Genomic DNA, 72,089 nt, shown 5'->3' with positions numbered 1-72,089 from the left:
TCAGCCCTGCAAATCACAGTCTGGATGGTGTTTTGTAAAGGCAGCCCTTGCCTGGTGGGATGGGCAGCTCCCTGTAGCCAGTGTCCTGCAGCATCTGCATCCCCTTCTGCTCCGAAATGATTTCAGGGCAGCTGCACTCCTAGCTGCCCTCCACAGATTTCCCTTTGGACCAGAGGATACCAAACTCACAGCAGAGACAAAATCTTGTCTGAATGCCACATCCAAATGAGTAAAAAGACTTTGACTAAGCCAACAAGCTTCTTGAAAACCCCCACCAGTTGCTCCTTGCTTGTGCAAACCAGCAGGATGCTCTGAAGCTGAGTCTGGAACCTGCTGCATCCTCTGTGCACCAGAGAGAGCACACAGCCATTGCTCTGACACACCTGTGTTAAAAATAAATGCTGTCACTTTTGGGAGCAGTGCCTCGCTTTCCCAGCCAGTGACAGGGGCAGCAAATCTGCCCCACAGACTCCCCATTTCCAGCTGGGGGATGAAAATCCCTGTGAGCCCTGTGAGTGCTTTGGATGTGTCAGAAACCACATCTCCCTCAAAAGAGCCCCAGCCAGGAGCAGCCTCTGCAAGAGAACACTGTGAGGGGACACTTTGAAGTCATGTCCTTTCTTCTCTTTCAAGGAACGATTTATAGAGGCACTTGCTGCCAGATTGATGGACAAAAGAGCTGGATCAGCTGCTGTATAGCCAGGGGTGAAAGCCTGGATCCATCAAGGTCAGTGGCAAAATTCCCATTGACTTCAATGAGGGCAGGAATTCCACCCTGCTCTGCTTTGCTGGATGCACTTTCACATGGAAACCCTGTGTCACAGCCAGACAGATGTTAAATTCAGCTTTTCCTGCAGCACACACACCACAGGGACCCCCACTGGACAAGGTGCTTCAGAGAATCCAGGCTGGGAGTCAGCACACACGTGTGCACACACAAACACAAGGCACACACCCTTGAGCTGAAGGAGTACAGAGTTTGGAAAGCAGCAAACATTACCCCAGGCTTGGGCAGCAGTGGCCTGCCTGTCTGTCAGCAAGCTCCTTAACTTTTATATGTTGGTTTACTCTGGTGATTAATAAAACATTTGGTATTTGATCAAGCTCTCTGTCCAGGAGAGACACATCTCCCAGAAGAGAACAGCAGCATCCTCAGTCACACAGCTGCTGCTCAGGACTTTGTGCAAGCCCTGAGCACACACTGCTGGAGGGGAGTCACCCTTGTCTGACATCATTGCCAAGAGATGCTGAGGTACCTGAGAGATGCTGAAGCCAAACCAGCTGAAGGATCTGCCCTGGGTACCAGAGGCAGCCTGGTTCCAGGGCAGCCAGCTCAGCCCAGGCTGGCACAGCTGGACAGTGCCTGTCACCCAGCCCTGGGAGCCATCCCCACCCCAAAGACCAAGCAGCAAAATGCCAAATTTAGAGACTTTGCTGGAGAAATACCTGCTGGCCCTGCTCTCTGCCTGCACTTCTTTTGGCCATGTGGTGTCCAGCTATGCTCCCCCATGCAAGCATCCATCAGCCCATGCTTATCTGCATCCTGGCCTGTGCTTAGCAGGCATTTTTAAGATGTCACTGGAAGAGACATCTCCCACATGTGCTTCACATCAGCGTGTCAGGAGCTCAAGGTCCAGCAATGTGCTCCTCCTTCCCCGTGCTCTTCCTGCATTTTGCCAAGTAAGCGGTTTTGGGCTTCAGCTCTCCTTCACAAACACTTCTTTATGAGCTAATGCTGATACTCTGGGGAGATGCAGGCAGGCAGCATGGGAAAGGGGAGTTTTCTGCTTCCAGAGGAGACAGCATGTTCCCCAGAGCAGGGCTGCTCACGGGGTCACTGCCACAAAAACCCTCCTGGACACTTGGGCAGAGCAGGGAGCGCTTGCTTCTCTCACTACACCTGTAAGGAGGAAGGAGGCAACTCTCCTTCACCATTCCCACTCTCTGAGCCATCCTGCATGGACAGAAACCTCGTGTTCATGTCTTGCAGGACACCCAGGGCAGCTTCAGTCCATGGAATTTTCTTGAGGGAGGCAAGAAGCCAATGGAGAAGAAATCTGTTCGGTTTGAAAGACACACAGGACTTCCAGCAGCCCTCAAGCTGGACCCTGCAGCAGTCCATTGTTTTTCTGGTCGTGTTGCAGTCCATCCCTGGCACTCCAGGAACACACCAAGCTCTTCCTGCTGGCAGCAAAGCCCATCCCAGAGGCTGGAGAGATTTTGAAAATTAATTTACTGGTGCTGAAGTCTCTGAGCCTCTATTGCAGGGCTAAATCTGATGAGGGGGCTGGGTAGGACTCACAGGCTGTGGCTTTCCAGCCAGGCCTTCATCAAATGCACAGCCTGTAAAAGGGGAAGGTCTGGGCAGACAGTCCTGCTAGGCCTGGAATAAAACACACTCCAGCCAGATTTGGGTTCAAATTACATTTTCTAATGTATCACCAGAGATTTTGGCTCTGTTGTTACTGTGCAAAAGGATTTGTAATGGAATGGAGATTTAATCTATTATTGATTATTGCATTATTAAAAAAAAATAAAAATAAAGTCAGTCTCTTTGAAGGACAAAGAAATATATTCTTAAAAACTCTGAAGTTTCATAGTAACTCTTAAAAGTCTTTACTGCTCTTCCCTTTCCCCAGTACAAATCTTATTACCAGACACAAAGTTTTACTCTTGTTCTGTTTTATATCTCATAGTTTTATCCTGTAGCTGTCCACTCCAGCCCAGCATCACCTACTTTATCTCCCCTTGTCACCTGCCAGCATTCCCCTCCCCTTGCCTCTGCCTGGGGCCACATCTTTCTGCTCCTCCAGGATACTCCAGCTTCAGTCACCACCTGGGCTTCCTTTCACTCTATTTTCCATCCAAAAAATTCCCCCAACCTGAAACATACATAAGTAGAAAAATAACTTTGTGCTTTGGCTATGAACTATCAGATTGAATGCTCTAGTTTGGAGACATTTAAAATTCTTTGGGGAAATGATTTAATGTCCCATAACCTGGTGTTGCATGACATGGTTTAGTACTCTAGAACTGTGAAAAGGTGAAGACAAGGGGTTGGAACACCAAACCAAGCCAGCTCTGATGCAGTTTTGGAGGCAGGGAGAGGGATGAAAAGGCAGGGTGGAAGCCAGAGAGAATCTACCCACAGAGGGAGGTGGAAGGAGGCAGCATCCCAGCTCAGAGGGGGCCCCAGAGGCTGCCAGAGCCCTGTTCTGCACCAGGTGTGGACAAGGGTCAGGTCTACCTGGCCATGCAGGATCAGGGATGCTCAGCCCTGTGCTCCCCCACCAGCCAGGGGTGCTCATATCATTTAATGAATTTTCACAAGCAACCCACTATTAAACCCAGGGGCTTTGGGTGAGCTGTGTGTACTGGGGTTCATGTCAAAAAACCACTCAGGGTACACAACACAATCCAGCCCACACTGTTGGAACCTTATCTTTTGGTATCCTTTGTAGTTTTTGTTATTGTAACTGCAGATCTAAGTCTACCTAAAACATCTCAGTGCTGCTTTAACAGAGGTTTTATTTTGCATCTTGTACAATTAAGCCTCTCAACAGTGGTTTGGGATAAGAGCACGTTGGAGATCAAAGTCGTGCAGCCACATTTTCCCTCACCACCTGAGGACCATGAACAGAACTATGCAGATCACAGAAACCTCATTTAAGGTGAAAAATCCCATCAGCCATAACGTGTAGATTCTTAACAGATGTTGTGCTGGAGCCAGCAGCTCCATGCTATGGCATCTATTGTGGAAGAGCAGTATTTGGTCATGAGGTATTTCTTTCAGAGCACATTAAGATGCTTGAACCCCGGGCAAAAATATAAATATTTTAATTTATAATACATTTAAAAAGCAACCTTAGACCTGGAGCTGTTAGGACTGGGCTTGTCACAAAGGCATCTGACTACAGGGCTGTCAAACACCTTCCTGCCTCCCTGTGGGCTGAGAAACCCAGTCCTGGCTGGGGAAGGCAGAATGGGAATGCTGTGAGTCACAGCAACTCCCTCTGGCCACACAGCCAGAGCAGAGGATGCCTGGAGGGGACAGGCAGGGGTGCAGGGGACAGGCAGGGGTGCAGGGGACAGCTCTCACAAGCTGCTGCTGTGGACCCCAGTGTGCCAGCTGTGATTGAGCTCTGGCTGCAGCTCCTGCAAGTGCTGCAGAGGAGCACCAGAGATTTCAAGAAAAGCCATTGGTTTAAAGATGCTGATTTAAAAACCCCACAATAACTTAATTGAGTAGGTCTCTGGCCAGCTGTGAGAAGGGACACATTTCAGCCATTCTGTCAGCTGGAAAAAAGCTAAAACACATCAGAATTAGTATTTTTGTGATGGAGCTGTGCTTTCCCAGTCACTCCAGACAATGCAGAGCCTTTAGCAATGAAGAAACTCCCAAATGCTGCAAAAGGAAGAGCACTGCTGAGAAGCACATCCTTAGCACTGGAGCTGGGCATCCCTGACATCCTTCCTGTGGATGCCCAGGCAGCAGCAGTGCCTGTGCCATCCACCAGTGGCTGCACCCTTGCTCATTCCCTCTGGCTCAGTGTGGTGCAGCCCTCCAGGTGGGCTGTGGACCTTCCCCCCAGCAGAATTCCCAAGGCTCCCCCACTGCAGAGCCATGCTCCATCCTGCAGGAGCAGCGCTCAGACACGGGGCCCTCACTGCACTCTGATAAGCAGCACTCACTTGTAAGATCTCATAAATCACAATGTCAGGCAGCTTTCATGGTCTAATTAAGCCTGGAGTCCTTCAATAATAAGCCTTTGAGAAGTGGGGGCAAAACAGAATTTCCCAACCCGAGCTCTGAGGGGGTTTTTACCCTTGCCAGAGATTTCTGCCTCCCAGGCACTCTTTTGCTGAGCACACCCAGCAGAACAGCAACCCCAGGCAGCAGTGATTGAGTGTCAGGTAAGTGTGTCAGGTAACTGCATGCAGAGGGAACAATGCTCACCATAGTGAGAGGAAAAGTCACCCAAAGGCCAGAGAGATAAAGCAAATCCTGCTCTGGATGTCTTCTCTGTGCTCATGTCTCGGGTTTGTGGAGATGAAACATTGCAGCCTGTTAACTCCCCAAAGCCTGGAGAGGGATGGGATCCTATCCCTCAGCCAAAAAGGGCCTTTACAAGAGGCAGATTACAGGAATGTCTGCTGTGAGGTTGAAGTTCTGCCTTGAGGAGTGGCTGAACTAATCAAACTCCAGCACATCTCTGCCACCTTCCATCCTGGTGTGATTCCATGAGGAGAAAAATAATCCTATCTTCACCTGAGCATGCTCACCTGTACCACAAAGCCATTCCCAGCCAGACTTGAAGCAATGAGCTCAGACTACCCACCCTGGGTAGTCTCAGACACAGGAGGGATTGGTACCAACCAGGGTAACATGACCTCCTCATCTTCTCTTACAGCCAGGCCCAGCTTCACCTCCTGTGCACCAGAAGTCATCACAGACATCCAGGAAATTACCTTGCTCCTAGATATGCTCATTAAGCTCTTAGATAAGGAAGACTGAACTCCTTCCCCTTTCACAGACTTTAAATCAGTTCTGGTAGTTCTGCACACTTTTAAACATAATTAACATTCATTTTAAAATCACAGACACTGAAGCTCAACAATTCATAGTTGATTGACAGCTACAACAAAATCCATCAGCAATAACCCTTCAGCACCTTCCAAAGAGATCTCAGGAGATGCTCACCTTGGCAAGGATGGATGCTAGCACAGAGACCTCAGTCCTGGATGATCCTGAATTTCTTGCTCAGATCAGGATGGGAATCACTATGAACTAAAGGATCCCTTCTAAGGCCCTGCAAGAATTTATAGTTAGAGAAAAAAGGTGGGGGAAGAAGACAAGCTGAATGAAAGAGCAATTGTTTGCAAGTGTGTAAGCAAGCAAGCAATCAGAGGTGCTAGGTTTAAAACAAACCACACCTTTAAATACTCGGTCGGTTAATCATTAACATTTGCTTGAAGCATTCTGTTAATTAGTCCATGAAAGGCTTCTTTCTTCATCTGTAATAAGAGATTTCTCAATTCCAGCATCTTAATTATTTACCTTCATATTGGATCATCTCAGTACACACAGAAAAATTTAGTTCTTAAGTCCTAAGCTTTTCCCTCTCTTCCCCCCCCCCTGCAACATGTAAGGGGTTTTTGTTTTTCATTGTTCCTTGTCCAAGGGTGAGCACTTAATGGAACACTGCTGGGAGTTTTAGCCATGAATTTAGGAAACCCAGATGTATGTGGACACTGATATATGAACATAGATACATGAAGAAGGAAAGGAATTTTTCTGTCATGTGTATGCATGTTTGGAGGTAAATTTCTTTAATATTTGACCACTTGCCTGTGAAAATCAGCAGCATTCCTGCAGGTTGCAAAGTCTGCTGCAGAAATGTACTGAAACTGAGCAGTCCAGAAGGCAAAGGCACAGGATGTGGGTGAGTTGGGAAGTGCCACTTGTACCCTGATCATTCTTTCCTTGACATCAGCTCAACACCAGAAGGCAACACAAACATTCAGGCTCTGCAATTAAATCTCTCTCTTAATTTGTCTCCTCCTGAGGAAATGCTTCACCAGCTGTTAACAGCTGTGTCAGAACACGGGGGGCTGAGCCAGGCTCCTGCCATCCTCGGGATGCTGCACACTGGCTCGTGCCGGATTCCCAAAAACCAGATTCTTCCCTGGACTTTGGTGAAGACACTGTGCAAGGCTAGACCTCTCCAAACCCACTAAGCTGAGGCTGGGAAGGAAAGCTCAGGCCAGCAGGTCAGCTCCTATCCCAAGGAAACCGTCCCTGTAACTTTGTGCACATGGAGGAGCAGTAACATCGATGTCTCTTCTGAGACACATTTAAGGTTGGCATTGGGCCTGGGGATTTTGCAATTCACTTCTGTTCTGCCTTGAAATATGTTCCCTCAATAGATACTTACATTATTCTTTTATTCCAGCTTAGGTACAATCCACAAGGAATACATCCTGCTCTCTCCTTCCCACCAGCCCTCCTCCTTCCTGCCCGCTCACTGCACATTACTCAGAGCCCTGGGTAAAGCTCTTTTCCATGCTAAATATGCATCCAACCACTTAATGAGCTTTGGCCAGCTCGCCAGCAGTTTTGACAGGCCTGTTGAACCAGTGCCAAGCAGAGATGAATGTTTGGCTTGGACCAGCACAATGCTCTGTTTGTCTCATTGTTGCATTGGAAGTGTTAGCAAACTAATGTGACAGGATGGAGACGCATGCAACTGAAAAATGACTGAAAATGTAATTCTGTGTCAGCACTGACTCCTGAAGGATTATTTGTCTCCGGTGACTTTCAGAGAACTTTTCTTTACAGGCTCAGGATAAAGACAGGTCTGTGTGCTGGGGGAAAGTGATCAATTAGTTTTAACCCAGATGTAAGGAGCTGCCCTCTGCTCTTGCTTCCTAAGATTTACTGCAACTCAACCAGGCACCTACAACAATTATTTTTTTAAACTTATTTTTTTCCTTTCCAAAAAACTCCCACGTATTTGTCTGCTTGCCCAGCCCTGTAAGAGCCTGGACTCTCTCTGCTCCTGGTGTGGGGACAGGCTCCTACAAAGCCCATAACAGGGACCCTCCAGGTCCACAGCTCAAGAGAAATTCCTGGATGAGAAGAAAGGATGTTCAACCCCAACAGAGCCATCACTTCAAGAACAAAAAGCTATGGACCATTCACCATGGACTGTTACAAAATGAATGTAAGAAGTGAAGAGTGATCCTCATCTTTCGTTTTCTGGTATTTTACTGCATAGAGAAACCCATGGAGCTGGAGGCCATCTAAACCATTGTGTCCTTTTGGGTTCTGGCTCCTTACTCCTTCTTCTGGGGCCTTTTCGCTCATTTGTTAGATTTGGAGCTGATCTTCATTCTTGTCTCTGCAGCACCATTTCCCCCTTTACATCAGGTGAAGGATTCAATCTTTAACAAAGCAGAGTTATAGTCAGGTTATTCATTCCCATTAGGAAGGCAGGGTCACCCAGCATGTGCCTCCCACACAGGGAGGTCAGGGCTTCCCAAGCAGCTGTGGTGCAGTGAGTGACATCCCTGACCATGGCAGGGGCTTGCAACCAGATGATCTTTAAGGCCCCTTCCAGCTCCAGCTGTTTTATGATCCTGATAAGCACATATCTATTTCTTTTGAGTCTTAAAATCCTTGGTAAATCTGGACCATCACGGTAGATGGCATTGTTCATGTGCAATAAAGGTGGCTACCACCCCCAGAATTATGAACTGCCCATGTACCCACCCACCTAAAGAAAAACACAGCTTCACTGGAAATTTTACAGTTTGTTTCTTTCATTTTTATAGCCAGCATTGCACTGATAAATATAGCTGTTTAACCAAAGTCAATGTACTGGAGGCAGAAAAGAGATAAACCACGAACATTTATTTGGATTCCTGCTGCAATAGTGTAAATACTAAAGTTCATTATAAAAATAATGTAAAATAGTCTTCTTAGTGCTATGCTGGCTTTGCAAATCCTTTTAATTATATCTATATTTCCAGCTGCTTGCATGTCAGAAGGAGATGAGCTGGTGCTAAACCTGTCCAGTTTGTTGGGGTTTCATTCAGCTCTTTGTATCACCGAAGGATTTTTCAACATCTTGGGTCTTCTTATCTTGTCAGGGGCTATTATTTTTTTATTCCCATGACAATTTCCTAGAAACAGAAAGTATAAATTTATGTTTTACTCATAGGAAAATTGCTAGGATCCCTGTCTGAAGCTCTTGAAGGGACTGGCAGGGTCGCCAGGCTGTTATTTGGAGAATTCCACACACAGGTGCCCGCTGTTGAACATTTTTGGGGATGATGACTTTGGCCAGCACAAGGAGGATCCACTGTAACCCCCCAGAAAGGACTACAAAAGTGGAAAAGGATTTCATGAAGACTCTTGTTTCCATTTTGTAAACCCCTGGTCCATTTCTAAGGATCTTTTCCATGCTCCTCTAATGAAAGCTGTTTCCCAGGAGCTGGAGCTTTGGAAAAGTCCTATTGCATGGGAAGGATAGTGATGGAAAATTTTAACAGCACTGATTGTTTAGCTTTTCTTCCCTTTTTCAAAATGAAACACTTTTAAAATCAAGCTATTTTTTTCCACTGGCTGCTTTGTGAGCACGTTTTTTCACCTGGTTCCAATCTAGACTTGCAACACAAAGAGTGAGAGCATCCAGCACACTTCCAGCACAGCAGGCTCACTTTTCCCAAATTCCCCACCAAATCCTCTGGCTTATCACAAAGGAGCACTGAATAAATATGACTCAATACCCAGCATAAACCCTCCAAGGCATGGAGCAGCTTGGAGGGGTGGTAGCAAGAGGCCCTCCCTCCAGACTGGTGGTTCAGTGGCTGGAAGGCACTGTATCCTCTTTCTCCCTGCTGATTTCTCAGTGGATTTGCACCAAAAATGATCACAATTTGGGTCCAGCCCTGCTGAAGAAATGATTCTTCAGCAGCAGCCCAGCAAAATGTCACCAGAGCACAGGACTGGCAGGGCTCAGGAGGGGCACAGAGCACCACCAACACCCCTGAACCAGCAGGGGAATTGTTGAAATGTGTAGGTGATCCAGCCTGAAGAGCTGCAGCACAGCTGTGAAAAAGAACAAACCAACCTTCCCTGGAGCAGTGCCACCCACGGGGACAGGGCACAGAGCCTGTCCCACAGCACCCACACAGCTCTGCAGCTCCTCAGAGGGAAGGGCACAAAAACCACCCCAAAATCAGATATCCATCAATGGCACAGACCACAAACCCCTCCTGGCACAGCTCGTGACCAGCACAAATCTGAGCTCATGCAGGGAAGGAGCAAAGTTTAGATAAACCAGGCTCCTTCTGGCTGCTCTGAATTCCAGTGCCTGGGACTGAGACACAATTCCTGCCTGGCTCTGCAGCCCTTTCCCCCAGCTTATCAAACCCCGTCTTGAAACAATTTTGTCCTTGAACAGATTTGTTAAGCAGTGTAATATGAAGATCAAGGAATAAAGATGAGGAAAGGCAAAATTAGATTAAGGCTGTAGATAGCATTTGAGTATAACTAATGCCAAATAGCCAGAGGGCAACATGTCAACAATTTAATGGGGCACAACGTAAAATAATGTTTTCAAAACAAGCGCTTCATTGGATGCTTCCCCTTTGAATCAGATAAAGTATATCACTACAGACAGATTTGCTTTGATCTGTTCTGCAGCAGAAGGTCAAGGGTGTCTAAAGCAGCTATTCAGAGCTCATGAGTAATAGAATTAAACCACTCAGATCACATCTCTGAACTCTCAGCATCCCCCAGATGTGGGGCCAACCCCTGGGGTGGGGAGCCAAGCCTGCACCCCGGCTGGCAGCAGAATTGGGTGCTGGTTCTGAGCCCACCCTGCTCATGTACAGCTGTTTGTGGGGTGTCTTGAGGCAGAGGAGAGATCAGGAACTCAGGATCTCTGCACCCATGTTTGTGCAGGAAGCATCTCTATTTCTAGAATTAGAGCACCTACCTCCACAAAGGACTTCTTTGCAAAAATAAATTCACTCTGGTTCCAGGCACAATGAGATATGTGTGAAACCTGATCATTGTGAGGATGATTTAACCCCAAAGCCATTCCCACCTATGGTAACCAGCCCAAACTCTGCTGTGCCTTTTGCAGAGGGACCAGTTTTACCTGCTCTCCTGCCCCAGAGGGTGAGAAGGGTCTTTGTGGGGCACAGCAGACAGAAAGACAAGGTGGGGAATGGAGGCAAATAATGGGAAAATATTGAGACAGAGCAGCAGGCACGTTTCTGATGGCTGCAGTGCACAGCACCACAGCATGCCATGGCATCTCACTGCCCCTGTCCCAGCTGTAAAACCTGAGCCACCACAAATCCCTCCAGAAGGGCCAGGCACAGCTGTTATCTCCCAGTCCAGGGGATCTTGGCAGCAGGCTTGCTCTTGGTAAAACACTGCAGCAGCCTCAGCTCTCTCCCAGAGCATGGCTCAGGTTTTCAGAGCCCTTGCAAGTCCCACCTGCAGAAGAGGCAGAGCTGGGAGGATTTGCTGGGAAGAGCCCTGAGCACCTCGGTCACTGCTGCCCGGGCTGTGCCCCAGGGGATGCCTGGGAATAAAGGCAATAATGGGAGTCATTTATCTCTGGGATGTCACCCTGCTAACAGGCTGCTGGGTCCCGGCTGTGCAAGGCTGCTGTTGCTGATGGGAGAGGGCAGCTGGCACAGGTCCCCCTGCACCCCGTGGGTTGGGTTGTTTTTGAGAATTATAGCCTTGCTTCATTTCAAAATGTTGGCAGCTTTTTGTTAGCTTGGGTTTGTTTATGCTTTTTTTGCTCCTGAAGGGAAATACAGGCACACACACTTAATCCACCTCAGCCAGGCAGTTCTTCCCATTCCATTTTAATTTAGCTCAGACACGAGGAGCTCAGGGTTTCTCTGGGTGGTCAGGATTGCTCTCCCATCACTCACTCATCTTTCCCTCCCAAATCACCTGATGATCTTTGTTATCTGCCTGCTTCAGGCAGTGCCCCTGCAGCCCTTCTGTGCCCTTGGAGGCTTCTCCCAGGAACCAGCCATCCCAAAATCTCCAAGGTTTTTCCAGGCATTTGCCCTAATTCCCTGTCTGCATAGAGAAGCACCCAGCCCAGTGAAGCCACGGCTGGGATGCACCTTCCCTTGTTTGTGATGCTCTTCCAGGATCTTCTCAAAGTATCAGGTTTTGCATCTGTTCATCAGCTTTGCCTCCTTGACCTCTGAGGAGAAGTTTGTTTTCACAGGCTGTCACGTCTCAATTAGCCCTGTCCCTCTGGCAGGGCAGCGTGTGACACGGGGTCACCAGGTCTCCACAGCTTTGTGGTTTCAGCAGGGAAAGGTAAACACATCTGCAGTGCCCAGCAGTGCTCAGGGCTGCCCTTCCCTGCAAGACACTGGGACAGAGAGCAGTCAACCCCTCAGGTGGAGGCAGAGGCCTCTCCTCATCCCAGCTGCCCAAAGGAAAGGAAAACCTGGCAGAGGCAATGCTCAGCAGGACCTGCCTGGACCACATCTAATGGCAGCCCTGAACCTCAGCCCTGCTGCAGACAGGCGGGTCCAAACCTCACTCCTCTCATTCTGCTGTGCTCTCTGCAGGCAGCAGAGCCTCTGCCCTGGAGACCAGCAGTTAAAAGGAAACCAAACACCAAGAGGCCCTATAAAATCTCCACCTCCCACTGCTGGAGCAGCCTCAATTAGTTGTCTGGCAGGAGCTTGTTCCAGCTCCCAGCTCATCCCTCCTACAGCCCAGCACCCCCAAGCTGCCAGTCCCTCAGGATGCTGAACCCCTCCTGCCTCCTCCTCCTCCTCCAGGAACAGGCCCTGCCATACCCCAACAGCTCAGACAGCTCCAGGGCTCTGACCCTAAATCCAGAGGAGAAAAGGGACAGGAGCAGCCAGAGCAGAGCACGCTGGGGAAGAGAACAGATTCAGCCCTGACTCATCCAGGATGAATCTGCCACCTCCAGTGGAGCTTGCCGGGGTGCACAGCTCTGTGTGGCTCTGGGGAGCCAGGGAGGGGCTGATTGCCACCCTGATCTGTGCTCAGTGACCCCAAAGGGAGCTCTGGGGCTTTGCTTCCAGCGTGGTGCCACGGGGACTCTGCAGCTGTGGCAGTGAGGGTGGGACTCTGCTGATCACTAATTACTGGAGCTTGTAATCAGCGAGAGGCTCTGCTGAGCTCTCTGTACCCAGAGAGCTCCAACTGGCTGTCCTGACATTTTGATGCCAATTACCAAAATGCCCACACTAGAAATAGCTGTAATTGATAAGGCAGGTCAGCGTGTGTTAATGAAGCTGAAATTGAGACAAAAATGGAAATGAAAGTTTGTGACAATGCAAACAATTTTCCTCTCGCTCTAATAGCTGGGTACAACTGTGTGTTATTTATGGCTGGGGTTTTTAAATAGGATGCTTCCTGTGAGGCATCCAAAGGAAATGCCAAGCTTTGCATCCAATGTGCTGGAATGGGCAGAACCAGGTGGGTTCCCACGGCCACCCCAAGCCCACGAGGACAGAGGGGTCCCATCCTCACCCATCCCACCCCAAGGAGGGTGCTGACAGTGAAAACAGCCAGGGTGGCTTTTTCCCTCCCCCAAACCAGCCAAGAAGCAGATGGAGGGGAAAATCCCTCCTCTCAATTCCTAGACTAACATTTTACCTGCAAAATTGAGGTAGGAGGCTTTTAAATGACTTGTAGGTGGATCTGGTTCTAGAAACAGCTCTGTTTTACAACAAGCCTTTGCTGTTTGAAGAAGAGGGTGTAACAGCAAACACAGAAACAGTTAACTACAGCCTGATGTTCCTGCCTGCTCTCCCCAGGCTGCTGAAATGCAGGGATTCGGGGGGTCACAGTCACAATTTTACCATTAAAGCAAATGCCTGTTTCATCCCTTTCAAGGGTGGGTTTTCTTTAAAGCTTTCATCCTGGCAGAGATGTTTGAGGAGCTAAAAATAGGCAGCAAAGTCACGTGAGAACCTCCGGATGTGAGAAATCACATAAAAGATACGAGTGTGAGTCCCTGTTTCCTTGGAAATAATAGTAGTAGTAATTCCTGAATGTGAGGTTGTAATAGCAAGATCTGAAACCAGCCCCTTGTTCTCTGAAACCCTCTGTGAGCAGCCAGGGCAGGGTAAAACCAGAGAATGAGCTGCCCCAGAGCACAGCACTGTGTGAGGAGAACCCTCCCCTGCAGGGATCCAGAGAATCAGCCCGTGCCAGAGGTTTCTGTGAGTGCAGGATTGGACCTGGAGCCACTTCATGGAGGGATGGGAGAGCTGGGGCAGAGGGGCACAAAGCTCTCCAGACATCCAGCACTGGCTGGTGAAATCCTGGTTGAAGGTTTCAGTTTGGGATGAGCCCACAGGAAACCCCTCCGTCCCTGCATCCTCAAATTTTCTGTGTGGATTTAAATTCAGATCTTCAGCTGGGGCTGGGTCGGAGGGCTGGCTCCAAGCCTGGGATTTGGGCACCTGTGGAGAGATTCCAGATCAGGAGCAAAACCAGTGGCAGCAGCCATCCCTGGTGGGAGTCACAGAGCTCAATGACTGCAGTAAAGGGCTCTCACCCCTCCACAGGAAATGGCTCACACTTAAATTTTAACATCCCCTGACTGAGCACTCCACTGCAGGCAGTTCCCAGGCACCTGGGCAATGCCGGGCATTGTTAACAGGACCTGTGGGGTGGGACAGCTGTGTCCCCACAGGGTACAGACACAGAGCCACCCTCCAGCCACAGCAGCTGCCCCGTGGGGTACAGGGCGTCCCTGAGCCCCCAGTCCTGCCCCCATCCCTGCCTTGTGCTCCACTTTCCATCCCTGCACTGCCAGCTGGAGCCACACACTGCCTCCTATAAATCCTTTCTAAATGAGCATCAGCATTTAATTTATTTCAGCAAGACTTACTGCTTTGCCTGTGTGGATCCTGCATGGGAAGCAGGGGTAAAGACCAGCACTCAGATCCCAGAGCCAAATGCTCACCAGTCAGTAAATGCTGGAAATTTGGGCTCCATAACCCATCCTGCCAAGTCAGAACTTGGCACTATTAGACAGCAGTGCTCAAACTTTCCACTAAAGCAGCTCCCAGTGCCCAGCATGTTACTGGGCATCACTGTGAGACACCTACAGACATGAGAGCAGATGTGGCTAAAATCCTTCCACGGCTGCAATTCACAAACAAATCTACTGGCAGTGGAAGGCTGCCAAATTTTTCAAATTTTTTGAGCTGGATGTGTTGTTCCCCTAGGCTAGAGAAATGCCACTCTTTTCCTCCTCTCTTCCCTCTTTTTATTTGCTGCCATCACAACCATCAGCACATTCTCTCACTCCTTTTTGCCAGGAAACAAGGATGGAAGAAAGAGAAGCAGGAGCATCCTCACCAGCTCCAGGTTAATTCCTTTGAGCACTCAGCTCAGGTAGGTGGGACCCAACACCCAGCACCAGGATGCTGCACAGCCCTCACCTGAATGTTTCACTCAGGATCACTATAAAAACCTCAAAATCAGCCCCAAGCAGGGATTTTGCTGAAAGAGTCCTCGTGCCAGATGCTCCAGCACTCCACCACAGCCTGTCTGTCACTCTGGTTGCCAGATGCCTTCATGAGGTTTTGTTCTGGATGACCAGAAACTGAATTAGGCTGCATCCAAAGAGCCAGTGCAAGGTTGCTAGGAGATTCCTCTGTCTGCAAGGAGCTGCCAGTCACAGGAGGCACTGATGGGTGCAGGCTGCTGTGGTAAGATTGTCTCCTTCTGCAAATGTGACTTGGGCATCTTCATGCAGACTCCAGACCCTCAGGGCAAGAAGACTTTGGCTCAACTTTGAAACTGAGCTCAGGAACAGGGTGGGAAGGGGATGCTGGTGAGGCCATTGAGCAGTGCCTGTAAAGAAAAACAAATTGTGGGACAGCAGAGGCTTCAAAATCACATCCCACTCCAAAGTTTAAAAAGAAGAACTTAGATTCCCTCTTTGATGTAAGGTGAATTGCTTTTATGGCAGGGAAAATGACATTTCCTCCCCCAGGGCACTGTCATTTCAGCAAAATCTTTGTTCTGCATGCCAGCAGACACTGCCCATGGCCCGGGGTGATGCCTCAAACAGCTCAGGCTGGTCCTTGCCTGGCTGCAGCAGTGCTGCATCTCAAGGCAGCAGGGCAGGATGGCCACTGTCCCTGTCCCCACGCTGCTGGCAGGCACTGGCATGTGTCACAGGTTAATTACACTTTCTCATTAGGGCTGGTGCCAGAGGCCTTTGTGGGGAACAGCAGGGAAATGAAAACAGCTGCAGGAGCAGTCAGGGCAGGAAGGGGAGAAGGCAGAGGGGACTGAGCAGGGGGAAATCCATCTGGGACTCAGGGAGCACTCCTCCCACTGCTGCCTTTCACTGATAAAATGATGCCATCCAAAAAGGTGAACTTTGAGGCTTTGGAAAACCTGTTTGCTTTAATGAGGCTGGTTACACAAACTCTGCCCTCAAATGCAGCTGGCACCAGACAGAAACCAAGGGAATGGGGAGGCTGTTAATAAAGAAGTAGGTAAAGAACATTAAAATGAGCTCCTCAACAATCTGTGATGCTCTGAACCCTTGAGCACATGGTCACCTGCAGCTGTCCCAGTTTGGGTGGCTCTGCTGGCATTTTGGGTTCCCTCAGGGCCTGTGGAGATGTTGATCAGCAGGTTCTTCCCAAGGTGGGACAGGGTGCTCTGGTGCTCAGCAAGAAGCCTCTGCTCCAAAATCCTGCACTGACAGCTGTGGCAAAGGACAAACCAAACCCTAACTCATCACATCCTACTATACCAGGCACATCCAGCTTCCTCAGAGATCCCACCTGAGAGGGCAAAAAAAATAAAATATATTCACACATATGTGTTCAGTGATGCCCCTCATTTCATGCACTTTTTGGATGGAGAAATTTCAACACCAGTCCTAGGAGGAGAGGATGCAGAGCTCTGCCTTAACACCCCTCTGGAAAGCTGAAACTGTTCCTTTGCCAAGAGGGCACAAGACCAAGTTCTTCAGGATCCCACCAGCAGAGCAAGTGAGCCCAGGGGCCCTCAGGAGCCTGGGGAGCTGTGCAGATCCCCCTTTCTGCCCCAAACCTCAGGCTAGGCAGAGGCTGCAGCTGCTGAGGAAGCAGGAATGTGCTGCTCCTGCCTTGCAGGATCCTGGCTCTAGCAGCAATTGGCACAGAGTCATCCTTATCAGCTAGCGCATTAATCTTAATTAACGCATCGACAGCAACAGTTCCTCCCTGGAGCTCCCCTGAGCATTCCCAGCCTTTGCTGTGCTGCTGCTCCAGCATCACTGTCGTTCCAGACATGGGGAAAAAGACCAAATTCTGCACCCAGATGGAGGGGCTCCCCTGGCTCCAGCCCTGCTGAACCCAGCTGAGAGACCAAAAGCTCATCCACCCACAGCTGGGAGCAGCAGCAGGAGCATCCCCTGCACCCCAGAGCACAGAGCCTGGTCTGGGCTGTGGTGTAGCACCCACAGCCCCCAAACTGTGCCTGTCCTTTGTCCAGGGACAGCCCTGAGAGAGGAAGGGTTTCCACATGTTTGCCTGTTTCTTAAAAGGAGGACTTTTTAAAAAGTAAAAAGAAAGCAAACCCGGAGAGTTTATCCATGAAAATGGGGTGAAATCAACCCAAACCAAACCCCAACAGCAGGACCTCTCTCACCTTCTGCTCCCTGCTTCTGTCAGGGTTGGGAAATCACTGCTGACTGTCCCAGCACTGATTCCCACCCCAGTGCCTGGAGCATGAACAGCACTGGGGGCTGAGGCTCCAGCCAGCAGGGACCCCAGCCCTGTAACCCACTGGGGTCAGGGGATCCCCACTTTGGGTCACGGGCAGCACAGCTTCAGGCAAGCCTGAGACCAAAGAGGCAAAGGCTGTAACTGGGGCAAAGGGGTGAAGAGAAGCAATGGGGTGGCTGAGGCTCCAGGGAGGCAGAGAGAAGTCCCAACCCCAGGCTGCTGCAGTGTGGATTTAAGGCACAGTCATTCCCACCAGGTAATTAAAGGGCACAGGGACAACATCCATCACACCTTGTCTGAGGACAGCTCGGGTCAGAGCCAGGACAGCTGGGGCCTGGCAGAGCTCAGAAAATAATGTCATTCTCTTATTAAAAAACCCCAGCAAACAAAACACAACAACAACACCACAAAAAAGCAACTCCTTTGTCCAGGTCAGCAAACCCCATCATCTCTGCCCAGACTGGACCTTGGGCTGGAGCAGGCACTCATGGCCAAGCAGCAACTTCAGAGGACTGAAATCACAGCTGTAACAAGCAGAGCACTCTGAACAAACCCTGTTAATTCACTGATGAAGCTGTCCCAGGATGGTGTGTGCCCCTCTGTGCCCCTTGCCCCCTCCCTTTGGGCATCTCCACACTCAACCCTTGGGTGCAGCAGTGGCTGGGATTGGGGATTCCTGCTTCCCAAAGGTACCTGGGAACATGAAGCTCAGCTTCTCCACTTGCACAGATGTTACCAGAAGAGCAGCCTGGTTTGCAGAAGCTCCTTTCCAGGGGTGCTCAGTAATTGTGGAAGCTGGAGCACCACGTCAGGCAGGGAGGTCAGCTCCAGGCGCTGACTGCTGAGCACACTAATCTCAGTGTTTTTCCAACAGAAGAGAGGAAAAAACCTCATCTCAGCTGAAATACCAAGGCTTTAAAAATTAGTTGCTGTTCATGTGCAGTAGCTCTTGTTATTGAAAACACCATAAAAGTTTTACTGTGCTGACTTAGGGTGCACGTAAAGAACCTCGCTTGTCTTGACAGGCCATAAAGGAACTTTTATGACCTATTGGGTCAATGATTTGCAAAGAAGGATTTACACTGCTGTCCAGGGCTGGGATGAGCTGCTGGAGGAGGAACACACCAGAAATGGCACTCCGAGCTGAGGGGTGATCCTGCTGTGGGATAAATCCAGCTCGACTGTGTGTATCAGCCTGCCTTGCTTTACACAGATTGTGCTAACTCAGAAGGGCACAGGATTATGTGCTGAGTGGGTTCAACTGATTGACCTTTATTCTTTTGGGTTTACAAGTGGGGTTTTAGGAGGAAAACCTTACCCATGCATCAGCTCAGCTCTCCCCCAGGGATAAATCTTCAGAAATCCAGGCTGAATCCCCAGCGTTGCAATCACTTTATCTTTTAACACAAAGTGTCAGCTCCACTGGTCCAAGGTTCACTTTCAACACTCTCCTGGGGCAACTCAAGGGAGAAGAGGCCCTGACTTAGTGAAATATCATCACCTTGGACTGATGAAAGGGTGTGAGGGAGCACCCTGCTGTGCCAGCAGCCTCCCACCAGCATCAGGGCTCGTTGGCCTTTATAAAGCACTGGGCACACACAAGGGCAGAGACTGCAGCTGCAAGCAAAGCTCCAGTGAAATCCAAATACACACCTCCAGCCTCAGGGGCTGGTGACAAGGGCCCAGGACCATTTGCAAATGACAAAAACTGCCCTGGAAAAAGGATTAAGCCCCCAGTGCCACCTTCCTGGGGCAGCACACCCACCTCACAGCCTCTGCTCTGCCTGGCTAGCACAGCTTGTGCTACACCAGTCCCCTCCAGCCCAGGCTTGGCTGCCCACATTCACTGGTGGTGTTGGAACCATCCCCAGAGCTGGGCAGCAACGGGGAGAGTCACCCAGAGCACCCCCTGTGCTCCTGCCCAGGCTGCCAGCATGGAGGGAGCAGGATGGTGCTGGTCATGGGAGGGAGGAGAATGGTGTCACCCAGGAGGGAATAGGATGGTGCCAGCCATGGGGAGAGCAGGATGGTACTGGTCATGGGGAGAGCAGGGTGATGCCAGCCATGGGGAGAGCATGATGGTGCCAGCCAGGAGGGACGAGGATGATGCTGGTTAACAGGAGAGCAGGATGGGGCCAGCCAGGAGGGAGAAGGATGATGCCAGCCATGGGGAAAGCAGGATGGTGCTGGTCATGGGGGGAGCAGGATGATGCCAGCCAGGAGGGAGTAGGATGATGCCAGGCAGACTCAGAACCCCATTGATCTCTGCTCCTGAGCCCGGCACCTGCAGGAGGGAGAGAGCAGCCCAGAAAGATCAAACACTTGAAATGTTTCTCTCCCTCCCGAGTGCCAGTGTGAGCTGAAAGGAAAACCAGGGAAGTCTCAGTGCCTGAGGGTGGAAGGATCTCCCAGGCAGGCACTCACAGGGGTAGTGCTGCTCCCTGGGGTGGTGTCTGGAGGATCTCTGAGGGATGAGCCCTCCAGCCCCAGCTCACCCAGCTGTCCAAGCTGCTGTGGAGATGCTCGTGCAGGTCAAACCCTTGAAGTGGGACCCAAGCAGCCTCTCCAACCAGCAGCAGCAGCAGCAGCAGCAGCAGCAGCACTGTCCCTCCTGCAGCTCCCAGCCCCATCCCCAGGGTCACGGCACATCACGGGCATTGAGGGGGCTGCACTCTGCAGACTTCCCTCCCCAGAGCCCTGCTCCTTCATCCCTTGGCATCCAGATGGATTGAACCAGATTTGCTGCACACGTGGCAAGCAAATGAAATGGTTTCTTTGGCAACAATAATGAAAGCTTAGGAAAAAAAAATCTGCTTTCTGTCTCCTGTGACTCCAGCAGCCCAGGTAACAGAGCGGGAAGCAGAGAACTGCAAGCATCTGCCTTGAATTACTGCCTGTGATAGGAATCAGACATGCACTCCAGCATGTCTGCTGCAAGTTTATTTATTTATTTGGGGCCTGATTGATTTAAAGACTCCCTATTGCCTGAGCAGCAGCATGGCACAATAATTCACTTGATCTCTGATTTATATTTCATGTTCAAGTGGAGCAGGACGCTTCTGTCCAGCACAAGGGCTGTGTGTGCCAACATTGTGCTCAGCAGCTTCAGAGAACCTGGGCATGGAGAGAAGCAAAAGCTGTGGTTGCAGAAGGGATAATCACAAGATAAAAGCCCTGTTACACATCCAAAACTGCGTGGCCAAGGTCACAAACTGAAATGGGGACTCACAAATCACTGTCCCTATTTGCCCCCTTGCACAATGCTCAGTCCCAGGCTGTGTTTTCCAGGATCCATCCTGTTTTATCCTCTTCCCAAAGCACTCCCCTCGCCCCACAGCTCCAACAGCAATCCAGGGGTCAGTGATTGTCATTCCTGAGCTCTCCAGCCTTTCCAGGATGCTGGAAGACTTTGAGCCTTTTATAGCTCAGCAGGACAGAGCACAAGGTCCAAGGCATCCTCCAAAACTCCTCCACTTTGGCCCTGGTGGGCCCAGGATTTCCTCTTTGACCTCATGCCAGCAGGCCTGGCTGCTCTGCGGTGGGTGAGGTAACTGCACCTAATTAAGTCCCTCTGGTCTTCTGCCTCCCATATGGAAAAGGATCAAAGCTCTCCAAAGGCAAGGGGGGCCCAGGAGGGGTGAGACAGGAGGGGTCTCCTGAGCTGGGAGGGGGATAGAGTCAAGCAGAGACACCCCCTTTTCCCTGCCAGCATCACCCTTCCCCATGGCCCCTCTGAGACATCCCCAGGAACATCTGGCTCCTGGCAGAGTCAGGAGAGAGGGCCAGCAGTGACCCCTTCACCCCATTCCCCCTCACCCTCAGGGTGCCAAGGACTGCAAACACCTCCAGGAGCTTTGCTGCCACATTGGTGGTACCAAAAATAGACACAAGCTATTTCAAACATCTCTCCCTCCTTTTTACAGCAATTGTTACACGGAGCAGAGTTAAGATCTGCTATTCTCTGCTCTGCTTCCCACTTGGAAATACCTTCTAGAAATTAAGGAGGATAAAAATAGTAGCATTCAATGGGAACAGGAGCGAGCTCTTCTCTTCAGAAGATGCTGCAATCACGCAGCGCCCGCGCCCGCAGCCGCCGTGAATAGCGCTGCCAGCTGATCTCCTTCAAAGCACTGTTGAATGAGGTCTTAGCCTCGTAATTTAAGGGGATGAAGTCCTTCCTGAGGCTGTGAAGATTTGGGCTTTCCAGATCTATTATTTTATATTAACTCCTCCTGGACAGCCTAATTAGACAAGGGAGAAAGGGCCGTTCCCTCCCCGCTCCGTTATCCAGGGCGCTTCCTCCTCCCGCAAGAGATTTTATTTGTGCTGCACAGAAGATTTATCAACTGCCTTTATAGCCCTCCCTGCACTAAATCACACTCCTAATGGATAGCCTGAGGTAAGAGCACCACTGTTTATTTTATTTTATTTTTTTTTTTAATCCATGGAACAGCAAGGATATATGCACTCAGAGCTGCAGGCTGAGCTCTGCCTCCCTGGGCAGCAGTTTTAAGACTCCCGAGTGGAATTACTTGCACTGGCCAAAATCCCAAGAGAGAGCTTGTGAAAGCCTCAGCAGGAGCATCTCAGGGTCCAAACACACAGGACAAGCCAGGGATGACTGGAGCAGAGAGGCAGATTTCCCTGCTCACCCTCTGCTTCTGTGTGCCACCAGGGCTGTGACCAGATCCCAGGTCTCTGCAGGAGCAGATTACCTCCAGTTTTGCCAGCAACTTGGAAATAATCCAGATGCAGAGATACAGTTAAAAAAATCTCTATTTACCCTAGTCCAGATGTCAAGAGTAGTGTTAATGGTAGATAAAGGTGAGAAAAGAGAAAAACAACCCTGGATTTCAGTGCTGTTTGAGATCCACTCCACCATCCCAGCTTTTGAGAATGCCAGCCCCCTTCTGGCAAACCCAACATGAAGGAGAACCTGTTGAGCATCAGGAGAGTCATCAACCCACTACAAACAAACTGCTGATCTGCTCTTGGGAAAAACATCTCCCAGTGTCCAGCAGGACAAGGCACAAACTCCACTGCACTGCACTGCACTGAGAGTCACTCCCAGCCATGTGTAAAATACAGCACTCAACACATCAGCAGGAATAACTCCAGTGGCTCAGTGCAGTCTCCTCCTCAAGCCAAGGAAGGAGGGTGGTCTGCCTTCTGGTTTCAGCCAGCAGACTAGGGGTCTGAGAGCTTCACATCCTGCTCCATCCAGCTCCTGCTCCTCAGACAGTGTATGGACGTGGGGAGGAAAGGGACCACTCCAGTGAAATCCTTTAGATAAAACCTTTTCTACACGGGTTAAGCTCTCTGGCTGGCAGAGAGGGTAGAGTGACACAACAGCCAGCTCAGGGGAATCACCAGCTCTATAGGAATGAGTTTCACAGTGGCTCCTCACTGCTCTCAACAGAGTCACCTCCCACTTGTTTTAACTCATTGCCTTTGACCTAATCTCTTGATTGATGAGGACTTTGGATATATAAATCTGTGGGATTTATAACTTGGCACAGAAGGAAAATGACAATTTGCATCTCTGACAGGAGAGGATACATGGGTTCATGAGGACCCAAAAGCAGAGCTGGTCCTGCATGCTAAGATAAACTGAGGCAGGAAACAAGTGGAAGGCTTGACAAAGCTTTGGGTGAGGGGTGTCCAATGGGGTCATCTCCCCAGATCTGCTCCAGGATTGCTGGAACAGCACAGCAGCGCTGGGAATCAGAGCAGGCTGCTCTCCTGCTGCTGCTGCTGCAGCCTGGCTCCTCCTGCCAAGGCCAGGGGGATGGCAGGGGGATGGCAGACCCTGCAAAGACCAGGGGGATGGCAGGGGGGTGGCAGACCCTCCTGGGATGAGTGGGAAGGTGGAGGCAGCCAGCACAGACAGCAGCCAGGGCTGAGTCAGAGACAGCAGCCTGCAGCAATTCCCAAAAGCTGGCACCCCAGTCAGCCTCTCCCACCCCCCGCCAGGCTTCCTCCCGCTGTGAGTGTCATCACAATTCGGGAGCTCTGCAGTCAGGGGAGGTTCCCATCACTCACTTTCCCCGTGCCATTGTAGCACAGGTCGAACCCTGTCAGACTGTCACGCAGCCATCACATCCCGCGCTGCCGCGGCAATCCCGCCCCCCGGGAATCACCAGATTCCTTTTCCAGGGAGCTTCCCTAACTCCAGTCCACATTTCCCTCCCTTAACTTCACACCAACAAAACTTGCCTTGAGTAAGGAGAACAATAGGAGCGGCTAAATCCGTTTCCATCCCCTGTCTCCTGGTAGCAAGCACAGGTCCTGGGCAGCAGGGATGCTGCCAGGCTTCCACAGGCTCTGCTGTCAATCCTGTCAAAGCCTGGATGCAGCCCTAACCCTCAGCCAAAGCCTCGACCTCTCACAAAGGCTGAGCAGAGAGATTTTGAGATTTCAGAGGCTTCTCCTTGCTGGGAATGAAGAGAAGGGACTGTGCGTGTGAGAAAGGTTGAAAGCATGAGTTGTTTGCTCCTGGGCAGAGGCACCCCAGGGTTTCCCCTGGCTGTGGGGCAGCTCCTCCATCCAGGCTCTTCCAAAGCCATTGGGAGGCTCAAGGCTGATGGATGTCTCTTCAAACCTTTGAAAAAAATCTGGATGTATAAATAAATTAACTCACTCAGAGAGGAGCATCAGCCTGGAGCCCTAACCAGTTCCTTCTGCTGCTCCATGATTTTCTTTCTTGGATCAGAAAGAAATTAATTTAATAAAAGCTACTTTTTTCCTGCTCTTTCTTCATCTTATTTTTATAAACCCATAGGGAAGTAAAGCATATGAACACAGACAGCCTACTTGGTGTGAAAGCCAATTTGCAGAGTAAGAGAGTAATAACCACCCAAAAGGGGTGGGAGGGATTGTTGGCCCTATTTACTCTTGGCTTATGCTGGTGATTCCTCTAGAGACTCAGAAAAAGAGTAAATCCCTATCAGACACAACTTTTGACAAGCTGTGCTTTTAAACTTCACTGCACCTTTAGCCTATCCTGTAGAATATCTCTACAACCTATGTAAAAATATACCATCTATATTTAAGATTGTAGCTTGTATGTATTAGATAGGTATCAATTCCTGGCTGAAGGCAGAATTAAAATTTCAGTGGTTCTGCTTCTCTACTGTGAGCTTTAATCCCTCCTAAAATACACACACAAACATGGAAAACTCCTCCTGCCAACCCCACACCAAACCTCCTGGGCAACATGAATCAGACAGCACAGCATAGGGAGGAACAAAAATCAGCTTTATCCATTCCCATTCTACTTACCTGGGCCACTACGTGCTGTTCCTGCATTCCAGCATTCCAGCCTCCTCCTGCTCACAGGGATATTCTGTACCCAAATTCAGCTCCTAAACTTGTTTTTTCCCAACACTTCAGATTTTCCCCCTCAAACTCTGTCCAGCTCCAGTAGCTGTGGCCAATTTAAAAGCTTCCTCAAAAGCTTTTGATATGCTGTTATCAAGTGTGTATACACTGGGAATTTCACAGCATTTAAGGGAATATCAGCTTTGGATGCCTCTGCCTCACCTGCTGGCAGGAGGAAGGGAGGATTGCCAAGGCAGGGATGTGGAGCAGCAGGGATTCTCACACTGGGACTCTCTACTTGCCACTGTGCCATTTTCAGTCCTTCTCAGAACGGTTTTGGAGAAGGGGGAAGCGGAACAGTCTCTTAAGGATGTCAGAACACTTTTGACAACTCCTAATAATGAAGGAAAAGAGGTTGGAAAAAATCAAGAATGTTAGAAAGAAATGAAATTCCAGTATCCTGGGAATAATAAATAGTCATGGTGGAGAGCAATGCTTCTCTCTTTTCTTTTTCTTTTTTTTTTTTTTTGTATGGAGACAGAGGAGAACAAGGGAGTATTTGTTTCTTGATTCCTCATCTAGGAAGCACAACTGGCTCGTGCCTTCCGTGCTTCCTGCACAGCCAGGGCTGCCAGATCAGTTCCTGCTGAGTGAGGAGTGATCCCTGTCTGAGAGCACCAGGGGACTGCAGCCTAGTGCTGAGCTGTGCAGCACTGGCTGCAGGAAGGCAGCATTTTTACCTTTGCTGTCAATTCTAACTGCAGACCAGAGCTAGGCACAGAGTGCTCCTCACTGTCACAGGCTTCCAGGCTCTGCCACGGGGAAGTTTTGGAAGAGGGATAATTGCAGTGGTGTGAAGTGCTTTGATTAGGAGATTCTGAAACAGCTTTTGATGTTATTGGTGATCTCTGCATGAAGGTTTTTCTCTGCTGAGAATAAACAATGAGAAAACACAGCTGAAGTTTCCAGTGTCTTCCTGTTAGATGTGTTCAGCTGGAATCAGCATCAGCCCCAACCCTGTCTGGAAAAAGGCTCCACACAAATATCAAGCAATCCATCAGCATAAGGGAAAACAGTGAACAAGCCTTGCTGTGTCTGCTGACAGCAGGAGCAAAGGCAAGCAAGACTTGGGCACGTAAATATTCAAGGAACAGCCAAGAGAAAGGCAGGCAGAAAGACCTGACATTTCCCTCTCCTTGTTACAACTACAAAAGGCACAAGGGCATCCAGGTGTTACAAAATGCAGCCAGTCTCCCTCTTCCTTCCAGATCCTGCTGGTTCTCCAGATCAGTTTGTTCTGGTTTTCTTTTAATCTGATCAGTTTGTGAATCACAAGTGAAGTTTCACAGCTCTGCTCTGTTTAAAGCATTTATAGACTCAGGTTTACCTTTAAATAACCAAGTGGGGCTGTAGGAATCCACCCAGCCTGCTGCCAGGCAAGCCACCAGCCTGAGTCTGAACACGTGCATCCTGGAGGGATCCACAAATCCATGAGTGTGGCACTGCATCTTCTTCATGCAGTGACAGCCAGTGGCAGGGACAACTGCAGCTCCAGCGCTGGAGTGGCCCTTGGCCCATGAGGCTCCAAGGCAAGGAATTTCCAGATCAGTCACCTGAAATCCCAGCAAAGGGGTGACTGGGCAGGCTCTGAGGGAGACAACACTGCCATGGGAGTCTTTTGCTGGCTCCATTCAAGCTTTTACCTTCATATTCAAGCATCAAGGTGATGAAGATGCAGCTGCCTCCTCCTCTCCCTGCAGCTCTTATGCTTTGCCCCTCTGGCAGTTTTGGCTGGTCTCAGGTTGAGGACAGTGACTGTACACTCTTCAAGGCAAGGACTGTTCTTCTCCTCAGTCCTTAGCATGCCAAGCAAGTGCTTTTCAGGGCTGTAGAACAACAACTACCTTTCCTGTTTCTTCTCATTCTTGGCACAAAGGCACCTGAATCGCTTCCAAGTGAGGTTAAAAGCATTCAAGCGTCTGTTTGCACATGGGGTTTTCTAAAGCGACCTCTCTCTGTAACACACACTTCCCTCAGCACACCTAAAAGTATCCAAATGCCTTTTCCTTTAGGAACTGCCTTCCTATTCCCAGGAAAAAAGATTCTCTCCCCTTGGCATTTTATCCGTTGCTTTGTTTTCAAATTTCAACTTCATATTTGAACAGTTACATCACACATCTCCCATCTCAGCGGTGGAGGGGAAACACGAGCTAGAAAGAGCACAGTAATTCACATCACCTTGTTTCCTAGGCAGAGACCAAAACACTGCTTGCAAAATACCAGTATTTTTATGCTACAAAAATACAATTAAGACTCTCAATTACATTTTATTAAATTTACTCCTGGGACTTTGTTAGTGCAAGACAGGCAAAGGAACTCCCAAGGGCTCTCACTAAATCCTCCGCACTAAGTCTTGCCACTCCTGCAGCTACAGAAAGGGGAGAAAATATTATTTCCAGGGACCAGAAACCCAAATTCTGCAGACATCTGCCACAAAATCTTCCCCAAGCCATGAGTCCCAGGGAACAAACCGGATTTACTCACTTGACTGAGGTTTTCCATGGGCACAACCTGTGTTTGCAGAAGTGGGTGTTCGAGCGGTGGCTCAGGAACGAGCAGGACACACTGAGGAGCTGCTCCAACAACAGGACTCTCCACCTTTTCTGAATACTGGCATCTCCCAAAAAAGAGAGCTTGCAGATTTAATTAAATTTTACTATTTTATTTGTGAAAAAACTACAAGCAGAATTCATAAATAGACATTTCTATTTAAAGCAGGAAAATGATAAAGTGGCTTCTAATAACAGTCGTGCACATGCCAGTAACAGGAATATATTAACATCTTTTATTTGCTAGACAAAGAGCAGTGTCCAATATAAATTTCCCAAAAACATTTAAGACCTGTGAATTTCTGACCAGTTCACAAAACCACCATTGACACTTTAGCATGAAGATTAAAACAAACCTAACAGGACTGTCAGCTCTAAAGACTTTACAGAGCGGAAAAACTTTCAGAAGCGTTATACAAGCTGTCTTTCTGGGCAAATGAAAAATAGAGCTCGTATAATACATTAACATAAAAATCCACAAGATAAGATTATGTTTTGACATACTTAAACAAGCAATCTATATTTGTCTCCAACAAACAAAGCTAAGGAAATAATGTAACCATCTTTACACAGTAAATTAAGGTTACAAGTCATACACAAGAACAGAACTGCTTGCGCATTAAAAACTGTTCAGCTCCATTGTCATACTCTAAATGTTGGCTCTTAAAACCATTCGGTTACATACAAGCAAAGGTTATTATATAGTCAGCAATTAATAAATTTTCAATAATTTAAGTTTATGGTAGAGCTTAAAAAAGTAGACTGAGAATGATCTTGGTAAGGCAGGTGAAAACATCTCAGTGGAAATAAACTCACAGAAGCTGCTGCCAAATTTTGGGTCTGTCCAATTTGAAGCAAAGTTCCAATTGAAATAAATAGCCTGGTGGTTTAAAACGCTGTCACCTTTCCTTTGCAGAACTACTTCAACTGAGCGAGTCAGGCAAGCTGTGTCGGTGTCTGTGTGTGTGTGTCTGTGTAAGAGTCCAAACTTTGCCATCGTAACACTGTGCTTCACTTACCTGCGTTCTGTGCCACTGAACACCGTGAATCTGGTCCTTCCCTACACTAGTGTTTGCTTGGTTTGGTTCTGGAACACCTTCCCCACCCAGGGCAGGCCGGCCCCACGGCCACAGCGCAGTGGGAACCACACCTGCGGTGCCGCGGGAACGCCAACTTCCGAAATGGTGAAAGCAAACGCTGTCCTTCAAACCACAACACAACAGCTACGGATGAGGCTGAGGGTTCAATGCTTAGCTAGCACTTCCTAACTGATTGCAGAATTACAGGTCACTCATTCCAAAGAAATTTTCCCATCTGTTTGTAGCAAGCTACTTCATCGAGGAGGCACGCCAAAGGGACAGATGTTACCGACTTTACCACGAGTAGCTGGGTACGGCGTTAAAGCTTTTCAACTGATCTACAGGTCTAGTTTCACTTGAAAAAGAAGCAATTTCCTGGTACACACAATGCTATTTTTTTCTTTTTTTTTTTTTTTGCACAAATTCCCAGATCCAACGAAGAAGGTGAGCACGTGGTTTGACTTGAAGCACCAGAATGGGCCCTGCTGAGGCCAGCGGGACCGGCCACTCGCTCACGCTCTTGGCTGGATCACGGCCGAGATGCACGCAAGCCTAATTGATAATGGATCATTTATAAAGCAGTGCAAAATATACAAGTTCAGGGGCATCTTCAAAAAATCTCTCTTAAAAAATTATTCCAATACATTTCAGTAAAATAAATAAATATGGCTGACCAGTTTACCCTCCCTGAGACCCTTAAAGGAATAGTAAAAACTGGAAAAGGAATGTCTTTGCAATATCCCACTAATGTTAAAATGTGGATTGAGATATTCATAGTATTTAAAACTATGTATAATAAATTGTCTTGATGCTCATAGGAAGCATCTGTTTTCCTTTGGTTCTTTAATACTTTTAAAAATGCTTACAAAAGACAGCCTATACTGTGAATATAAGCAGAATTAAGTTGGGGTGCCCATGCTAACGGTCAGAATAAAACCACTGCTGCCAAGGCACTGCCACTGCACATGCCTTCAAGCAGGGGCCCTACCAGATCCCTTAGTCACACATTTCTGTCACCAGTGTGAAAGGAACCTACATCTGCTACTCAAAACCACACAGATTTTAAACGAAATCTTAAATTGGTTGCCTTCACAAAGAGAAATTTCTCTTGCCAAGCAAATAATTCACAATATAACAAGCAGGCACAAAGTTGTCAAAATGTGGCCCTCTTTCATCATGCCCAAAAGTTATGCATTTGATGTCAGATGAAGCCACAGCCTCTGTGCCTGAAATTACTGCAAAGCATCCTGGGGCCACTAAATAAAGATGAAAAGCCAAAGAGGTTTGGGGTTTGCTTTGTTTTTTAACAAAAGTTTGTTTCACCTCTTCAGCCGAGTGTTTTAGCAGGATAATGCATGGAAGGTAAACTGTAAAGCAACACTAACAGGCCAGAAAAAGAAATCATAGTCTGGATAGCTTTAGAGTAAGAATGAAGGAGATGCTGGTCATGAGCATGAGCCACACATCACTCACTTGCCAGCACGAAAACTTTTCCCTACTTTTGCTCCCACAGCAGGAGACTCGGAAGTGTCCGAACGCTGACAAGCCCATCACTGGACAAGATGCTGTTCAGAAATCACTCCTGGGACACAGATGGATGCCAAGGATAAGAGCCACCCCAACAGCATGGACGGGATAGATGGGACAGGGCTGACAAGCACCGACCCGCATGCGGCTGGAGTGAGCACCAGCTCCGTTCCTGGGCTCGGGATTGCTCCCAGGCTCCCTGCTGCCTTCAACCCACAGCAACCACTCCAGTTCTAGTTACCTGGGACACTGAGGCTGCTGGCTGGAATTCATTAACAACACGCGTGGGACTGGCTGTGCATGACACAGCCATGCTCATGTTACCAAACACACGGATCTGAGGTGTAACACCAGCAGTCTGAATGGGAATGCTTCTGCTCCAGCTGGGCATGGACCTGCACATCACCAACCTGAGTGACCCTAGGGGAAACACCAGCTACCTGGAGCAATCCTCTCTCATCTCAGATCCCAAGCTGTAACAATTAAAACCGTGTCCAGTATGCTTTAGCCATTGCTTAGGGAAGAAACGGGGAAGGAACAATAGAGAGAACAGGTCCCATCCAGGTTCAAACCTTCAGGAACACTTTTCACCTAAGACCAGTTCCATTTCAGTTTCAGTACTTTCACAGAAGGGGACTGTCCCAGATCTTGAACGGTTCAATTATTTTGTTTTATCACTTCACAGTGTTTCAAGCACCAGCGTTTCCATGTATTGGTTTCAAATAACCCTTTATATATATTTATTTATATATATATTTATATATAATTTATATCAAAACTGATAGTACACAGTATAACTGGAAGAAGAACTGAACTTAAAAAGGATATGTTGAAAGAGGATGGAGTTTGTGAATGCAATAAATAAAGCCCCCTTCCCCCACCCACCCACTCCCTACCCCAAAACAAAAAGTTGTCATGTTCATGGAAAATTGTGCACAGCAGATATTATAAAAAAGTAGATTCAGGAGCACATCCAATTATAAATGATTGTTAGGAAAATCATATAAAACAATGGAATACATAAAAGTGTCAAGAGTAATCGCTAGGGTGAGAAATTCCTTGGTGGCCAGATGCCCACGGCAAGCAGAAATTCTCCTGGTTGCATCAGTAAGAGGTCGATGTCCGAGAAAGTGTGTTCAAGCACAGAAGAGGCTCTCCAGGATTTGAACAGCGTGGGCAGGTGGAGTGTTTGAATTTCATACCCTGATTCATAGTTTCCACAACTCCATGTGCAATTTTTCAGAAAGATTCGTCGTTGACTGCCGACATGTCCCCCTTGGGCGTGGAGGAACGGGACGAGCCCTTGTCTGTGCTCTCAGAGCCCGAGCTGCTCTGATTCTGTTGTTCTGATCCTGCACTGGAGGTCACTGTAGAAGATGATGTGGATGAAGAGCGAGTCTTTTCTTTAAAGTCTGTGATAATTACTGTGACATTTCCCACTGTGACTGCCAGCTGCTGTGCAGTACTTCTGTCCACATTTTTCAGTCTAGGTCTAAAACAAATGAGAAGACATTTATTAAAAGGATAAAAATAAAGGAGAAAGGCGAAGTTTATTAGGAAAAGCATTTGAAAACAAACTCGATGTGACTTGTGCTCCCTCGCCTGCACAGTTGGCAGTGGCTGGGAGGAGAAGCCAGGCAGGCAGAGCACAGGATGAAGGTGTGCCCTGCTCCCTGTGCCAGCAGGCTCCCTGCGCCTCTGAGGGCTGCAGGGCACACTCAGCTCCAGAGAACAACCTGTCTCACAGAGCTCTGCACAGGGAGTCTCTTGCAGGCTTCTCCTTATCCAACCCTGCCAGAAAGGAGGACACCACAGCAGAGCCAAGCGGACAGGAGCCAGACAGAGCAAAGGATCTCCTCCCCAAGGGGCAGATGAAAGACTTCTCTTATCTAAATTCACCATCTCATCATGTGCCCTGATGTTATGAGACAAGGCTGTGACTCTGCAATACAAAACCACATGAAAGCATTCGGCCACGGCTCTTTCATTCCCCACGTTGGAACTCTGCAGCTGCAAACAGCACAGGCACTGGGACAACTTGGCTTCTCTTTCAGCTGCTTTGAGCTTATACAAATCAGATGCCCAACCAGCCTATGGATAAAATAGCTCATAATGTTCCCTCTGGAATCGAGGCTATTGTAAATAAAATCCAAAATGTACAACGGTATTTTTTGCAGCCAGAGCTTTTGGTTAGGGGAAAAAGAAAAGGGGAAAGAAAAAACCACAAATCACCCGAAAAGAACCCACTGGTATTTATTGCTCAGGATTATCTCAGTAATTTGCATGCTGTGCTATCATTCAATTAGTAATGTAGCTAATAAGGGTCGAAGCTCTAGGAAGCTGACATTCAAGCACATTTCATGGGCTGGTCCAAAGCTCTGCTTCAACAAGCCTTGGACATTCCTCCAGCTACCAGCAAATTCCAAGTCAGCTGCAGAGACTGCTGTAATTTACAGCTTTTGCTCCTAATTAAGGGTCAGACTTAAGCAGCAGAATATTCTCAATAGGGAAATTAAAAAGGAGAGTCTTTATACATCAGTGAAAAGTAGCTTGCTGAGAGCTGCCTTATTGAGAGGGATGGAGGGAAGGTTAATTTACTTTGGGATCAAGCTTCAGCTTTTAAACCACTCTGCCTTTTCTCCTCCTCACTTGCAGCACACAAGGCTAGTGCAGTAAAACAGAAAAAGAGGGAATTAAGCTCATTTTCTACCCGCCATGAATACTCAATGGCTTGCAGTGGTAAGTTAACAAGGAGAAAGTCCTTAAGCAGCAGTTATCCAAGTGGTATTCCAGAATCAGAACAGAAAAATGCATTGAGGACAGATGTACAACTTCCAAAATAGAACAATTGTATTTCTGAAAACTTCCTCACCAAAAATAAAGTTACGGCACCAAAAATAGCATTTTCTTATCTAACCTAGGAGGCTGCTGCAATTTTTAACAAGTACCACCGGAAGAGCATTTTTAATAGACAGAAAATACAAACAAAACCCCAAAACACGGCTGCATTGGGCTAGCCCTCAGTAAAACTCCTACTTGCAGCAGCCCCTTCGCTCTGGAACCAGCCTTGCCAAGCCCAGAGCCGCGCTGTGGATTCCCAGGACAGGGAGATGCACCCACGCTGCACAGACACACTCAAAGGAGCTGCCGAACTGCACAGGCAACCACAGGGAGAGGAAATGATGCCACCTCGTTTGTGGCTTACAAGAAAGGCCAGCTGGCTCAGCAGGGTTTGAGGTTTCCACCGGTGCTGCGGTACTGTCCCGGCAGATCCCCCGCACGGCCGCCGCTGTTCCCGGAAGCACAGCACGAGGACGTATTTTCCTCCCTGAGCTCCGAGTTCCTCTAGGAAACCCAGTCCTTCCTGTAATTTGCCTGGGTCATTTGTTTCCTCTTGTACTCAGAAACAGCCAAAATGCTGGCCCAGATACCGGAACAGAGCTTGCTGCCTCCGCCTTCCTACAGGGTTGGACCTGAACTCTGGCTATTGCTCGTTAAAAGGTAGCTCTGAGAGGTGTAATTAGCTTTAAAAAAAAGAAAAAATGGAGCTGCCCATACATCTTTAAATGCCAGGACAAAGTAACATGGAAGGGCTGTGGGAAGCAGGGCTGAGGTACAGGATTTCCCCACAGTCCCACTCACAAACATTCACATTATCACTTTCAGTACTGAGCCTCCCAACCATTTCTCTGGGAGGTTTTCAGGGTTTCCCCAGTACAAAGAGTTGATTAAGCACAGATGGAAACCGCCAATCTCTTCAGCACATGCATACAATTTTTGCCTCTTATAGAAGAAAGGGATTGGCCCACTCATGTTATTTTGCAAAATTAAACACCCCGATGCTTCAGGTTTATAGCAAAAGGATTTTATGGCCAAATAAGTGAAGTGTTTCAAAACATTCACTCTGAAAGTACACAGGAAGGCATGGTATAAACCAAGGCATATTGTCAGAAACAGGCATGGTATCCAAGAAATTTAAACAGGATTTCTTAAAAATCCAGAGAGCCCTAAAAGACAATTTATGAAGAAACCCAGAAAAACTGTTAAGCAATCTGGGCATGAAAAAAAACTTATCATTCTGTAAAAATCAGAAAAAGACTCTTGACAGCACTCCTGAGAATTGCAAGAAAAGTTCTACTAAATAAAACACTTAAAAAGACAGTTTAAGAAGGAGATGAGGTATCCTTTAAAAATACCCAGCTAGACCTGGTACTATTAAGGCTTAATGAGGCCTGGCAAAAGCTTGCCACAAAACATGGACTAAAAGACTTTGCAGTAGACAGAGTGACTCCTTTAATGAGTAAAAACAATTATTTGATGTAATCTCTCAATTTAGTATTATGTCATTAGTCAAGTACATCAAGTCTCCTGCATCCTAAGTCTCAAAATAAGTACCATTTAAAGAAGAACAGGACAAGAAAAGAGTCACTGCAATAAAGCTGCCTTTCTGTAATCAAATCAGGAACGGACACTTCTCTCTTTGGGGGCTGAGGAAGAGTTAATAGCAGACCCTGCAAACAGCTCAGTCTTGTGGCACAGCAGATGTCACACTGCCCTCACTGCATTCCAGTGGGTTACTGTGCAAAGGATATTCCCTCTTTTTCAAGATTTTCACGTTATTATTTAAAAACTTCCAAGACAAGAGTTTTCTGTAGTCACACCTTGCCAACCTGAATGCCAACAGCAGTGCCAACCGTATTTCCCATGTGCTTTACCAGTGTTTGCAGCCAATACTACCCCAGTTCATGTGGCTTCACTATAAAACACCTATTACAGCACATTTGAAAGAGATGCAATTCCTATACCCAGGCAAAGCAACCAGTTCAGTTCTGCCTCAAGTTCAATAATACAAAAACTGTTCTGTGATGCTGAATTTTTGATTTAAAAAAATGAAAGAACAGTATAGGCAAGACTAGGAACAAACCTCTCTCCATACATTCATTTCAAACTCAGCCAAGTATCAAACCAGCCATTTGTGCTTTTTGTTGATAGCAAGATCCCAGCAAATCTGTTCTTGTATACTTAGTTCCTGTATACTTGGAAAATTATCTTGACAATTACAGTGACTGAATTACAGATAAGGAAGTAAAAAAGTAACCTTTGTTACTGCTATCAAGTGATGATAAGAATTTGATACTATTGCTGGTTAATGTTTTTCCCCCACTGTGTCTATAGTCAAAAGCATTACAACCCAACTGACAATACAATTATTTTAGCAGAGAAATGAAATCAGAATGGACAACAGAATTAATATTTCCAAAGCCTGAATCTGTCCTCACTAGTGGAGTGTTCAAGTGCTTGTACATCAAAAAAAATAAGTGTTTGCTTTTTAACACAGTTCTCAGATACCACGGGCTCAACTTTAGTCTAGAGTTACCTTGAAGTGTGATTTGAGTCGCTGGTCTTTGTTGTAGTATTCCCAGACTGTATGCTGTTTGCTTCACTAGGAGGATCTTTCACAATATCCGACTTTGGTCTGTGAGAATTGGAGGGAAGAGGGAGATTACAATGTCGGTTTAACTGCACAATTAACCAATGCACAGTGCTACTGAAATCACATCACATTTAATACTGCATCCTTCAAACTTACTTAGTCTTCTTGTTAGTGTTCTTCTTTGTAACACTTGGACTAATCTCCTTCTCTTTGTCAGGTTTTTCTTTGTCTTGTTTTTCCACTTTCTCCTTCTTCTCCTTCTTAGGTGGTGGTGGGGTTGCATATTGCTGGGCAACTTGTTGTGCCACCAACTGAGAGTTTATTCTAGGTTTTCTATAATGACAATGAAAAGAGAGATCTATAGTCAGTCTTACACAGTAAAAATAACTACACTGAAAGCAGTATGAAGATTTATTTCAGCAACCAGGGAAGAACACTCCACTTAAAGAACCAAATGGATGTCCTTATTTGATGTGAAGTACTACTGCTGTTACCAAACAAGACAGAAACGTTAAAAGAAAGAAATACTCTGAACTGCGGTTTCATCAGGTTTTAGTATCTAACATTATTAAGTATAATGCTCCCTTTCTTCATCTATGTCATGAAATCACAGCCAATTTTGGGGGGAACAGCAGTGAAAAATCAGCTTTCAAGAAGCTGCCAGCCATACACTGTGGCTACACTTTAAGAAAAGGAACAGAATGTGACAAAAAAAAAAGTTTCCTGATAAACATCAGCCTCCTTCATATCCTTAGTTTAATTTCTCAAATAAGCTTCTGGTTCAGCAGCAGCAAACCTTGCACAAATAACAAAGAACAAGAGAAGGTAACTGAGATGACTTTGTCCCAAGGGGCGGGCTGGCAGGAGCACAGGAGACAAGTGGGCATTCACAGCGGCACTGGGAACAGCCGTGCCAGCCTGCGACACACTGTCCTCACACCATTGTCCCCAGCCCCCAGCGTGCTCAGACAAAAAACACAAGCAAGCTGCCTTTCAAAGGCTGCTTCCACTGCAAATTATGGCTTACACAGACAGGAGCTTTGCATGGAACCAGTATCTTGGTTATTGATCCTCTCATATCCCACAGGAATTGGTACCTTTGTCTCTCCTGCATTCCTCATCCAAACTCTCATGTTCTCTTCCGACAACTCAAAAACTCTCCCCCCTGGCATATCACAAAGCAAATTATACTCTGAATACTTCAGCTATTCATGATCAATTCAATTCCTTCAACACTCCAGAAGGATCTGTACTCCCTGTGACCACACAGCTCGTGGGAGAGGAACAAAACCAGGTAATCAACTCCTTTAGTCGTCCATAATAAACCAAATGCTAATTGCAACAGTTGCCCAGGCTTGTCTAGAGCTGTTAAATTGTTCATAAATACAATTCAAATTTGCACATAGATCAGACTAGAACAGATTGCCAGTGAAAGCTGCACCCAAGTACCATCAGCTCTACAGCTGATGAATCCCAGGGGCTTGTGCTGCAGAGCTCTGTACCTGCACCCAGCTTTTACTACGAACATCAAGAGAGGTTTCAAGCACCTACTTAGTGATGTGATGTGTTGAAAAAAAGTCTAAAACATTAATTACTCATACATAACATTTGCATTGAGAGATTATACACACAAGGGAACATGCAGAGAATTTCCACTCCCTGTCATGGGAAAATCTAAGTCTGCTAAAGCCTCTCTTGGTACTGATTTCCTGTATAATGGTACCAAGATGTTTTTACTAAAGCCAGATATACCAAATTATTGAATTTCTCTACCACAGATTATTATAAAGTCTGTGCAACAAGTTGAAATCAGGTCCCTGACCCATCTCTGGCAATCAGACTTTTCACCCAACATAGAAACTGTAACTCAGTTGATGCTACAATCTGCATACACATCTGAGTGAACAAAGATCTGGTCTTCAGCCTTAACTAACTGTGATACTGAAACGTTTTGCAGATCAGATCAAGCAGTTACCTGTTCCACAGAATAGTGAAGATAATTAGCATCCTTAGAAATCCAGTATACAGCAAATTCTGTCTGACTCAGAAGGAACATGTAAAAAGAAGTGGTTTGGTTACATGGAAAAGATTTTCAGATTGATGCAACCACACTAAAAGCTGACAACAGTAACTTGTGTCAAGCAAGTACCGTACTTTTGCTCACTGCCTACTAAAAAAAAAGATAAAATGTCAAGAAATCTTCAAAGAGAGGGCAGATACCATCTCCCTGCATGATTATACATGATTAACTCACTGCTTGAAGCTGCCACTTCTGCCCAGACTCAGTTATTTGCTGTTTACACAACCAGCTAAGTCAGAAACCCGAGCCATTGAAGGGAAATCCCAGTTCATGACTCTGAGTGGTTTTCCCACTTTACACAACTCTGATGTGCTCCTTGTGATGTTATTTCCAAGCCTTGTGCCCAACTTGTGCAGCTGTCCTTCCTGTTGCAGGAGTGCTGCACTGCTTGAACAGAGATACAAATTTTAAAATGCAAACTAAAATAAAATCCAAATGTGCATAAATATGTCCCCCTGTATTTTCCTAGAGAAGGCTGGAATGGCAAAAGGACCAGCTTTAAAGCACTCCTGTGGAGACACTGCCCCGTGATTTTCTGCTCCTTATCTGAACCTGTGACAGAACACTGCATTTATTAAGTTTGATCATTTTCTGGCCAGTCACTGACCTAACCAGCACAGCTTCTCCAAAATCCCTATTTACATATTCCCTCTTACCCACCAGGATGGGTGAGGGCAAAGCCAAAGCTGGAAGGGAAGAGAGCAGGAAGCAGCCATGGACCTGTGAGAAGGAGAACCAGCCCTGCCCATGGGTTTGCTCCTGCCATGAGGGAGGGAGCACAGAGCTGCTGAGACTTTGGTCAACACTGAGCATCTTTCAAAGTCTGCTGCACTACTAGAACAGATTTTTTTAAAAATAATTCAAATAACCCAGCAACTTTCCAGTTCCTAATCTGTTTCACCCATGCCAGAAGCAAGCTTAGGAAGAGGGTAAAAAACAGGTAATTTAAGTAACTGGCAGAGTAATAGGAATAATAATAGGAGTAATAAAATCCTTCAAGTAAGGCCCACACTGCCACTACAGCCAGGACACACTGGTTAAAAGTCCTTTACTAAAAAGCCAAGCAAAGCAAGTCAAGCAGCACATTTTTAACCACAGCAAACTATAACCATAGGAACCACAATTGAGTAAAGCAGCTGCAACATCCAAAACTTACTCCAAGTTTCCCTGCCTACCAAAAATGATTTATTTGGCCACCTCCAAAGCGAATGCTTCAACCCAGATACACCACTATTATATTAAAGAAGTTATCACTTAGGCAGAACAATCTGAACAGGAAGCTGCAACTACTTCTAAACTTTATTTTTAAGAACAGCTACAGAAACAAGTATTAACCATTTTTTTAATCCCAACATCTTCTCACTGGTTTGCTTTCTGCAACATTCAAGTGTTCAGGTATGCAGAGAATACATCTAAGTGACAAAAATCAAACCCTAGCTCAGCCTCTTCAGGCTTTCTAACCAGCACTCATGCTTAAGGAACAACTATGCTGTAACCTACTAGAAGGCTGTTAGTACCAACAGCACTCACAACTCACAGCTCAAAACCCTCAGCTTCCCAAAAATTATCTGAAGAGATGCAATACTTAGAGTTTGACTTAGTTCTTGAATTTTCAATGCAAGCATCTGAAATAAGTGTGCTCTCTCCTTCCTCAACTTCTTTATGATAGTGAAGTTATGCTAGGGTAATTTCCCCCGATTTAGGTGACAACCTGAGTAAAGACTCAGTACTGATGTGACAAACAAATGCACATCATTTTTCTTTTTACAACATGAAAAGGATTGTCTTCTCCCCCTCTAAAACTAAGAGCAATTAAATGAAATTAAACTGTGCTTTCAAAGTTATGTACAGACAAATAAATTGTTTCACATTAACTGAACGGTAGTTTACATCCCAGGAGCAGACATCTGCACAACTCGTGACCTCTGCAGCAAGGACACACTGCTGCATGAAAAAGCTGAAATACATTTGTCTGCTCTAAGAATGGCTGTGGCACCTGGGTCTCTTCACCGTCGACTCCCGTAAATGATGCACACAAATAATCTTTACTACCTTTTAGTAACAGATTTCACAGAAACACTGTGCCTGCAAATATAAACTATATGCAAATACACACACATATATATACACACTAGATGCAAATATTGTACCCTCAGGTTGCCATGTGAAGCGACACTGGGATGTTTCACTCACGGGAAGTAGAATAAACTTTTGCACAACTTTTCTGAAGGGCTCACTACCTACACTGCTGTGCTCTTTTAACAAATTAAAAATAAAAAAGCAAAGTGTAAACTTAAAGCTCTGGCAAGTAGTGTTTCACTACTGCATTTCCTTCTATGTCTCAAAGCTTCCCTTTAAAGCACGCCTCAGAACCAAATCCAAGAGCATGGACACCAAGGAATTCTGCTGCTCCACTCACACCCCCTGCAAGCAGGCTTAGGAGTGCAGCAGCACAAACCACACATCCAACACGGGAGTTACTCTGACCTGGATTTCAAGAGGGATATGGGAGGATAAGCTGCACCTCATTTTTCATGAGACTAAGTTCTGCATCTGTCTGGGATTTCTCTGGCCCTGCTGCCTTGAGAAAAGGGAAGGCACCTGTCTCCTGCAGACACCAGGGAACAGGGAAGTGACTGGGCTTTATCCCTGCAGCAACACAGACCTGGAGGGACCCCAGCAATCCCCAGGAACATGGATCTAATTACAACTGCTCTGACTTCCCTACAACTATGTTATCAGAAGAATCAAAGTGGCATCGAGTGGGATTTCAGAGTCAAAAGCCTCATGTAACGTGAAGTAGGGAGGATTTGGATAATTTCATGCTGTTCTGGCTTTGATGCACGCGGTGATACCAGCCGACCTCTGCACGGCTCCGCGGTGCTTTGAGAAAATGTGTTTCATGCACTGTGCAGTGTGAAGTACATGATTATTTTAATAACCCCAGTCACACATGAATATATCTTCGCTCAAAGAAAAACAAGAAAACAAGACTAAAAGTATTTACAGTGTTTATAAAACAGTAGTGCCAAAACACTTATACAGCAAGCATCCTTCTGAGCATGAAGCAGGATTAGAAACTAACCCATGAGGAAAAACTAAATTAAGGTCTCCTCAAAAGAATTTTACATCCAGAAGAACGAAAGCTTTGGAGAAATTAAGCTGTAAACATGATGGGGTGAGCCCCCATTCCTACATGAATATTTTCCAGCTCATTTGTGATGTCCACAGGGTCCTTTTTGCAACAAGAACAAGGATGAATGGACACATTGTCCTTAGAGTAGAACTGCAAAGCAGTATGGAAGCTGTATACATTTATCTCCAGTTCCCCATGTGATCCAGGAAACAAAGCAACAATAACAACAGTAAAAGAAGACTAGAAGGACAAACTACAAGAAATATGTGACTGAGCAATATTTTAGTGGAAGAATGGATTTTTCCTTTAACACTGATGTGCTAGCACTGCTTTATTTAGAAGACAGACACTTAAAAATACAGAAGTCCATCTAAGGAACATCCACTTGTGGGCCTCAGGTGTTGGGCACAGCAACAAGTTTGAAAGACTCTGAGTGTAGGTCTGAATATTTTAGAAAAAACAAGAAAGAAAAGAACAGCTTCACACAAAGAAAGCAACTACTTGTCACAAAATAAACTAAGCACATTTAAAAGTGTACAGCCTGCCCCCAAAAACTGTTCAACTGTTCAGTTCTCCTTGACCACCCAACCCCTGTGTTCCACCTCCTTGGAAGAGTCAAGAACAGGCAAACAGAGATAAAGAAGCCTCAGCTTTGCTGATAACTATTCCTGGCCATGACTACAAACCTTGAGCTGTCCACGTTTCAGAAGAGAGTTTTAAACTTTTTGTTTCTCCACTAGAAATTTTTAGACTTCAGGTCATTTCTCACAGATTGAACAATCTTCCCCCACCCCCACACCATCCCATACTTATGTTTGTAAACTTTAAAAAGCTCAAAATTATTTGCAGTAGTTAATATTGACTGGGCTCACACAAAGCTATCACTTCTTTGCTTTTTTGGATGAAAATCTTCTTTTCTTTTGGCTTTCCCAATTTTCTTTTGATACAAATAAGAATGAGAACGTTATTAAATGAAATGAAAGCTGTCACTGGCTTATACAGAACAGGACAGGCATTCCTGGCTGCTGGGAAGTGTCTGGTCAGTGCCACCAGAGTAGAGTTGAGAGACTGAATGATGCCTGTAAAAAAAAATACTCCATTCTTGCTTGTTACAGGAGCCTCAGCACTACTTTTTAAAAAATATTTGGGCATGTTTACAAATCAAAGTGTATAAATAAAAGAGGTTTATTCCCAGAGTTGTCACTGCACATATTCTGCAGCTCATGTTTTCTGTTTTGGTTTTTTTTTTGTGATAACATGCAAAAACAGTTCTAAGAGAGTCCCAGCACTGCTCTATAAACTATTCCACTATGACTGCTCAACAGCACAGTGTAATGGGTTTTTCAGTACTTGTCCAGTTCTTTTTAAATATACATTGTTCCATATAATCCCATTACAAAAATCTGAAGTCAGGGCTGTAAGATGTTTTTGGAAGCAATTTGACCAGAATTTTGCCATCCCAAAATGAAGTAGTCACAGAACTCCTCAAAACACCCATTCTAATACAGCACAGAACTAGGAACTGCAAATGAAATGCAAACATGAAAGTAAATCTGGACCATTCACCTCCTATCAAATTAAGAAACATCTTATATGGTGCTTCTTGCACAGCTGGACTTAGGACCTGGTGGGCGGCCAGCAAGACAGGAGCCCTGAGCCAGAAAATGGGGCTATTTGGGATTTTGTTGGAAAGTTTTCAGCAGAGAAGCATCACTGTTTGCATTTTTGCAAGCATTTGGCCTCTCTTTTGGTTTGTTTTGGGGTTTTTTTCCCACTGGGAAATTGATAAATCACAGAGTGGGTTTTCTGGTTAAAAAGGGTTGAACCTGAGTGACCACAAACCTGGGTCTGTTCTACCAAATCCCATGGGGTCTGCTCCTTGTCCATGCCTATCACACAACACCATAAAATCATGCCAAAAGAGATTTCTAACACTGTATGGTGCATGTGCTTTCGACCACAGGTTTATCCTGTGAAGGGTTAACCCTGTGTTAAATCCTCTGTGGAGGGTTCCTGATACCAAGCAGTTTCAACACAGCAGCCAACAGCAGCTTCTGTACACTGTGGAGGACAGAGAGCCAAAAGCAAGAGTTAAACAGAAGTTCTTCAAGCTTCTTTGCTACCAGAGTGAGGATTGAAAATAGCAGTGATGATGAGTAACAAGGCTGAGTATCAGTTATTGGAACAGAGCCTGACGTTTACTTAAGCGCTAATACCGTGAAATTTAACTTACTGTGTCTGCAGGAGGCAAAACAAAAGTCAGGCTGAAGTTCTGGAAGAAAGACTGCTGTTCCTCCTTTCAGAGGAAAAGCCTGCCTGGAAGCAACAGTCAGTGCTGGCAGCCTCACCTGCCTGCTCACCTGTAGCACCCATCTAAGCAGATCATTTCATATCTAATCTGTACTAATGAGTGCCAGCAAAAGCCCCAAGGCTGCCCAGCAGAGGCTCATCCCACAGCTGCTGTCTCTGACTAGTCCAAATCCCTGGAAAACACTTCCTTGGATGCCCCCAGCCAGTCCCAGCTCATCCCTGGAGCTGCAGCCCCCACAGCTCCCTGTCAGTGGGCAGTGCAGGAGCTCTGGGTGTGTATAAATAAATATATTCACAGACCACACTCAGCAGGACAGCGCTGAAGAGCTGCGTACTACAACTAAGGATTGTTCTGTGTTCATCTGCTGGAATTAACTTCCAATAGGAACATCTTTAAAGGACTAGAGTGGGGAAATGTGTGAAAAAGCTTTTTTGGCTTTCATTGAAAAAGTAACATTTCCTTAAATAAGGGGTTCAACACCCTTAATTAAATAAGTATAAAATTAGTAAAGAATTGGCAAAACACCAAATTTACCATATTTTAAGACCATTTTTGTCTCATTTGATGGGGAAGCAGAACTGTCCAAGTGATCCCAACTTCATTATGCTTACAAATACTATAAAATTACTACTTCTGAATCATGACTATATACAAAATATTCCCTCCCTGGGAGTGTTCAAGACCAGGGGGGTGGAACAAGTTGACCTTTAAGGTACCTTCCCACTCAAACCATTCCAGGATTCTCTGACTCTGTAAGGCTAGAGTACATAGCCAGAAATACAGTTTTTCAGATGATTTCTTGCTCCATTATTTTACTTTAAAAAAAAAAAAAGTTTCTATTAAGATTTTTAATGGTCCATTTAAAAAAAAATCATAAATTAAGAAAATACAGCACAATACATCTCTTCTACTTAAAACAAAACTCACAATATGTAATAGATTAAAATGGCATCTACTCCCTATTGCAACATCACCCTAAATTCCAGCTAAATAAAAACAACTTTACAACTCCCCTTCTTGCCCTCTACCACCAGCAGTGGTTTGGTCCAGGCCTATGCACTCCAGAAAGAGCACTGCTTCCTATTCATTTATTGCATTTACAAGGAAGAAGTTCTACAGCAACAGAAAAATTGTGTGACTATACACAAAAACCACAACTGAAATGAGATGCAACTGGAAATGTAAAGATCATCCTGAGTCCAAACTTGAAAAGATGGCCTTGAGGTTCCAAAATCATTCCACTTAGGTATGCCAATTTCCTTGGTCACCAATAATTTTAGTTCTAAGTTGCAGGAGCTGAACAAGCTTAATTTCTGGAAACTTACTGCAACTGCCCTGCTCATGCTATTGACCCATCCCAGATCCACTTGGAGCTTCAGTTTAATCCATCACTGAAAATTCCAATTGCTGCTTCACACTCCCAAAGAGGAGAATTTATCATGCAGCTGCTTCTGGTGTTTTCATCTATAGCCATACCTTACTGCAAAATACCAAATGTTCCATGATTTACAGGGACTTACAAAGTTGTTATGGAAAATCACTGATCTCAGCACAAAATTTACTTGCCTACAAGCACCAGAATGATGATAAAACTAAGGCCATTTTACTTGCTTGACAAAAATAAGCTGCTCTCACTAGCAAAAATATGGAAACACTTCATAAAGCTGGCAGCAACCAAGATGTGTATAATAAAATACACGGATTTACAACAAAAACAATTACTTAAAATACTTCTTTAACTTTTTATTAAGTTACATGTAATCCTGAGAAAAGCATACTGGCTCAAAACTTCCTGGTGAGTAACAAAGTGCACTTGGATACCATGAGGGGATAAATGAACCTGATAAAAATTTAACATGTAGATTCCTCAAAGCAACTGCTCATGATTATTGCATATTAAATTCAAATAACAAAAATATGAGGAAAATAATAGTTTTTAGCAGCAAAGCTAGAAACTAGGAACACCAGGCTTGGTGCTATCACTGAAGCCAATATATATTTTTCTGTTTCAGACACTGAAATCCTGACCAATAATGGAAATTGTCACATATAATCCATCTTGACATGTCCCATCTGTGAGCATCTGCCTCCAGGTTTTGGGATACTCAAGTCTCACACTTCAAAATCACACCAGAAGAGAAACCAAACCTGGAAAACAAGGAACAAAAAGGAGAGATGCAAAGAAAATATGCTCCCTAACAAAAAAAAAGATATGCCAGTTAAATTCTCAAGCTGATCCCCAATCACCAGTACAGAATTTGGAAAATAGTGCTTAAATGCACATAATATTTACTGTGTGAAAAATGCAAATCACTTGAATACCCAACCAGTGCATAGAGAGGCTTTTCTTAAAAACAATGAAAGAATTTCTACTAAGCAACTTTTGCAAAGTGCCCTCAAAATATGTGGGCTGGTTTATCAGAGCAAAATTCTGCTACACTTGCATTACACTGGAATACTGTCCACTTAAAAATGAAGACTTCTCTATCATTTACCAACCAGAATAAGTCCAGATAGAAGCAAAATGACAAACCACCATTTCTACCACAGATTCTGAATAAACTTAATAGGCCCTAAATCTCTAGGGATGTCATAAAAAAATAAAAAGCGCACCAATTGAGCAAGGCAGTAATTTTAATTCAGCTACATCAGACACTGCAGGCTTTACCTAAATGAGCAAAACTTGAGCTTTTCCAGCAAGCCAAACCTCCTTTTTATTAAAAGAACATCAATGATAGGATTTCCTTTCATATGAAAGCAGCATTTCAAGAGCCCTTGAACAGCCAGGAATGCAGCTTCATGACAAAGCCCCAGCCTGCAGCAGCCGTGCACTTTGAGAGAGACATCAGGGCTGCTCCAAGGTGAAGCAGACACTGCCAGGGAAACAGCACAGGGTCCCACTAGTACCAGTGAGTAGTACCCCACCTACCCCTTCACACCTCTGTCCCAGCACCATCAGCAATCAAAAGGTCACTGCCAGTGGTTCAGAGAAAACCCCGCTGCTCAATAACCCAGCTTGCTTTTCTAAACACGCCAAGAAATAAAAGCTGCTCTGAAGGACAGGGCAGGCAGACATGCGTTTTCAAAAGGCCACCATGTGCTCAGAGGAGCTCTTTTTCTCCATTGTATTCTCTGAACACAATGTGATAAGTGAACACAGATGTACCAGTGACATTTGGGGGTGTCCAGCTCCAGCAATCCTGCACACGCTGCTGCTGCCTGGGAAAGCCGCAGGGAAAATCAGGCTGCCGTCGATAGCTGCTGTGCAGGCACTGTGGGAACAACACGGCCCCAGAGCACTGAAACTTTTGCTTTCAGAATTATTACTCCTGGGCGTGAGGAACTGACCCAGATGGTTTCAAAATTTGCCAGGAAACAATATTACAATACTCAGTTTGAAAGCTCTTCCTCCCACTAGGCTAGAAAGCCTTAGAAGAAGCTACTTAGTAAACTTTGGCTCCCACTTGGAGTACCGGTGTCAGTTACCTGTATGTGCTTAGCATGACATAGGTTGAGCTACCTTTGTAAATAAGACTAGCAGAGAGTGCTCTCCCACACAACAAAAAGCCAGGAATAACTAATTACAACAACAGAAACATTTCCGAGCTCTCCACGAGCCAACTTCTGATCTGTGGATAACAATGATAACTACTTGTCCAGACAAACTATCATTTTTCAAGAAAGTTCTCAGATAAAATAATCTTGAGCCTAAATGCTGATTTTATTGTCCTATCACTGTTTTCATCCTGATGACTCCTACTTTGCAGCTTTGCATATACTTACATGGCTTGTGTTTATCTGTACGTACATGAACACACCCAACCAAAATCCTGAATCGCTGTCAGTCTGGTACAAGACCCAAGGAGGGAAAGCAGGCAAATTCAGTGAAGAGCTCTTTTCCCCGCCACTTCTTAATTCTTCAAACAACTCTGGTGTTCCACCCTGGAGAAGTGGTTAGTCTCACTGAAAACTACCGGTTACACTGTGATCCTGCGCCAGCGGCAAATCACTCCAACTGCCCTGGCACCATCATTTAAAGTCATTTTCCATTTAAAGACTCTCACATCAGCGCCAGCACAGCCTTTCATTACCCATCCCACTTAATACCCACAATCTCTCCACAGCTCACTCGCTCGGTCTCCACTGACCAGGCAGCACACAGAGACTGATGTGTGGATTATTGGGATTCCTAATGCTTCTCTCCCCGCTGGCCAAGCACGGAGCTCTTGGCAGCCTGCCTGACCTGCAACACGTGTGGGTTTGTCAGCCTAATGCACTCTGTCATCTGCACAGGCTCGGGGCAAAGCAGGCCCCACGGCTCCCAACACTTCCAGCTACTTCACTTCCCAGCCCTGGTGGAAAAGGAGGTACAGAGTGAGTGTCTGGGTGTTTGCCACCGTTTGATTTCCGAGAGGTAAGAACAGCAGCATCCAGCATGATCCTCTAACCAAAGGCTGGAGAGTCAACACGAGGCTCCTGTACAAAACATCCGTCCTCACTTGACTGTTGTCTTGCAATGACTCAAAATCTGCACATCAAGAATATGGATCTGAGTAATTTCTTTATATATAACCTACCTTCTGTTAAACAAAATAATGACAGTGAAAATGCAAAGCCACAGACTCAAAAATTATTTGTGATCAAGTCAGTTGCCACTAATTAAATTTAAGGTTTTGTTGTTAAACTGTCCCTATGCCTGACAATTAGTCAGGGTACAAAGAAATGAGGCTTGGGCATTTTTCTGTATAAAAGATATACTGAGGTTTTTTTAGGTGTGAGACAACGCATCAGCCCTGTAAATCCCACCGTAAATTCTGACAGGATGAATATACAACAGGAAATACCATGCAACATGCAAATAGCAAATAAATGCAAATTTACCATCATGTGTAAGTAAGAAGTGTAACGAAAAGTGAAACTGGTTTGTAGATGAATGAAATACAGAAGCCGTCAGAGATCTTACTTGGAAATTGAAGAAAAGAATACTCAGAACACAGCTGAAGTTTCATTTCCTCAGTACAACAAAAGAGAACAGAAAGCTCAAGAAGAGCACATGGCACATCCTCTACAATCTCCTCAGACAACACACACTGCCCTGACACACCAACACTTTCTACTTTATATCTGATGTCATGTTACAGAGATTTTGTAAATTATATGAGCAGGGAAAGATAAAACTACCAACTATGTAACTAAATACAGGGATTCTTAGACAACATACTACTTTTTTTTTTTTTTGTGCTAATAAACAAATACCAGTTGGTTCAGACTAGCAAAGATGGTAACAAAAAACTTGTTAACAAAACTTTGTTACTGTGTTTGCTAATCTAGAATAATTGACACCACTAAACTACATTGGGTTGGGTTCTGGTTCAAGTGAATCATCCAGCTCCCAGCATCACAATACCCAGGCACTTCAATCTCGGGTGTACTGATTAAGATACTCCTTGGTTAGGATTTATTTCCATTTAACTACAGAGGAAGGTTTTTTGAGCTCTGGGACTACACCCTACTGGCGATACACATCTACCAGTTTAGAGAAATTACTTGCTTCTGGAGATTAACAAAAATGACTCAGTAGGATTCTACTATGCTATGCTGCTTCTTCCTCTAATTTCTTACTGGATTTGTGCAGCTAAATGCTTATCACTAGAATTTCCAAGTTAAAGCAAGCTAAAAACAGAACCTTGTTTTCACTTGAGCGCCTTGCGGAAAACAGAGTTGAGCAACCACTTCCTAAGGAGCTCCTACCCGCACTCTGCACCAAAACTGGGGAGTAAAAGAGCACAAGCTTTGGGGTTAGCATAACTTTGTGAGCAATTACACACATATAAACCATCTAGAGGAAAAACAAGAAAATATTTTTCATCACCATCTCTTTTCATAATGCCTGGAGTCACTCAGAGCAGCAGCAAGTGCCAGGATTCAAACCAAACAAACCTCCCCCATCTGTCTGCACTGCCTACATGAGACAGCCCTGCCTGTTCCTGCCATTCCTGCTTCCCAAACCCACCTATTCCCCCTTGATGAACCCACAAAGCCACAGGGGTTGGCACCAGTAGAGTGGCAGTTTTGTCATTCACGGTAAACAGCGAGGAAGTTCTGAGTACTGAAGCCCCAGAATGAGTATTTACAGCCTGACCTGGAATCTAAAATGTCTAATAACATCTTTAAAAGCTGAGTAGCAACTTGGAAAAATATGCAGGCTTAAGATGATTGCTTGAAATTGATCACTTCTACTAAAAACACTGGGGTATGTGCGGCAGGAAAGGTTGAATCAAGCCCTTCATCTGCAGTAACACAAATTTTTGCTTTTCCACTAAGTTTCCTCAGAAGAAATTGAAAGCAATCAAACAACACAGAAAAACACATGGAAATTATCATTATGGCACAAAAACAAACGCAGAAAAGCTTTTATGTGCCTCTTTTTAACAAAAGAAAGTCCGCTTGACTGACTTGAGCCCACGCCCCGAGGCAGGGGCTTGGTTTGGTTTTGTTTCTGTTTATTTCACAGTTTCCCTGTTTATTCAGCTTCTTCCCTCTCCGGGTGGCAGCCAGGGCAGCACGGGCAGGAAGCTCCATCCAAACCCAACAAGCAGCCCTTGATCCTGACAGCCACTCCAGGCTGCTCTTTGAAACACAGATAGCCAGTGTCCTTGTGAACCTGGGAAAAGCTTCAAGTCTCCTCTAAAGGAAAAGGCAGCAAATCACCTCAGAGCTTCCTTGAAAAGAATTCCTATGTTTGAGCCCAAGTGTCACATTAAGCTCAAAGAAGGTGGTGGAGGTGAAGAGGGAAAAGCCAGAAAGTTACACAGTCAAGGCTTGATGTAGCTTAAATGCCACTCACACGGTGGTTAAAAAACTACCTGTGTGAGTTGAAGAGAATCCTTTGCTTCTTCCCTGGAGGCTGCAGACATTTCCCAGAGATGCTGGTACAGATACCAAACGCTTGGGAAGCATCTGGCTTCCCTGCTCACAGACAAATGCACTTCGGTGGTGTTTCAGACAATACATCCTACAATGAAGTTTAACCTCAGTGACACCACTTCCACCAGGTTCAAGCAAACTTCTTTGTCTTACACAGGCAGTGGACTGACTGAGAGATCAGGGCTGAAGTAAGCATAACTTGAACCTTTTAAATACATATTTTTAGCAGAAAACCTGGATACTAACCATCTTCTGCTCATTTTGACACCTGCAGCAGTGCTCTTCTTTGCTCTGTTTCCTTTGGGAATGGTGTGCTTGCATTAAGGTATAAATCTGGGACCCTCATTCTCCTAATCTCAGGAATACCCAGCCAGCAAAAATGCTATGTGCTTTTCCATCACCGTTCTGACCCCACAGTCCCCTTTTCTTTACAGTAGGAGCTGAAACACAAGTTTCACCAAAGCAGACAGACTGCCATCACAGTACTTGGTAAAAGAAGTCTCCAAGAAAAGGTTTTTCTCAGGAAAGTGGATTTTTAATCTAAACAGATGTTGTCTCAAAGGCTACCATCTCAATGACTGACATGAAATACCTGATAAGCTTATAAAAGACCCTTGAATGAAAAAGTCTAAAGAAGCTGACCTGTTAATGGGCAGGATCTACAATGCCCACTGCAAAACGAGGACACAAAGCCTCTGACAAACTATTTCTTCACTACTTACAAAAAACACCACAACAGCTTCACATTCTAGCAACAAAATCTTCTTTTGTTTTTCTTTTTTCATACCAGCAAAAAAAATCATATATTCCCCTTTTGTTCACTCACAGGAGAGTATCATCCCCATAACACAGGGTCTAAGTTTTCTGTCAGAATTTTACAGACCACAGAGTTCTCCATGCAGATAAATGCTATGCTAATCCTGTATGCACATACCCTCCACACCACACACAGGTGCACAACAAACCTGCCCGGGTTACAAGTCATCAGAAACCTTTTACATCTTGCAATACTTTATAACAAGCATTTTATAGAAAGCAGCAGCAACAGTAGTACTAAGATTGTGATGATCTGCTGGTTTAAGTTCAATAATATCTACAGGAAGATATAAGCCTAGTCTAAATCTATCCCATGAAGTTGAAAAATAGACCCTCAGACTTGCAAGCCTCCTTTCATGGGAACCAGAGAAAACTGGAAAAATCCTAAATATTTCATTCATTATTGCAATCACAGCATCTCTCAAATTCTTTCAACCTAGGTAAGACATTCTTACATCAGCTGGACTGATTTTTGTACTGATCTGAACTATCCCCTTTTCACAACTGTTAGGAACAGCCCACCCACTACCCCGGTCTCGGCAGGTAAGGTTCATCCAGATGCCTCAGGACAGAGAAGGAAGAAGACTGGAAGGCAAACACTCTTGGAAAAGCAGGAGTGAAAGAGGCTGTGAATAACTAATACCTGCCTACCCACTGAAGCACACTAATTATAGAGAATAATTGAACAACTGCTTTCCTTACTCAGGGAGGTGCAGATAAGAGGCATGGGCCTTCTCATACCTCAGATGGGAGTTTAAAGTGCTCTCAGCTGGCAGCAATGCATAGAAAAAAGTCACCGGCTGTGACAATTAACAGCTTCATTTTAAGTCTCTTTTGTTCAAGAAACTCTTCCACTCAGACATATTACATGAAACAGCCCTTCCTCAACCAAACAGATTTATCAAGGCACACAGCTACAACCTGAATGTAAAAGCCATAAGGCCCTTGATGTAGGGAAGCAGCCACACTGTGTTTTAATGCTGTGGAGTTAAAGGTGTAAAGGGGACCAGGGGTCCTGTGGCCTCCTACAACCCCAGCAATACTTCGCTGTATCCATTCATTCTATTTAAAACCAGGTTCTCAGGGAGAATCAAAAACAAAGCCATGCACCAGCATGCAGGGGAAAGGGAGAGATGTCTACAAAATGAGTTGCTTCAGGACATGCAGAGACATGTGAAAAATGACCTAGAACCTAGGGTAAGCAGCAAATCCTTAAATGAGATGTAAAGTAAGGTATGGATATATTTCATTTAAGTAGTTGTTTACTAGCAACATTCCAGGAAAAATGTATTTCAATTAACAGACCTATGGTGATTTTATCCACAGTCTGTCCACTCAATCAGTGTTCCTTGGAACTGGATGCATGGTGGGAATTGAATCTCTTTGTGGGAACAGGTGTGAGCATTTGCTGGAGCTGTGTGCAGTTCTGCATTACCTCTGTTCCAAACACAACACAACCTTCATTAAAACCTCTTTTCATTAAAATATCTCATAAATGAGATTTTTGTGCCACTTGCTGCCTGAATTTGAAAAAAAAGAAAATAACACCTTTTTCTATAATACATTTTACACAGAGGCTAAAAAAGAGACTGCTTGCATAACAAGTCTTATGCAATTTCCCAAATAAATTTCTACCTTTGTAGGGGGGGAAGATTATGATGACTTGAAGATTTTCAAGGCTGCAGATTTGGCTTCAAAAGCTAAGAGTCCACATTCCATTCAAAATCTTACTGATAATTATTGCCACCACATCAGCACCCAAAGATCCCATCAGGAACAGTCATCCACTGTGTAGTAACAAAAGACAACCTGACAAAATACACATTTTACCAACAGAGCATAGTCTCTCAAGAAGAGGCTGACACCAGCTAAAGAAAAACAAAACCAAAAAAGAACAATAAAACACAACTTTATGAACCATCTTCAGCCTGGACTACTTTGCCAGAACAAATACAGTAGTGAATGTCTCATGTGGAAAGCCTAGACTAAGAAAAAAGCCCACTAAAATACCATGCAACTGAATGATCAACAGGAAGATGTTTAAAAAACAAACAGCCTTCACACTGTAAACAAGCAGGTATTTTAAGTCACAAACAATCCAAGTAACTCAGAGAACAAAAAAAAAAAAGTAAATAATGAAGCCCAAGCAGCAGCACAGAAGAAAATAAGAAAGCAAGGGACTTGTCCAACTAAAATTTTGACAAATATTTTCACAGGTCGGAAAAAAAATTTTCTTCTCCTTAACTTTTCTTTGTTGTTTTTGTGACTTGGCCTTTTCTCTCCACTGGTGTTTCTCTGGTCTCTACTCAGCCCCCAGTGCACAGGGCTGGTAATGCTGTGGAACAGCAGCAGCCTCATGCACCAAGCCCTGCTCCAAGCAGGAATCTCAGACTCCCACCCAGGGTACAACTGCAGCCTTGGAGCTGCACTGGGAATATGCTGGAAGTGCCAGTGATCCAGAAAGAAAAAGAAGCCTTAAATTCATTTTCATTGAAAATTGCAGAGGTCCACTACAAGTTTCAGATCTTGGAGGCCCAGGGGATTTTCAGCAACAGCTTCAGCTGGATATCAGGGAGCAGAAGAGGGACATCAACCTGGCAGAGGCAGCATTCATTCCACCAGAAACTACAGACATTAAATGACACTTTCACAACTGAGCTAATCAGCCTCATTCCAAACAGAAGCTGCATTTATCATCTCAGAACAGCAGGCTTTTTTCTTAATTATCCAAGGTCAGTGGCAGTGAATATTGAGAAAACTGACTTGGGGAAACAATGTAGATAGAAACCAGAAGGACAGGGAACCTTACATTTGATTAGCAGTAGCATCCCATTTTAAAATAAAGTAGCTTTTTTAGAGAGGAGAATTATTTTCTCCTCTCTAATTAATCACCAATCAATTAATTAATTGATTGGTGATTAATTAGAGAGGAGAAAATAATTAATCACCAATCAATCATCAACCAACCAATCACCAATGACATTTGATAAGGTACCTTTTTAGAAACAGAAATACTAAGTTCTGTACCAGAAAAATTCTCCCTTTTTCACACAATCACATAGGCTGGAATAGTCCTTTGAAACAGAGTCCAACTCTGCAGTGCCAGGTCCACCTCTAAACCATGTCTCCAAACACCACACCTACACATCAGCTAAGAGAAAAAAACATTTTTAGACGTTGGAGTGCAAAGGTTTAAGACAACTGAAGTGTTCAGCAGTCAGCTAAAGGAAGAAAATTATATTAATTTTTTATCAAATTCACCCAGAATTAGAGCAACACCTCAGAATTTTGATAACCATCTCTGTGCTATTCACAGACTTTAATATAAAAAACTTGAAAGCATTACACCTCCAATCCAATCCCTACAAGACAGGAGGTCTGAGGTGCACAGACTCACCTGCTGCCTTGCTGAAATACACAGCTTTGCCTGACAGGTTTGAGCTTGTCACAAAGCAGAAATTACTCTGGAAGGCTCAATAGCCATTTCAGCTCCCCTAAAAACACAAGTGGTTAAGGGCTGACAGGTACTGCATAGCAGAAAGGTATTGCATAATTGCCCTGAAATGTCTATTCAAAAACTCCACAACAGAAATGCACATTATTCTCAGCAGCTGGGGAGTTTTTCATGTGGCATCCATAATAATTACACAGCAGCCAAAGATTTCTGCAGACACAGAAGCAAAGAATAGTTCCAACAAGCCTAACATGAGCAATGTTCTTGGGTTGACGAGGGCCTGATGAGAAGGACATCAGAGAAAAGGAAGGGAGGGGGAAAGGTGCAGAAAGATGCCTCTGTAAGTCTCGTGAGGGAACTGACACATCAGCAACAAACCTGCTCTGACCATAATGGTCCTGGGACAAAAAGCATCACCCTTGAAATGCACAGTGGTCCTCAGGCAATGCAGGGATTGCATGGGGCTGTGTTTCTTTCCAAGTTACATCCTGGCTTCCTAAGCTTGTTGGGTACATTATATAACTATTAATTACACCGCTGTTCGGCGTGCTTTTAACTGCAATGATTCAAACTGCTTCCAGGAGCTCACTAATCCAAAGTACAATCCTCTTGACAGCAACTGACAGATTCAGAATATTCAGTTCTAGCTGAAAGGAAGACAAATCAAACCCCTCATCTGTCTGCTGCAAAAAGAGCCAATATTCCTGCTGACCAGACTCACAGTTCCGTCAGGGGCTGGGACATGCTGTCCACGGGACAGCTCTGGGCAGCAGCAGGAGCCAAGCTCTGCTAACACAGCAAAGGAAGACTTCTTCCCAGTGGCCACCTTCAAATTTATAGGGAAAAGAGAAAATTGGGTCTGGTTTGCATTTCTTCAGAGGCATTGAAAGGCTTCAGCCATCAGCTCCTGGACCCAGCAGACACCCTCCTTGGACACGGGCTCTGCCTGTGCCCTTCCCACTGCCAGCCAGGACCTTCCCTGCAAGCTCCAACACAATTCTACATGCATTATTTATCCCTCCTGCTAAGTCATGCAGTGGGATAATTACTGAACTATTCTAAAGATATTTTGCAGTAGCTGTACTCTGTTATACTGATTTTCGTGAGCTTGCTTTTGCTGCATGATTTGAGAAAAAAACATACTTTCCTGGAGTATAAAAAAGCCCAAGTTTGATTCATTTCAAGCCTAAGAGCTGAATGTCAAAAGTGAATTTTTAGAATTATCCATGTATTCTTAATTAAAACAATGTTAGTGTATTATTTGATTTCTGCTGTATCTGCTAACAACCACAGAAGACATGTTTATTCATTAATCTAATGAAATTTGAAAACAGTTATTAACAATTTGTAAATGTTAATAACAAAGTTTTTCCTTCTAATAGAATGATGTTTTTCTTTTAAAACTCTTCAAGACTTCAGTTAGCATAATTACCAAACATCTGAAAGCTGAGAGACTGGCAACATTTTTATTAACAAACTTAAACTCAAGTCTAGACACATTTGCATGTCTTGCTTACCACCACATTAAACTTCACTGGGATAAATGCTCATCTTCAGACTCAGAGAATTGTTACCATAAAACACTGTTTAGAATAATTTTTTTCTATATACTCAATATGATACACAGCAGAGCAATTAAACAATTATTTATGTCTCCCTACCCCCAGGATGCTCTTCAGGCTATGCACGATTCAAGGTGTACTTGCAGCAGTTAATAGCATTTCAAAAAATTCAACAGTCCCACTAGTTCAGAATCGGTTGGAGAATTTTTTCTGCCTGAAGCCAGCAATTCTTCCAGGAGGAAGTTTCCTTTAAAAGCTGTTAACAATAATACCCTGAACTGGCACAAGCAGGGAAAGCAGCAAGTCTCGATAATCAACCTGTCTTACCTAGTAATAATCTGCTGGGTATACAAGCAAAGACATGGCTACAACTCCAGGGAGAGGGAATGTAATCTTTTTGATACAAGTGAGCACGTAGATGAGGCTCATTGAAAATTGTAGCTCTGCAAAATTTCATGAATCTCTTGGGTTTTTCTGGGTATTTTCTTACATTCTACTTGAAAACAAGAAAATGTTTGGTCACAGAGGTGTTCTCTTTAAAAAAAAATCCAAACCCCAAAACAAACAGAAAAGAACCAGATCCAGAATTGTAGCAGTCTTGGGCCCTGTTCAGACTTTAGAGGCTCCAGGAAAACCAAGAGCAAAGAGTAGTCTGAGAAGTTCTCTGCTTACATGGACACAGAAAACGCTATTTCCTGAAGTCTTTGTTTAGGGCTTTATTCAACACATTTCTCAAATCTTTTTTATCTATTAAAAACATCTACTTGAACAAACAGTCTGGGGAAAAAAAGCAAGATCACAAAAGACAACCATGTTAAGTTTCATGTTAACTTATTCCCTTTCTTCTCAGTGCCTCGATCCCAGAGGCCTGATCCAGCCCTTGCAGCTGGCAGCAAAGTGCTGTGCTTCTGCAGCCTCTGGACACGACTCAAAAAAATCAATGCAAAGAGCAAAAGGTCACATTCTCCCCAAGCATCAACTACCTGTTGAACCAAGGCAGACTTGCAGATGCCAGCTCGGAAATAAAGTGACCAACTGTTATTAAACTCATTTCTAAGCACAATGTCTGTATTCCCACACCCGTGACTAAATAAACCTGCTCCTCACACTACACCTTTGTGGGGGAAAAAAAAATAAACCACTCATGCTTGTGACAGCTTTTATAAACAAGTAAGTGCAGTACACAGCTGTACAGCTTCAGAGTTTTGAATTCAGAGTGCCAGTGGGAAAGTTGGAGTGGCTTAAAACTCAAAAAAAATGGCAAGACAGGAAAAAATAGAGAGATGGAAATAAAACCAAACTACTGCTCAGTGCTATCCTTCACTGTCCCTGCACATTAGGGAAAACCCTGAGAACTATAACAGGTACATTATTACAGATCTTTTTCCATTACTTGCTTGACATGCTGGGCCACTGGCAGCACGAATGCCTCTTTCAGGCACAAGAAGCAAGACTGTCCTCATGTTTTACATCTTGGTAAGTGCACAGGCAGAATATGAAGGTGTGATCTCCCATGCACTCACAGAGCAGGTATGCAGCACACGGGCATGATATTCTACCCATGTTCTGCTTGGCATTGATTTTTCTATCAATTTGTTAACTTGTAATTGGAAAAAAAAATCATCCCCTTCATAGATACAGAACAGCTTTTCCTCGCCAGAAAGTTTCACTGGTGCTTTTTTGAGTGCTGATTCAGTGTCTCAGCCCAGCAGTGTAAACTCCTGGCATGCACTTGTACGTTCCCAGCTGATGGAAGCCAGGATCCTCAAGGAACCCTTCAGAGGTTCTGAATGCAAATGTGTGGTTCCAGCTGGCAGAGGTGCTGCCAAACTGTCACTGCCCATAAGTCATCTAATGAAGCTCAAAATTTCAGTTTGAGCTCTGCTCTTCCAGCCCATCCCTGTGGACAGCCCCACAGTCCCATGGATGCATGTCTCAGATGCATCAGATCTTCTTGACCTCAGAAGTTAAGCAACTTACAACTAACTTGACTCACATCCGGCAATAAGTACTCCTAATTAATGACTCTTAATTGCTGCCAGAGCCCTGTATTCCCACACTCATGACAAAGCATGCTCTGCTAACCCCTATGTAAAACTGCCCAACTCTGACAACCCCATGCCTTTAGTACCATAGGTGAGCCATTCCTCTTCAGGAGCAAAGACATCACTGTACACAAGAGAAAAGAAGTGTACAAAAAGTACCCACCACACCATTCCAGCAGCTCAGCATCACTTGGTCTCAGGCGCCCCTTGCTCTTTTTTTTTTAAACCATTATCTATACAGTTCAGAGAAAAGAAGATAAACACTGTTTGTTAAGTCTGACTTCCCATGCAGTTTTTGAGAAGACATTTCAGAACCTAAAGTGCTTCCCAAAAATGAACTTTACCTCCTACAATCTGTATGTGGACTTCATAGTGCATTTACTTTACAGACAGGTAAAGGTATGCAGGTGAGTTACCTAAATGTCCAGATTCACAGCAAGTTAAAGCTTTTTTCCCCCAAAAAAAAAGTCATGTCCAAGCTACCAGGCCCCTGCTCACAGTGCTGGAGGGTACAGAAACCACCCACCAGCCACTCAGAACAACCCTGTCCTTCCAACATTTCCAGCTTCCGTGTGTGCCGTGTTGGAACTGACCATCTCTGGATACACATTCTGCTTACACAAGGTTTGCAGCCTTGTATCCCATAACAGGAGCACTCCTGCCCACCTTGAGGGAAGTCCATGCTTGCTCCTGATGGGATCACGGCTGTGGCCCCCAAGAGCCCAGGAAGGAGCAAAGCAGCCAAGGAGGAACAGCAGTTTGCAGGTTAACTCACCCTCCCTGGGCAAAGCTGGATGATGCTCAGCACACCAAGCTACCCTGAACCCAGCTCAGTGCTGCTGCCACACACCAGCACAGCCCCAGCTGTCCCTGGACAAGCCACCCTCCCTCACTGCCTTGTGCTCTGCCTTTTGCTCTGACAGAAATCCAGCGCAACCAGACTGTTGCAGTAACTTCTGCTACCCAAGGGCTTCCCTTTCAACACCTCTCCTCCAATTAAGACCCTCTGCCCTTCAAATCAGCCAGCTGCCTGTCTCTTCTCCAGTCAAGCTACTTGTGTGTAGCACCAGTAAGACACACACAATTCCCCCAGAATAATTCACCATTTTTACGTGATGCAGGTTTACAAATTGCTAAGACTATGCTGAATCACAAACATTTCCTAAAGCTTATTAAATATTTCTGTTAAATTGATCCACACCCATAGATAACAAATGAAAATGGTTTTATTTCTCCTCAAGGCACCTGCACTAACGGAGCAATGGCAGCAAACAGGCACCAACCAGCTCCCTGGCCCTATTAGCATTACAGAGGAAAGCCTCCCCTTCTGCTGCTAATGATGTGCTCTACCCTGTATCCCCAGGAGACAAATGACTGCACTGGCTGATTGACTCCATCACAGGGCCATCATCCATCAATGTATTGCCTCTCTTATTGAAATCTCATCTCAGGAAGAGAAAGTGCTCTGTGCCACTTCCGAAAAAAACAGTGAAAGCACTTTCAGAATAAGAGCTCCAAGATATATAATGAGAGCCAAATATTTCAGCAGAGACACACATTTCCAGCAACCTGAACAGATCAGCATGCTTTGTCCACCCAGGACAAGTAAGATTTATGTCCTTCCACTAAACTAGATCCTTTTTCTTTTTAATTAAACAAAGGAATGAAACACGTACCATAGACATCAATTTCTTGATCAAATTATAACACAGACAGCGAATATGATCATACAGATTAAAAATGGCATCCTGAGGATATTTAGCTAGCTGACTTGCTAAAGGTTGAATTCCAGCAACTCTTACACAGGCTGAAATCCCATTAACATCATACAAGCCCCACTGTCACCTGCAAACAGAAGTGAAAAAAAAATATAAATCCTCCCATGTATTTATTTACTACATAGATAACAAAAAAAAAAAAAAAAAAAAAAAAAAAAAAAAAAAAAAAAACCAAACCAAGAAAAAAACCCAGCCATTCTATTCCATTAATAAATACCCCTATAATGTATAAAATACTGCACATATGAGACTGGGGTGCAGGGTGTAACCCACACTCTCCACTCATTGGGGCAGTTTTCTGATCAACTTTACACCACTGAAGCCACCAAACCCCAGCAGTTCTGCATCCTCTGTCCACCTCCCCAAATCAACCACATGAAGCAGCACATGAATTACCAAGACACAGTTCCACATGCACAAAAATAATTTAGTTCAGATAAAATATTTTAGATTATGATCAGTCTCACTTCTGTCTACTCAAAAATATAAATCTGAAGAAGACAGCTTTATCTCAGGCAAGATATTTCGTCTCACTTAGCACCTCTGCATGTTACAAACAATTCATTATAACTCTGAAATCCCCATAAACAATCTGCTCAAGAAAACATGTCTAAACATTTATTCCTTGTTTAGCCCTAAACAAAATCCAAAACTGACTGGTTTTGCTTCCATTTTATTTAAAGACCACCAATCTGGTAAGATCTTAAAACTAAAGTTTTTGGAACTTCTGAACAGAGAATTATAGAAGGGCCTGGGTTTGAAGGGATTCTAAAGATCACCTTGTTCCAACCACTCTGCCATGGGCAGGGACACCTTCCACTATCCCAGGCTGCTCCAAGCCCCGTCCAACTGGTCTGGAACAGTTCCAGGGATGGGGTAGCCACAGTTTCTCTGGGCAACCTGTGCCAGGGCTTCACCACACCCACCATGAAGAATTTCTTCCTAATACCTAATATAACCCTGCCCTCTGACCAGTTTGAAGCCATTCCCCTTGTCCTGTCCCTTCACACCCTTGAAAAAATTCCCTCTCCAAATTTTCAGTACCTTGATCCTTGTGCCATAAGGGTGTGCTCCACAATCCCAGGCCAGTGTCTTATAAAAGACCACATACAGTTCAAATCAGGTCTCCTGGTTTCATGCTCCATATTTTAGATCCCTACAAGCCCTTTTCCCTGTGAATTTCCAGTATTATGTACTTTGAACTTCCAGAAACACAGAGAGAACTTCAGGAATAAAATATTTTCAAAGCAACACCCAGTTTTAAGCAATTAATTTTGGGAGAACTTGAGAGATTCACGTGATTTGGAATACAATGAGTTACCGAACAGTCAAACAAAACCCAGTGGGCCAGCAAAGAGAAGTGATGCTGTTCTCTCTCACTTATATTTAAGCCAGTCAGAATTACAATCTTTCCCATGTTTAACAGGCAGCAATTTTTCTGGTGTACCAATTAGCACTTTGCTACAAAGAACATGCTCCTAATTAATAGCTGGTTTATGGGAAGAGCAATGTTAAGGATCTGGTGTACCTCCAGATGCACCAAAAAAGTGCAAAAGGAGCTCTGCTTGATGTAAAGGAAATCTGTCTGCACAAAGAGACAATCAATGTATTTAGCATATGTCAGCTGTAAAAGGAACTTACATAAACGTAATGGAGGCATTTCCACATTATTTCTGTTGTATCCTGTAATCCTGGACATCTGCTTAGGGTAGCATGGATGGGCGACTCAGTGTTCCTTGTATTTTTTTGCTTTGTCCTTAACATAAAGTGGCAGTAAGGGAAATTTGCTCTTACCTGAAACAACATTAAATAAACACTCAAACACTCCTATAAGATCCCTTCCCTCTGGAAATGGCCAAATTTCTCCTTTTACCTTGTGAAGAAACAGCCCAGTGCAAAGAGACAAAGCACAGCTGCAAGACACAGCCACAGAGAGATTTTGTATGAATCCTGTTTCAGGTCAGAGCTACGCATAACAAAACTCCAGCACACCTTGCAAGTGACCTACATTGCAGGACTGGAACCACTAACCTACAGAACCACCTGAAATCCCACAAAATAGGTCAGTGGGTTTCCTCCAAAGAAGAATTCCCCAGACAAGGAGAGATGCACATGAAATAAAGGACAAGCAGAGCACATGCTTTGCCAGACGCAGGAGCCGTGTGTCTCACTCTGCTGCCATGTTCCTGCAGACAGCAGGACTCCACAGAAGTGCTGTGAACTTCTGTGTTCCTCACTAAGGGACCCTGGAAGGACCTGTCTGTTGTTCAAGAACAGCAGAGCGGGAAGAAAAGGAGCAGTGCCACAGCAAGGGACAGTAAGCCTACCAATAATGCAAAGCAGCTGGAGTACGAGTGACACCTGACTCAAGATCAGCCATGAACTCGCCTGGAGTTATGGCAGGGGTACCCAAGTTACAGCACAGAAACCAGTGTAGCCAGCCAAAACAACCCATCCAGCCCACAGCACACTTCTTGTCTCCTCTCACCCCTCATGAGGGTCTTGGGTCCCATGCATTTTCTTCAGGACCTAAAAATTCAGCCAAAAGAGAGCCCCAGAGTGCTGCATGTGTTGGGGAACACCAACACTGAGCACAGGACACTCAGCCAGGATGCCACAGGAGCAGAGGATGGCCACAGGGAACCACACTTTGCATCCACCACTTCCCTCTTCTCAACTATCACTCTGGGCAACACTGCATACTGTCATATTTCCAGTTCAACCAATTCCTCTTACCAGACAAACCCCAAATCAGGGTGCAAACACACCCACCAGAGCTGCAAAGGCAGCAGCAGCTGATGGGAACATGAAACAATCAGGGCAATTAAGAAAGGCATGCAGAGAAAGTTGCTCTGCATTCCTCTGCCTACCAGTTCCCCACAAGGACCTGTTGGGAGCCAGGGGTCAGCATCCCAGTGGACTCCATGTCTGTTCACAGTAATAAAAGAGAGCTGTATGCCCTCTCCTCCTACACGCACATACACACTTTGATTTAGATTCCCATCTCCCAGAAAAGCAGCCTATGGAGGAAGGGAAAAATGAATAATATCCACACTGCATATTATCAGTGATGTATTAACACACTCAGTGTCGCAGTTTATCCATTAGATCTTCAGAGAGTCTCCACAAGAAATCAGAGATTAAACCCTACCACCCACAATTAACCTAAACGTACTCTACATAAATATTATCAACACCCCTTTTCCATGCTGAAGATTTTATTATTTATTTTAACCAAAAGATCTTTTTATCCTAATAAAAGAAAGAAAACAACCAGGTATAGCTATTGTTACTTAGTAGGACATTCAGAAAAAAAAAGCAGTAGAAGTAAAGTTAGTCACGGGAACCACCATAGTCCCTATTGAATTTGCCACCCACAGCTTCTCAGGTACCCAAATCTGACAACCATAGCAAAGGGGTATTGCCTTGGTGCTGCACGTCAACACTGTGGATTCTCCCTGCTGAGAATGATTTCCCAGAGGTGCTGAGATCTAAGAGAAATCCTGGGGTGATGGTAATGAGATCATTAATCAGAGCCAAACAGCGCAAAGAGCAAATCAGGACACAGCTCTCACTTCTTTCTAACAGCCAAAGTACAAGACACAGATCTTATGCCACGGTTATGCTTGCACCAGGCTGACAGATAATAGCTGATCTGAAGCTGAACAGCTTCATCTGCTCAGCTGAAGACTCACAGACTAACTCCAAGCTAGTTTAAGAAATAAGTGTAGCATGAATCTGTACCAGAAGTCAGCTCATAATGGATCAATACTCCAAGCCATGTGGCTGAGATACATGTGGTTCTGCAATACAAGTCACAGATTCAAACTTGGTGTGCTGTCAAACCACAGCCCCAGAATTCAGGGTTTGCTGTGAACCATCAGCATTGTCTGCTTGTCAGATGGTGTTTGCTCCTGCCCTTGGCTCCTTTGCCCTGGTGGGTTTGCCAGACCTAGCAGCAGCACTCCCCAAATCCACAAAGTAACAGCCACTTGCTTTTAGGCAGTGCTGGTGAATGAGGGATGAGACAAAAAGGATCTCGAGAACTCCTGGCACATGGGCAAACATTTTGCAAATAGGTACTGTGCATTCCAGCACTCAGCAGTACCCAGGCAGAGTTACACTGCACCCACCCCTACCCCCAGAGCAGTCCCTGAGGGGACACATCCTCAGGATGTGGATGCTCCAGTGGAACACTGCCACAACTCCAGTACAACCAATGCCTCACTCCTGCTAATCCAGCAGCCATTAAAATTCAGCAATCAACAGGAAAAACAGGGATAATTTAACAATAGATTTAAACAGCCAAATAGTAAAACAAATATTCCAGGGTAAAAGCACAAACATTGCTGCTACAACAGCTTTTTTTTAAGACAAGTTACATATTCCATTTTTATAGAAATTAGGCCATCTTAAGGCCAGCTATGATGCTAAATAAAACCCACCTTTATGCAAAGGAAAGCTAACTAACTTGAGAGAACCAAATTAAACCACTTGGCTTCCAACCTACACCACAGCCATACATCACTACAAGAGTTTTCAGAACAGTCCTGCAAACACATGGCAAATAAGCAGGGCACATATTATTTATATGAAGGTCAGGATCATAAGCCTGATTCCTCATTCCAGGAATAGCAGGACTATCTGGTGCCTATTCTGGTCAGCCCAGTTTGGATGCAGTAGAAAATACTTTTCCATGGTGGCATGAACAATAGTTTGCATCCTTCAAGGTGGTAGTTCAGATCCTGCAAACATGAAAATTTTCTGCAGAACTAAAGGGAAACAAAGGCCAGTATCTGACACATCTGTTCCATACAAGAGAATTCCATTTATAAATATAAAGAGTTTTAGCTCAGCCTCCTCTCAAAAATAAGGATGGCAAGAAGGTGAAGCACTAGTGTCATCAGCCCTTGGGCACTCCACAATGAAGTGCACATTCACATCACTTGATGCAAACTCCAAACCTGGCACTTCAAGCATACAGGTATTAGCAACAAATAAAACAGAAATGCTTGCTCAATTTATACTTGCAGAGAGGACACACATATCTCAACTCAATTTTGTAGTAAAAGCTCCCACTGTTTTGTTAATTTGCATATCAGACATCCATTTGTTGCTTTCACATTTTCCACTGACTTTAAGTGCATTTCTCTGTACTCAAGGCACATTCATGATAAGAGGATGTGGAGTTTGGAAAAGAAAAGCATTCATCCCAAATTTAGAGAAAAATTAACATCAGAGAAGCTCCACCACATCACACCACTTGCCTATTCATCCAAAAAGAAAGTTTCAAAAACCAGTTTCCCTGAAATCATAAGGAGGGGAGCAAATATTCCCCTTCACAATGAAGTCTGAAAACAATCCCATGTAGAAAAACCTACAACACTGCCTGGGAGGAGAGAGGAAGTTACAAGAGGTGTACAGGAACAGAATATAAGTAAACTATCAGAGAACCAAAGGAAAAGAGGAGCAAGAATGCCACTAAGAAAAACAAACAGAAACAGAGAACCATCACCTACCCCTAAATAGGAACTCACAGGAAATACGAGGCCAAATCCTGCCCTCGCATTCTTAGGAAATCCAAAGTAAACTTTCCTTCCGTGTTTGAAGAAGTAATGGATATTGGAAAGGAACCTGCATCTGTGGAGCAAACTTCCTGGCAGTTCCAGTCTTCTCCTGAGTGCAGGAGCTGGTGTTGCTACACCAGAGCAAACCGCCAGAAGAGCCTCAGGACACAAGTGAAAGTGGTGACCAGCACCGGTTCCCTGTGCTGTGACACCAATAAAAATCTCCAAGAAAGGAATATGGCACTGTAAGCCCCAGCAAACAGCTCCCCACTGCTCACTCTGCAGCCAGCTAAATCATCATCTCAACCAGCTGAGCTGAACAGAGCTGGTGTCTTTGCCATCATCCTCACAGAAGGGAAACAGTAAAAAACCTCATCATACTTGCCTAAATAGAAAGTAATAAAAGTTTAACCATAAAATAGCAAGAATCCAGGTGAGAAAAGGAAGTTAGTGACATACTGTAACAAATCCAGTATTCAAGTGCTACAGGTTTAGTATAATCTTTGCACAACAATTCTTCAGAGATGGATTTGACCTAATTTTTATTTAAAAGTGCACCTGAAATATTTATAAACAGCTCCTTGAAAAAAACAGTCGAGTGCAATTTAACTGTTTAGCCTCTACAACGATTTTGACTTGGCAGCTCAGCTCTAAAACTCACTGTTGTTTGAAGCTCCTTTTACGAGATCCTAGGGAAAAGAGATAGTTGGATCTGAGAAGATAAAACTTCTAACTGCTGCCAGCCACCTCTCCCACACGCCAACAGATTATACTGAGTCTGAAAAAATATACACACGGTGAGAATTAGCTCAGGGCCTCACCAGTTCTTAAATAAGAGAATATTTATCAGCCAAAGTAAATTCCACAACAAATAACTGGCTTCACAGCAGAGGGAGGGGGGAAGTAGGTCATACCAGATCTTAAAAAAAACCCTGGGCATGCTGTGATTGCACACAATAATTTGATGAAAAACAGTTGCCTCACCATGTCTTTCACTACTTGGTTGAGTTTTTTTTTAAAGTGAGTTTGATAAATTTCCGTAAGTGTTACTGAAGTAAGTCACAATGAAGCAAGGCAGTTTTAACTGTGGAAAAGTGTCATCAACTTGTCAAATTGCAACTTAAAAGTCAAGCTCATCAGACACCATATATTTCAAGTAATAAATTATCAATCATTACTCATTAAGTATCTTTACATCAGTCATTTATTTTAAAAATTCTGAATAGTTTCCAAGCACTGACTCGTACGTCACATACTATAAAATTCAAAGTAACACCACAAATAGCTCTGACCTACCAGAACTTCCCAGTACACAATGCTCTCTCACAACACTCAATCACTCCTGCTTTCTGTTATATTTATTCATAAATTATACAAATATGCAAGAAGACATGATGGGCCATTGAATATTTTAAATACTTTCTCAAATTCTACAAACAAAAGCCATTTTAAAAGCAGCAAAAATGAATAGAAAGCTGATGAATTAAATGAATTAAAATTAGAAGCCATTCATAGGGTCCATTAAAAGCTAAACAGAATTACAATGTTCTAGACCCGAGGATCACATCTGCAAGTAAGGCTACAGCTCTTAACCTGAAATCATCGACTGCTATTGCTCTTAATGGCCCTTTAAAAGACAAACCATCCCACTACTGCAACAAACAGTTTGAAAATTATCTCTTAAAAAAATAAAAATTCAAAGGCTTGTGAGAGCAGGCTGCTGCTCTCCAAATGAACAGCAGCATGGTGGCCAATGAAAATAATAGTGTCTGATACAGGATAGATCCCATCTGGGCTCCTACATTTCATCAGGGCTCTGCTCCCACTGACACCCAGGCACTGATGTGACACTGGGAGTGTGTGAGGACTGCATGGCCACGCTCCGGAGGAGCAGCTCAGGACCAGGCGACTGCAGGAGCAACAAGTTCCACCTGAGCCTACCGGGAAGCCAAGGAGGCAGAAACCCACAGGAATCAAACGTGCTGGGAAGGTTCAGCTGCACGACTAAATAAGAGCGAACGAGTCAAGAATCGGCTCCAGGTGCACACAGAACACTGCTGTGCCAAAGCTCCACCTAACTCAATGCTCTAACCATGCTATCTAGTGGTTTAAGTTCAACACCTCTGTACGTGTTGTAAAAAGCACAGATACTTGTAGCTGATGTGCATCACAAAACGTAGAGTGAAGCACTTCAGCGCTCTGTTACTGTAACTCAGAGAGTTTCAATGGCCCGAAAACATGCTCCCCATTAAAAATGTAGGCACTTCACATTGTCTAAAGCACAGTGCGAACAATAACAATCCAACACGCTTTCACCTCCTTTGTCAATCAAGCCAAGACAGCCAAGTCATGCAAACAGCCTGCTGATGAGAGCACCTCAATACACAGCTGCACTCAAGGAAAACGACGCCTCTCACAATGGAAACCTCACAGACTATTTCTTTGGCAGAGCACTGCAATGGGAACTCAAATGTGGAAGGTACAATATGAACAAAATCAGAAATCAAGATGGTAGAACAAATCACAAAAAGAAAGGAAAAGCACAGCACCACATGCCTGCTTTAGCAACAACTGATACTGCCAGGACAAACTTTCCGAACCCTCTAAGTGAGAAACAGCAAGTTTGGGGGCTTTCTTGAGATTAAATTAACTACTGCATGTCAGACTCACCACCTCACAAAGACCTCCACAGTTTCTCAGAGCAAGGCAATCAGAGAGACCTGACAGCTAAAGCTTTCAAAAAACCGCACCATTCCCACACTGAACACAAAGCCGATTCCTTTCTGATGACAACAGTCACCGAGAGATCAACATCTCAGGGAGAGAGCTGCTCTCACGGCATCTTTAGTTTTAGCCGCTTCCTCTCACTCCCTAATCCTAAATCAGTTGTACTCCTGCAGAGAACACAGGTAAACCTCCACCCAAACCACAAAAAACCATCTGACCCAAACCGAGTCAGAGCACTTCTGGCTGGCTGTGCATCTCCAAAAGGTTCTCTGTACACCAGCAACAACAACAAAAAAAAGCACAGAACAAAAAGATTCAGGTTGCTGCCACATCCATGAAACATGTCTTCCAGCTCCAATTAAACGCTTGAAACAGAATTTTTAAAATCCGCAAGCTTTTGAACAGGGACAGAAGGGACCGCATCGAGGTAGAGAGGGGATGCAACCAGCCGATATCCAGGCAACAGAGAAAAAAAATCAACAAGTCGGCGCAGCCCAGCGCGGAGCACGAGCCGCGTCCAAAGGTGCGGACGTACCTTGTGGAGGTGCCTTTCCTGACATCGCAGATGCTGCATTTGAAGGCTTCGGCGCTGTTCCTGAAGGTGCACACGCTACAATCCCAAAAGCCTTCGTCGGCTGCAGGTTTGGCTTGCCTTTTCGGCCTTGAGGAGGGGGAGGGAGAGGGGAAGCGTGAGTGTGTACGTGTGTGTTTGGGGAGGAGGAGAGAGGCGGCAGGAGGAGGAGAGAGAGAGGAGGAGGAGGAGGAGAGAAAGAAAACACACACATGAGAAACCATGTTACAGAGCCCCAAAACCCAGCGCCTGCTCGCACCGCCGCTCTCCGCGGGGCCGGGATCCGCCGACAAACCCCAGCCGGGGCCGGCCCCGGCGAGGTGCGGGGGGCGCCGAGCTCCGCCCCGGCCCCGCCGGGCCGAACCCGCCGGGCCGGGCCGGGCCGCCCGCGTCCCCCCGCCCGCGGCGGGAGGGTGGGAGGGTGGGTGGGCGAGTTTGCGGGCTGGGAGGCGCGTTCCCTCCTCCACCTTGTTAAACCTCCCTTTGTCTGGGAGCGGCGAGTGCGCGGAGCGGGGAGTGCGAGCGAGCGGAGCCGCCATGGCTGCACTCGCACCGCACCAGCCCTGGCACCGGCGGCAGGCTGGGAGACACCGGCACTCCTCCTCCTGCTGCCCTTCCACGCTCCCTCCATCTTAGGAGCCTCCTTCACTCTCTCCCCGCCCGCGGCCCCCCCTCCGCCCCAGCCCCCCGCGTACCTGGCGGGGCGGCGCGGGCTCGCCGCCCCCTCCCCGTTCGCTCCCTCCATCTTAGGCGCCCCTCGCCGCCTCCCCCCGCCGGGGCCGAGCACACGCCGGCGGCTGCCAGCCAGGGCCTACCCGCCGCCATCCCCTCGGCCGGGGCCGGGGCAGAGGCGGCCGCGCCGCGCTCCCTCCATCTTACCACCTCTCCCCGTCCGCCCCCGCGCCCCCGCTCACCTGGTCGGGCTCTTCTTGTCGCCCATGACCATGGATCGGGGCCGCCCCTGCCCTGCGCACAAAGAAAGAGGCGAGGGGAGGGAGGGCGGGGGGACGGGGCTGCCTCCGTCCAGCAGGCTCCGGCTGCTGCGCACCCCGCGCCGCCGATCCTGCCGCTGCCAGGCTCCGCTCCGGACTAGCAGCGCAGCGCAGCCCGGCGCCCTCCCTCCTCCTCCTCCTCCTCCCTCTCTCCCTCCCCGCGCCGCGCCGCTCCGGCGGGCGGAGCTGCTGCCGCGCCGCGGCCAATGGGGGCGGCCCCGCCGCCGGCCCTGCCGGGGAGGGAACGGGGGGGAGCCGGGAGCGCCCCGGGAGCGCCCCCTGCGCCGCCCCGCCGGGTCCCACCCCCGCCCGCACGGAGCCCCCGCGGGCCGCTCCTCCCGCGCCTCGGCCCCTCCGCGCCGGGAGGGCTCGGGCTCCGCTCAGCCCGCGGGTGGCCCCTTCCCTTCCCGTCCCTGCCCCCTCGGAGGGTTCGTCGCCCGCCTGTCCCCCGGGGAGCGGGGCTGCCGCGGGCGGGACGCCGGCGCACGGGAGACGGCAGGCCCGCTCCGTGAGGGGAAGGGCGGCCAGAGCCGGCTCGCCCGCAGAGTGGCTGCGCAGGGAGTGCCGGAGCGGCTGGGCAGAGGGAGACAACTCCTGCTGCGTGCCCTGACCTCGGGGACGGACTCCCGGTGCCCTCACGGATGCCTCGGCTGCCACCTCCGTGAGTTGGCTTCAGGCTCGGGGTCAGGGCAGCGGCCCGCCCAGAGGCCAAGGTGTTTCAACAGCGCTGCTGTAGTGCTGCTTCCAGAAATGTTCCCGTCAGTCCTTCAGTGATCTATCGACTCCGCCAAGCACGAGCTGTGCTTCTGCAAAACTCCTGAGGTGGCAAAACGTGGCTTTCCTAAAAAGTGGCATTCTCAAAAAGTGGCGTTTCCCGAAAAGCAGCAGTCCTGCCCTGAGATTCCCCACGGCCCCCTGGGGCCTGTGGAAGCGCTGGCAGGGCGGGTTGGGATGGTGACATGCCAAGCATGAGCTGTCAGTGGCTTTCTGAGCCCCTTTCACATGGGGCTGCTTCCTCTGCGGCAGCCAGAGGGGATGGGGGCCGTGAGCAGCTGAGGAAGGATGGCGCAAGGGGCGATGAGTGAAGGCTAAAAAAGTTGGTACAGCCACACACGGCTTGCAGTGCAGGCATTCTTTCACTGTGCTCTTACACTGTGCTTTTCACTGTGCTTTCCCACTCTCTCAGTGGTGACTAAGCCAGGCAAACATCTCCCATCAGTGAACAGCAAACTTCATCCCCAGGCAAGGCACCGGGCAGACAGGAGGGACGTGGGCTGCACAGGGCTGTACCTGAGAGAGTGGTGAGTTGGGCTGCGGGAAGAGCATGGAGACAGTCTGAGCAGAATCCATCTATGGCTGCATACAAAGGGAAAAAAATAAAATTATTGCTTGAAAGCTAACCTGTGTAAGTGGCTTAAAGGAGGATAGGCACCTACATGGCAGGAGGCAACATAACCATGTCCTGTGCATTAAAGCTTCAGGAACCTGAACTCACAAGCCACAGAGGGTTTTTCCCTCCAGGGATGCCCATTTTAACAGTCAAATCATGCTGACAGAGTCACCTCCCATATTTAAGAGCTTCCTGTAATCCACTTACTCTACCCAGCCCCCCCATGCCCACCCAGGTAATTTAACCCTTGCTGTCACCTCCAGCAACCACTTTAATTTCCAGACAGATTTCCATTGACTTTTTTCTTCACCACACAAGTTCCTGAACAATACAGCAAGATGCAGACATACTCCAGGGGCAGAGTTAAGGTTGCACAATTATCACATGTAGGAAGTGTCATTTTCCCATTGCATCTGCTGTTTTCCAAACATTTTTGCTCTTTTAGATTATAGCTGTAACGTTTGCTTTGGGAATCTGTGTGGGAACAGGAACTCAGCAGTGCTTGTGGGGTCTGGTAAGCAGAGACCTGGTGTGCAATCACTTCCAGACCTCTGTGACAATGAAGAGTGTGGGGACAAGAACAGCACCATTCTTGGGGACAAGGTCAGTGGAGAATCTGAGAAGCACAAAAAGGCAGAAAGCACTGAAATTTTAACTTACGCATGGTCCAACGCCCATTTTCTGCCACAGGTGTTTCCCTTAGCTCCAGTGTTGTGTTAAGCAGAGTGACAGCCACCACAGGCATAAAGTAAGTTTTTGTGGAAACAGCAGGGAGCTGTGGCCCATTTTTAGAAAGCCGTTTATCTTCTTAAAAAAGTTTCAGTGTTGCTGTTTTCATAGCAAAAGTTGTTTTCTTTCCAAAAACCTGCTACATCCTTCGTTATCAATTCCCCTGGAAACCTTCCTTCCTTGACAAATAATGCTTTCAACGTCACGTGTTAAAAACTTGGCAAGCCAAGCACAGCATGACTTCATTCAATCCCGTACATCCATCAGGAGCTGATCATTCCCAGTTTGTTAAGCACCCTTCAAGGCACAGTTTGGGGTCTCTTCCTTCACAGAGGGTTCCAGAGGAATGCCATGGTCACTGGTGGGCTGGTCCAGCCAGAGCTTTTGGGGTGCTGTGTCCTGCAAGCAGCACTTCCCTGCTGACATCTCCAGACACCAACACCCCAAGACAGGAACCACTGGCAGAAGTCAGGGCTGAAAAAAGTCAAACTAAAGGGCAAGTGCCTTGGTGGGGGTATTTCTTTCACACTCTTGTATTAGCACAGTGAGTGCTAATATCCTGCCAGCCTCAAAATTCACTGAGGCAGCACAGGTACTGCAGCCCTCTGAGCATTTGAGGATTTTTAATGGAGTTTGGGCTCTCGTGTCCTTGCAAGGCAGCCTTGGGCAACTTATTTAACACTTCTCCTTAACTCCAGTAGTCTGGATTTCAAAACTGTAAGGAATTAATTTTCTAGCCTCCTACATGGCACAAGTTTTCA

At 45.8% G+C, this 72,089-nt stretch overlaps 1 protein-coding gene across 1 annotated transcript; it reads right to left on the bottom strand.

The window, feature by feature from the left end:
- Positions 1-30,705: 30,705 nt before the first annotated feature.
- RYBP (RING1 and YY1 binding protein) lies at positions 30,706-69,327 on the bottom strand. Its single transcript, XM_050979417.1, has 5 exons — positions 69,132-69,327; positions 68,182-68,307; positions 35,400-35,576; positions 35,187-35,285; positions 30,706-31,301 (listed from the first exon to the last, which is right to left on the bottom strand). The coding sequence occupies exons 1-5, from the start codon at positions 69,161-69,163 to the stop codon at positions 31,049-31,051; spliced, it is 687 nt and encodes a 228-aa protein (XP_050835374.1). The 5' UTR covers positions 69,164-69,327; the 3' UTR covers positions 30,706-31,048.
- Positions 69,328-72,089: the final 2,762 nt, after the last annotated feature.

The sequence above is a fragment of the Serinus canaria genome, chromosome 12 (genome assembly GCF_022539315.1).
Source record: "Serinus canaria isolate serCan28SL12 chromosome 12, serCan2020, whole genome shotgun sequence".
Lineage (NCBI taxonomy): Eukaryota > Metazoa > Chordata > Aves > Passeriformes > Fringillidae > Serinus > Serinus canaria.
The sequence above is the reverse complement of the archived record's forward strand: the minus strand, read 5'-3'. Positions and strand labels throughout refer to the sequence as shown.

Bases quoted from the DNA above. Each gene is read 5' to 3' on its own strand.
- RYBP (XM_050979417.1), bottom strand. From the start codon at position 69,163: ATGGTCATGGGCGACAAGAAGAGCCCGACCAG. The intron at 68,308-69,131 runs GTGAGCGGGGGC...CCCCTCCTCAAG, and splicing joins GACAAGAAGAGCCCGACCAG to GCCGAAAAGGCAAGCCAAAC. The intron at 35,577-68,181 runs GTACGTCCGCAC...TTGTCATTATAG, and splicing joins AGGAAAGGCACCTCCACAAG to AAAACCTAGAATAAACTCTC.